Raw genomic sequence first — 72,089 nt, forward strand, 5'->3', positions numbered from 1 at the left:
TTTTTGTAGGTCTTGGTCTTATACATACGGTGAACCCTCGCTACTTCGCGGTTCACCTTTCGCGGGTTCAGTGCTTCGCGGGTATAAAAAATATTCGGGGGCATTGTAGTTTCGCCGAGCGGCACGACGGGCGCTGGAGCGGTTAGACGGCCGGCGTGCGCCGAAGAAGAGCGTGGGCGAAGAGGAGAGTGGACGAAGAAGAGCACGTTCCCCCGGACACGATCGGTGGCGACGTTTCGCGCGGTTCGGACCGTACCAGAGCTCCGGCCGGCGTGCGTGGCAGTTAAGCCGTAGAGGAGTACCTTCCCCGGGCACGGGCGGTGCCAAGCGGCCCCTAAGTTTAACCGAATGGAAGCTCCGGAGGAGGAGGGCATGCTCGCGTCACAGTAAGCCAAAGAGGAGCACCTTCCCCGGGCACGGGCGGTTCCAAGCGGCCCCTAAGTTTAACCGAATGGAAGCTCCGGAGGAGGCGGGCATGCTCGCGTCACAGTAAGCCAAAGAGGAGCACCTTCCCCGGGCACGGGCGGTGCCAAGCGGCCCCTAAGTTTAACCGAATGGAAGCTCCGGGGCAGGAGGGCGGGCGTGTGTCACAGTAAAGCCGAATTGGAACACCTCTTCCGCCCGGGCACGAACGGAGCGCGAAGCTGTCAGTTATGAATGAATAAATGAATAAATAAATAAATAAATAAAGAATGCCACCTTTCATTTCACAGGGCACACCGGACGGCGTACCAGCAGGTAAAAGTCGGAGTAATTAAATAAATACAAAAAGAATGGCTGGGGAATAAAAAAATAATACGTTTTAATAATAATTTGGTTTTTTTGTTATAACATGAATTTCACTCTCTCTCTCTCTCTCTCCCCGTATATATATATATATATATATATATATATATATATATATATATATATATATATATATATATATATATATATATTTATTATATATATTGTATTTTCTTTTAAGCATTTTTGAAGGTGCGCCGCTACTTCGCGGATTTTCAGTTTCCGCGGGTGGTCTCGGTCCCCATTAACCGCGATAACCGAGGGTTCACTGTACTCCATAAAATTTACAAAAAGCGAGGTGAAACACTCAACCAGGGCTGCTTTTTTGAACATTTCTCGAGGGCCATGGCGAGCCATTTCAAAAAAGCTGCACAACTAACGTATAAAATATTGATAAATTTGCTCTGCCTGATGTGTGTGTCAAGTTTCACGAGTTGTCGTTCATATTTAGAACCTCGTAATCAGCGTTGTTTTATTGCCAAACAGTGCAATGCCACTCCCACAACTTTTCACGAAAAAGGATGAATTTCGTATTGTGACATCCTCATGGCCGAAACAGTCCTCCGAGCATATATGAGGGCGACCTTGTTGAGTTGCACGGAGAAAAACATCCAAGAAAATAACTTGTATTAGCTTTTACCAGTTGGTGGCGCTACTACTACGATGAAAAATAAGTTGGTAGATGTCTTCAGGGCTGAAGTATCCTCAAATGTGTACAACTTCGAGAAGATAGGATCATCTGAGTCATGTTGCCGGAGCTTTTGTTGCCACAGAGTACAATCGGACTTTTCAGCACCGTAATAGCCACGCCTTTTGCCAAAACGTCACAAAATTCGGCAGAGAGTAAGATCATTGTCTTGAGTCTTTTCTGACTAATTTTCAGTCGGATTCGTCAAAAGGGCACCGTGCAGTATGTGAAAATTAAAATAAAAACAAATTTTTGATTCCACTTGGCGGCGCTGTGTGTATAACAAAATAATAACATTAAGATGTCTTCAGGTCGGGACATTTTATTTACAGGTGAAGGTTTGGATTATTAGGAGCATGTGCAGGGGAGTTATTAAGCATTCATTTATTTGTATGAGGTTCATTTTGTCTTCTTATTATTGATATTTGACAGATTCATTAAAAGCAGACAATTATGTTTTAGGTAAATGTTTTACCTGACATGTTTCGGCGAGTCTTTCGCCTTCTTCAGAGTGTCGCATGATGGTGTCTTGAGACCCGTCTTTATCAGCTTATGTTCCATGAGGGTGTGAATTACCTGTCAAAAAAATGAAAAATCATAGCAGTAAAAGAACAAGCACAACATGAATATTACAAATCAGCAATCACTGACCACTGCAGAAGGGAAAACCACATCATGGACCGGGAGAAGGGCAGGGTCATCCGCACCGAAGAGAACAAACAACAGCGCTGGATCAGAGAGGCCATTGAGATCTGCAAGCGAGGCATAAAAACCATGAACAGAGACAAGGGAGCCTTCATCCTCTCTACCACCTGGAGCAGCATCTTGGCGGAGTGAACGGACAGCGGGGGGTGTGACTTGCCTTCATTCTTGTGACAGGTAAGTCACGCCCTCATGGAACATCAGCTGATAAAGACGGGTCACAAGACACCATCATGTGACACTCTGAAGAAGGCGAAAGACTTTCGTATTGTGACATCCTCAAGGCCTAAACACTAATCCGAGCAAATATAAGGTAGATTTTGTGAACCTGCCCGGAGAAAAACATCAACGAAAATAATTTGTATTTGTTTTACCAGTTGGTGGCGCTACCACTGCGATCAAAAATAAGTTGGCAGCCGTCTTCAGGGCCTGAATATCCTCAAATGTGAAAAATTTCGAGAAGATGGATCATCTGAATCATTTTGCAGGAACTTTTGTTGCCACGGAGAATAATCAGACTCTGCGGCACCGCAATAGCCACGCCCTTCGAAGGAAAGTCACAAAAATAGGGATAGAGTAAGATCAATGTCTTGAGTCTTTTCTCGCCAATTTTCAATCGGATTCGTTAAAAGGGCACCGTGCAGTACGTCAAAACGTAAAAAATGATATTGATTGGCGCAAGGTGTATAACAGAATATAAACATATAGATGTCTTCAGGTACCGACTCTTTATGTACATGTGAAGTTTTGGATTTTTAGCAGCATGTGCAGGAGAGTTATTAAGCATTTTGTCCATTGCGGCGAAGGAAATCTTAAGTGAAAACTTTGAAGCCCCGCCCCCGTCATATAGTATTTCGGAAACAAAAGATTTTAGCCCCAGTGTTTGTCCCAGGTCTTAAGATGCTACAGACAAAATTTTAAGGCAATCAGATGAAGCCTTTAGGATCAGGGTGCAAAAGAATGACCCCTGTAAACATGCAAAAAAGAGCAAAAGTCGGACTTTCAAAAATTCATAACTCACTTCCTGTTCATATTAGACGTTTAAAATATCAAATTTCTCGCCATGCCCGATGAGACTGCCAAGTTTGGTGAGTTTTTGTGCATGTTTCGGGGGTCAAAAATGCGATCGAACAATCGGAAAAATAATAATAATAATAATTTCTACAAAAACAACAGGGACTTCGCAGCGGTCGCTGCTCAGGCCCTAATAATAATAATAATAATAATAATAAAAAAAGTAATAATATTTTCTAGAAAAACAATAGGGACCTCGCAGCGGTCACTGCTCGGGCCCTAATAATAATAATAATAATAATTTCCACAAAAACAATGGGGACCTCGTAGCGGTCGCTGCTCGGCCCTAATAATAATTTCTACATAAACAATAGGGACCTCGCCGCGGTCGCTGCTCGGGCCCCAATAATAATTTCTACACAAAGTCCATTGTGGTGACCCGCCCCCTTTTAAGTAAATTCAAAATGGCCGACTTCCTGTAAAACCTAGCTCATTGCTCCAAGAGACTTTTTTGTAGGTCTTGGCCTTATACATACAGTGAACCCTCGCTACTTCGCGGTTCACCTTTCGCGGGTTCAGTGCTTCGCGGGTATAAAAAATATTCGGGGGCATTGTAGTTTCGCCGAGCGGCACGACGGGCGCTGGAGCGGTTAAACGGCCGGCGTGCGCCGAAGAAGAGCGTGGGCGAAGAGGAGATTGGACGAAGAAGAGCACGTTCCCCCGGACACGATCGGTGGCGACGTTTCGCGCGGTTCGGACCGTACCAGAGCTCCGGCCGGCGTGCGTGGCAGTTAAGCCGTAGAGGAGCACCTTCCCCGGGCACGGGCAGTGCCAAGCGGCCCCTAAGTTTAACCGAATGGAAGCTCCGGAGGAGGAGGGCATGCTCGCGTCACAGAAAGCCGAAGAGGAGCACCTTCCCCGGGCACGGGCGGTTCCAAGCGGCCCCTAAGTTTAACCGAATGGAAGCTCCGGAGGAGGAGGGCATGCTCGCGTCACAGTAAGCCGAAGAGGAGCACCTTCGCCGGGCACGGGCGGTTCCAAGCGGCCCCTAAGTTTAACCGAATGGAAGCTCCGGAGGAGGAGGGCATGCTCGCGACACAGTAAGCCGAAGAGGAGCACCTTCCCCGGGCACGGGCGGTGCCAAGCGGCCCCTAAGTTTAACCGAATGGAAGCTCCGGGGGAGGAGGGCGGGCGTGTGTCACAGTTAAGCCGAATTGGAACACCTCTTCCGCCCGGGCACGAACGGAGCGCGAAGCTGTCAGTTATGAATGAATAAATGAATAAATAAATAAATAAATAAAGAATGCCACCTTTCATTTCACAGGGCACACCGGACGGCGTACCAGCAGGTAAAAGTCGGAGTAATTAAATAAATACAAAAAGAATGGCTGGGGAATAAAAAAATAATACGTTTTAATAATAATTTGGTTTTTTTGTTATAACATGAATTTCACTCTCTCTCTCTCTCCTCGTATATATATATATATATATATATATATATATAAATATATATATATATATATATATTTATATATTTATTATATATATTGTATTTTTTTTTAAGCATTTTTGAAGGTGCGCCGCTACTTCGCGGATTTTCAGTTTTTGCGGGTGGTCTCGGTCCCCATTATAATATAATAATAATAATATAATATTCCCTTTATTAGTCCCACAATGGGGAAATTTGAGATTCGAACCCAGGCCTCGTGGGGAGACTGGGTCCTGAACGCGGCGCCTTAGACCACTCGGCCATCCTGGCAGCCATAATAATACTAATATTCCCTTTATTAGTCCCACAATGGGGAAATTCGAGATTCGAACCCAGGCCTCCTGGGGAGACTGGGTCCTGAACGCGGCGCCTTAGACCACTCGGCCATCCTGGCAGCCAAAGAAATCATGCGAGGCACATCAGGTGGGGATCGAACCCGCGCCGATAATACGTGCTTGCACTGCAATTCTTGTCATTGACCATTCGACCATTTTAACATTAACCGCGATAACCGAGGGTTCACTGTACTCCATAAAATTTACAAAAAGCGAGGTGAAACACTCAACCAGGGCTGCTTTTTTGAACATTTCTCGAGGGCCATGGCGAGCCATTTCAAAAAAGCTGCACAACTAACGGATAAAATATTGATAAATTTGCTCTGCCTGATGTGTGTGTAAAGTTTCACGAGTTGTCGTTCATATTTAGAACCTCATAATCAGCGTTGTTTTATTGCCGAACAGTGCAATGCCACTCCCACAACTTTTCACGAAAAAGGATGAATTTCGTATTGTGACATCCTCATGGCCGAAACAGTCATCCGAGCATATATGAGGGCGACCTTGTTGAGTTGCACGGAGAAAAACATCCAAGAAAATAATTTGTATTAGCTTTTACCAGTTGGTGGCGCTACTACTACGATGAAAAATAAGTTGGTAGATGTCTTCAGGGCTGAAGTATCCTCAAATGTGTACAACTTCGAGAAGATAGGATCATCTGAGTCATGTTGCCGGAGCTTTTGTTGCCACAAAGTACAATCGGACTTTTCAGCACCGTAATAGCCACGCCTTTTGCCAAAACGTCACAAAATTCGGCAGAGAGTAAGATCATTGTCTTGAGTCTTTTCTGACAAATTTTCAGTCGGATTCGTCAAAAGGGCACCGTGCAGTATGTGAAAATTAAAATAAAAACACATTTTTGATTCCACTTGGCGGCGCTGTGTGTATAACAAAATAATAACATTAAGATGTCTTCAGGTCGGGACGTTTTATTTACAGGTGAAGGTTTGGATTTTTAGGAGCATGTGCAGGGGAGTTATTAAGCATTCATTTATTTGTATTAGGTTCATTTTGTCTTCTTATTATTGATATTTGACAGATTCATTAAAAGCAGACAATTATGTTTTAGGTTAATTTTTTACCTGACATGTTTCGGCGAGTCTTTCGCCTTCTTCAGAGTGTCGCATGATGGTGTCTTGAGACCCGTCTTTATCAGCTGATGTTCCATGAGGGTGTGACTTACCTGTCAAAAAAATGAAAAATCAGAGCAGTAAAAGAACAAGCACAACATGAATATTACAAATCAGCAATCACTGACCACTGCAAAAGGGAAAACCACATCATGGACCGGGAGAAGGGCAGGGTCATCCGCAACGAAGAGAACAAACAACAGCGCTGGATCAGAGAGGCCATTGAGATCTGCAAGCGAGGCATAAAAACCATGAACAGAGACAAGGGAGCCTTCATCCTCTCTACCACCTGGAGCAGCATCTTGGCGGAGTGAACGGACAGCGGGGGGCGTGACTTGCCTTCATTCTTGTGACAGGTAAGTCACGCCCTCATGGAACATCAGCTGATAAAGACGGGTCACAAGACACCATCATGTGACACTCTGAAGAAGGCGAAAGACTTTCATATTGTGACATCCTCAAGGCCTAAACACTCATCCGAACAAACATAAGGTAGATTTTGTTAACCTGACCGGAGAAAAACATCAACGAAAATAATTTGTATTTGTTTTAACCAGTTGGTGGCGCTACCACTGCGATCAAAAATAAGTTGGCAGCCGTCTTCAGGGCCTGAATATCCTCAAATGTGAAAAATTTCGAGAAGATGGATCATCTGAATCATTTTGCAGGAACTTTTGTTGCCACGGAGATTAATCAGACTCTGCGGCACCGTAATAGCCACGCCCTTCGAAGGAAAGTCACAAAAATAGGGATAGAGTAAGATCAATGTCTTGAGTCTTTTCTAGCCAATTTTCAATCGGATTCGTTAAAAGGGCACCGTGCAGTACGTCAAAATGTATAAAATTATATTGATTGGCGCAAGGTGTATAACTGAATATAAACATATCGATGTCTTCAGGTACCGACTCTTTATGTACATGTGAAGTTTTGGATTTTTAGCAGCATGTGCAGGAGAGTTATTAAGCATTTTGTCCATTGCGGCGAAGGAAATCTTAAGTGAAAACTTCGAAGCCCCGCCCCCGTTCATATAGTATTTCGGAAACAAAAGATTTTAGCCCCAGTGTTTGTCCCAGGTCTTAAGATGCTACAGACAGAATTTTAAGGCAATCAGATGAAGCCTTTAGGATCAGGGTGCAAAAGAATGACCCCTGTAAACATGCAAAAAAGGGCAAAAGTCGGACTTTCAAAAATTCATAACTCACTTCCTGTTCATATTAGACGTTAAAATATCAAATTTTTCGCCATGCCCGATGAGACTGCCAAGTTTGGTGAATTTTTGTGCATGTTTCGGGGGTCAAAAATGCGATCGAACAATCGGAAAAATAATAATAATAATAATTTCTACAAAAACAATAGGGACTTCGCAGCCGTCGCAGCTCGGGCCCTAATAACAATAGGGACCTCGCAGCGGTCACTGCTCGGGCCCTAATAATATTAATAATAATAATTTCCACAAAAACAATGGGGACCTCGTAGCGGTCGCTGCTCGGGCCCTAATAATAATTTCTACATAAACAATAGGGACCTCGCCGCGGTCGCTGCTCGGGCCCCAATAATAATTTCTACACAAAGTCCATTGTGGTGACCCGCCCCCTTTTAAGTAAATTCAAAATGGCCGACTTCCTGTAAAACCTAGCTCATTGCTCCAAGAGACTTTTTTGTAGGTCTTGGTCTTATACATACAGTGAACCCTCGCTACTTCGCGGTTCACCTTTCGCGGGTTCAGTGCTTCGCGGGTATAAAAAATATTCGGGGGCATTGTAGTTTCGCCGAGCGGCACGACGGGGCGCTGGAGCGGTTAGACGGCCGGCGTGCGCCGAAGAAGAGCGTGGGCGAAGAGGAGAGTGGACGAAGAAGAGCACGTTCCCCCGGACACGATCGGTGGCGACGTTTCGCGCGGTTCGGACCGTACCAGAGCTCCGGCCGGCGTGCGTGGCAGTTAAGCCGTAGAGGAGCACCTTCCCCGGGCACGGGCGGTGCCAAGCGGCCCCTAAGTTTAATGGAATGGAAGCTCCGGAGGAGGAGGGCATGCTCGCGTCACAGTAAGCCGAAGAGGAGCACCTTCCCCGGGCACGGGCGGTTCCAAGCGGCCCCTAAGTTTAACCGAATGGAAGCTCCGGAGGAGGAGGGCATGCTCGCGACACAGTAAGCCGAAGAGGAGCACCTTCCCCGGGCACGGCGGTGCCAAGCGGCCCCTAAGTTTAACCGAATGGAAGCTCCGGGGGAGGAGGGTGGGCGTGTGTCACAGTTAAGCCGAATTGGAGCACCTCTTCCGCCCGGGCACGAGCGGAGCGCGAAGCTGTCAGTTATGAATGAATAAATAAATAAATAAATAAAGAATGGCACCTTTCATTGCACAGGGCACACCGGACGGCGTACCAGCAGGTAAAAGTCGGAGTAATTAAATAAATACAAAAAGAATGGCTGGGGAATAAAAAAATAATACGTTTTAATAATAATTTGTTTTTTTTGTTATAACATGAATTTCACTCTCTCTCTCCCCGTATATATATATATATATATATATATATATTGTATTTTTTTTTAAAGCATTTTTTAAGGTGCGCCGCTACTTCGCGGATTTTCAGTTTTCGCGGGTGGTCTCGGTCCCCATTAACCGCGATAACCGAGGGTTCACTGTACTCCATAAAATTTACAAAAAGCGAGGTGAAACACTCAACCAGGGCTGCTCTGCATGTTGTGCTGGGCCACCTGGAACAACAGCGGAGCTATGCAAGGATGCTCTTTGTGGACTACAGCTCGGCATTCAACACAATCATCCCAGACATCCTCGTCGCCAAACTGGACACTCTCGGCCTCCCTGCCCTCACACACATCTGGATTAAGGACTTTCTGACCAACAGACCCCAGACTGTGTTGCTCGGCCCCTACACGTCCTCCACCCTCATGGTGAGCACCGGTTCCCCCCAAGGATGCGTGCTGAGCCCTCTCCTGTACGCCCTCTACACCTACGACTGCAGCCCGGCCCACGGCAACAACACCATCGTCAAGTTTGCTGACGACACGACAGTGGTCGGTCTGATCTCGGAAGGTGACGAGACAGCCTACAGAGAGGAGGTAGGGAGACTGACAACTTGGTGCAAGGACAACAGACTGCACCTTAACTCTGCTAAAACAAAGGAGATTGTCGTCGACTTCAGGAGGAACAAGACGCTGCCGCACCCCTCTGCATCGAAGGCGTGTGTGTGGAGAGGGTCCACACGTTCAAGTTCCTGGGAGTACAGATCTCCGATGACCTTTCTTGGAGTCACAACACCACAGCAGTGGTAAAGAAGGTCCGCCAACGTCTGCACTTCCTGAGAGTCCTCAGGAAATTCAACCTGGACAGGAAGCTGCTGCTGGCCTTCTACCACTCGTCCATCGAGAGCCTGCTGACGTACTCTGTCTCCACCTGGTACAGCGGCTGCACTGAGGCGGACAGAGTGAGGCTCCAGAGGACAGTCAAAACAGCGCAAAGGATTATTGGCTGCCCTCTCCCCTCGCTGTCGGACATCTACACCGCCCGGTGCCTCAGAGGGGCTCTCAACATCGTCAAAGACAATACCCACCCAAACTCACACCTGTTCGACCGGTTGCCCTCTGGCAGGCGCTACAGATGCATCAAATCAAGGACCAATAGACTGAGAAACAGTTTCTTTCCGAGAGCCATCTCCATACTGAACTCTCACACACACACGAGACCACCCTAACCTTGCAAAACAGCATTGTGATGTGTTTCTATATGCCCTATTCAGTACTGAATTCCATTGCACTGTCTTATTTATTTATCTAATTTATATATTGTCTGTATTATTGTTGTATTGCACTGGAGAGGGGAGCCCTCTAATCTCGTTGCACACTTGAGTACAATGACAATAAAGGGATTTCTATTTCTATTCTATTCTTTTTTTAACTTTTCTCGAGGGCCAAGGCGAGCCATTTCAAAAAAGCTGCACAACTAACGTATAAAATATTGATAAATTTGCTCTGCCTGATGTGTGTGTAAAGTTTCACGAGTTGTCGTTCATATTTAGAACCTCATAATCAGCGTTGTTTTATTGCCGAACAGTGCAATGCCACTCCCACAACTTTTCACGAAAAAGGATGAATTTCGTATTGTGACATCCTCATGGCCGAAACAGTCATCCGAGCATATATGAGGGCGACCTTGTTGAGTTGCACGGAGAAAAACATCCAAGAAAATAACTTGTATTAGCTTTTACCAGTTGGTGGCGCTACTACTACGATGAAAAATAAGTTGGTAGATGTCTTCAGGGCTGAAGTATCCTCAAATGTGTACAACTTCGAGAAGATAGGATCATCTGAGTCATGTTGCCGGAGCTTTTGTTGCCACAAAGTACAATCGGACTTTTCAGCACCGTAATAGCCACGCCTTTTGCCAAAACGTCACAAAATTCGGCAGAGAGTAAGTGAGTCTTTTCTGACTAATTTTCAGTCGGATTCGTCAAAAGGGCACCGTGCAGTACGTGAAAATTAAAATAAAAACAAATTTTTGATTCCACTTGGCGGCGCTGTGTGTATAACAAAATAATAACATTAAGATGTCTTCAGGTCGGGACGTTTTATTTACAGGTGAAGGTTTGGATTTTTAGGAGCATGTCCAGGGGAGTTATTAAGCATTCATTTATTTGTATTAGGTTCATTTTGTCTTCTTATTATTGATATTTGACTGATTCATTAAAAGCAGACAATTATGTTTTAGGTTAATTTTTTACCTGACATGTTTCGGCGAGTCTTTCGCCTTCTTCAGAGTGTCGCATGATGGTGTCTTGAGACCCGTCTTTATCAGCTGATGTTCCATGAGGGTGTGACTTACCTGTCAAAAAAATTAAAAAATCAGAGCAGTAAAAGAACAAGCACAACATGAACATTACAAATCAGCAATCACTGACCACTGCAAAAGGGAAAACCACATCATGGACTGGGAGAAGGGCAGGGTCATCCGCACCGGAGAGAACAAACTACAGCGCTGGATCAAAGAAGCAATTGAGATCTGCAAGCGAGGCATAAAAACCATGAACAGAGACAAGGGAGCCTTCATCCTCTCTACCACCTGGAGCAGCATCTTGGCGGAGTGAACGGACAGCGGGGGGCGTGACTTGCCTTCATTCTTGTGACAGGTAAGGCACGCCTTCATGGAACATCAGCTGATAAAGACTGGTCACAAGACACCATCACAGGGTTCGAAGTTAACTTTAAAAACTGCTTCCCCATAGGGCAAGTGCCACTAAAATTTGCCTTGCCCGAGTGGCCAAATTACTTGCCCAACTAGGGCAAGTGACAATTTTTTTTCTCTTGCCCTGAGTGACTTTTTGTATGACAAAGTGTCTAATTACAAATTGCATGAATTTTTTGTTCGGACAGTTCCCGCCTAGAAAGAATTAAAAATACGTTACAATCATAAGTGTTGCTTATATAAAAATGTATCATGTATTAACACATTAATTAGGTGTCTGCTGACCCAGGATTATGTTATTGTTATGTTATGTTATATATCAAAGAGAATGTGGAATGACACTGAACGATGGAAGGTGGAAGGATGTGGAAACATCGTGAATGACATTGAATGATTTGGAATGACACTGAAAGATTTTGAATAATACTGAATGACACTGAATGAAGTAAAACTCTCTGGGAACGGGCCAATTCAAGATAGCTGCCGCACTGTGGGGGAGGCTTTGGTACCAAATTTGGAAAGAGACCCAAACGGTTGGGTCCATTTTATATCAGTGTGGGGGTGAAACGTTGGTCTTGGCGGAGCTGTCTGAATATTGGAGAAGTGAGAAGACAAAGTAAAACAGAACAATTAAAATCACTCTTCAAATACATATTGTTTGGTAAGCAGAGCATGATTTACAGCTCACCATTTTATTGCATGCACCAAGCATGTTATACATTTTTCTGTCCACGGGATGGCGTAGTCAAGAAAAATGAAGCATCTCGAAGCCCATTCGTGTGTGAAGTATTTCCCTGCAGGGCTTGGCTGCTTTATGGGGCTTCATTTTGCCATCACTAGTTTTAGATAGTTTTAATTTTTGAAAGAGCATTTTCATTTTACAGTGAACCCTCGCTACTTCGCGGTTCACCTTTCGCGGGTTCAGTGCTTCGCGGGTCTAAAAAATATTCGGGGGCATTGTAGTTTCGCCGAGCGGCACGACGGGGCGCTGGAGCTGTTAGACGGCCGGCATGCGCCGAAGAAGAGCGTGGGCGAAGAGGAGAGTGGACGAAGAAGAGCACGTTCCCCCGGGCACGATTTGGGGCGACGTTTCGCGCGGTTCGGACCGTACCAGAGCTCCGGCCAGCGTGCGTGGCAGTTAAGCCGAAGAGGAACAACTTCCGCCCGGGCACTAGCGGGGCGACATTTCGCTCTGTTCGGGAGCGTACGAGAGCTCCGGAGGAGGCCGGCCGGCGTGCGTGGCAGTTAAGCCGAAGAGGAGCACCTTCCCCGGGCACGGGCGGTGTCAAGCGGCCCCTAAGTTTAACCGAATGGAAGCTCCGGAGGAGGAGGGCATGCTCGCGTCACAGTTAAGCCGAAGAAAAGCACCTTCCCCGGGCACGGGCGGTGCCAAACGGCCCTTAAGTTTAACCGAATGGAAGCTCCGGGGGAGGAGGGCGGGCGTGTGTCACAGTTAAGCCGAATAGGAGCACCTTCCCCGGGCACGGGCGGGGCGAAATGAAACCGAGTTCAATCGAACGGAGACACGCTTCGGGGGAGCAGGTCCGGCGTGCATGACAATTAAGCCGAAGAGGAGCACCTCTTCCGCCCGAGCACGAGCGGAGCGCGAGGCTGTCAGTTATGAATGAATAAATGAATAAAAAAAATAAATGAAGAATGCCACCTTTCATTTCACAGGGCACACCGGACGGCGTACCAGCAGGTAAAGGTCGAAGCAATTAAAAAAATACAAAAAGAAGTAATTGAATAAATACAAAAATAATGGCTGGGGAATAAAAAAATAATAAGTTTTAATAATAATTTTTTTTTTTTGTTATAGCATGAATTTCACTCTCTCTCTCTCTACCCGTGTGTATATATATATATATATATATATATATATATATATTTATTAATTTTTTTTTTTTAAACATTTTTGAAGGTGCACCACTACTTCGCACTTTTTTTTTTAAGCATTTTTGAAGGTGCGCCGCTACTTCGCGGATTTTCAGTTTTCGCGGGTGGTCTCGGTCCCCATTAACCGCGATAACCGAGGGTTCACTGTATTTTTTTCATTATCGAATTTTATTTTTTTCTATTCAAGTTTTGAGTTCATTTTCGTTTACTAAAATAACCTTGGGCTGCAACTACTATCACAGCAACGGCTCATTATATTTTGGCTGCTAAATATGCCAATTTGTCAGAGAGAAGACCGTGACAAAGAATGGCCCAATCGCAATAAACACTCTACACCATACGTTCCTCGTTGACGTGTACATGGGGTGTTGCAGAGCACAGGTTCCAAGCAAAATTGGGACAATGCGTGTGACGACACCAACTTCCGCCTCCTATGTCATCGAGCTTGGCGGCACGTTATCATTATGTATTTATTTGTAACAATTTTGACGTTGAGAGTGATATTAAAACTTAAGTAATGTGGTAGTTAGGAAAAAACCCTGGCTTGGGACCCACCGGAACAAGCTATAGCTTCATTTGTACTATTTGAGGCGCTCTCACAATCTGCGGCGCATGCACACAAGGTCGCTAAGTACGCTAGCTGCACTCGGACAAAACACGTAGGTGACTTTAAAAGAGTGACCGAAATTGCACACATGCAACTGTTTATCATAATGTCATAATTCGATATGTACATTTGAAGAGAATTTTTTTCAGCATGGGCACAAGAATTCCACCGAACATCGCCAGTTCAATGGGATTTTGGTTAAGTCCGCAAATAATTGTGGACAATATACTTTGGCTGCGCGCTCGAATAATTTTACTCGTATATACTTCAATGAGGGTGTAGTGTGGGTATCGGGATCTTTAACACGCCCTAACACGAAGCTGACTCTCCAACCGCCACAGCCTTTTAATGACGAAATTATAAAATAAACAAAAACACTGTTCAACAACATAAAATAAAATAAAAAATCACATCATACTTACATTTATAAACTTTAATCCTCAAGAACATTATTCTCAGGTTGACCGAAAGACGAGGACACGGGAGCGCCTCGGGCATGTTCTTCTTCCTTGTGTAGGCGAATGACGTTTTAAGGTGCTTGTCCGCCACCTGCTGTGCTGAACTATGTATTAAATAAGAAAAGCAAATTGTTGAATGTTTTTTCCCCAATGAAGACTGAATTGTAAAATACCCGGAAATGGCTTTTCTGTTTTATTGTGCATTTAAAAAAAATTCAGATTGTCCTTTTTTGTTGAGATAATTGTTGAATATTGAAATTGCACATGTAACTGGTAATTTAGTTTTAGATATTATTTGAACCAGTGGAGGGCCATGCATTTCACACCTGGGCCTTCAATGAAGTCCTACTTCGTCCTACTTGAATAAATCCCCCTCATAATACCATAATTTATGACACCACGGGTGGACAAACAATATACAGAAAAGCACTTAGACAGCACTGACCGAGTGTTGGACGATATAGCTTCTCTTGAAAGGTCCGTGTTGAAAATGGCCTCGCAAGTGAATCTTCAATTTCTAAAGATAAAGATGTCTTTTAATTGTCCCATAACGGGGACATTTGCAGTGTTACAGCAGCAAAGATATACATCACACAGTGGCACCGACGTAATGTAGCCGTTAATGTATAACATTGGCAGCAGGCATTCATAAAAAGCATGCAAATATACACAGTATATACGTATATACACAGATCCCCATGTATATACACACTTACAGCCCACAACATATACAAGTGTAAGGAAACACTCCTAATGCCTGTCTATGGTTCAGAGGGGAAATAAATAAAAACGCTGCAATGATAAAAAAAAATACTGAATGATTGAAAATACTGCAATGATAAAAATACTGCAAGAATAAAAGTACTGTACCCAGCCAACATGTCCAACTGGGCCCCAAATGGGGTAAATGCGGGATTCCTGGGTACCAAGTGGGAATGGGCTAGAAGTGGGCAATGGTACAGGGTTCCATGTGGGCGCCATCTGGGATTGGTGGGCATGGGCTTAAACTGGGCAAATGTTGTGGGTGCAATACGGGTTGTGTATGGGCTAAGTGGGCATGGGTTAGAACTGGTAAAGATAAAGATAAAGATGTCCTTTATTAGTCCCACAATGGGGAAATTTGAGGTGTTACAGCAGCAAAGATATAGCTCACACAGAGTCGGCGGCGTAATGTAGCCGTTAATGTATAACATTAGCAGCAGACATTCATAAAAAGCATGCAAATATACACAGTATAAACGTATCTAAGTGTAAGGAAACACTCCTAATGTCTGTCCATTATACAGAGGGGAAAATGCTGTAATGATAAAAACTACTGAATCTACTACTGAAACCATTTATAGGTCCTATTTGGGTTATGTGTGGGCTAAGTGGGCATGGGTTAGAACTGGTCAACCATGTGAGGGTCTCATATGGGCTGTATATGGGCCAAGTGGGCATGGGTTAGAGCTGGTCAACCATGTCTGGGTCCTATTTGGGTTATGTGTGGGCTAAGTGGGCATGGGTTAGAAGTGGTCACCATTTATCGGTCCTGTTTGGGTTATGTGTGGGATAAGTGGGCATAGGTTAGAGCTGGTCAACCATGTCTGGGTCCTGTATGGGTTATGGATGAGCTAAGCGGGCATGGGTTTGAAAATTTGTTCTGGAGCCTTTTTGATATTTAATGCATGCTATGCTAATAGTAACCACCCGAAGACTATTCTCAGTAGAACTATTCAATGGATGCCAAAACGATAGAGACATGGCCATGGAGCCTATGCTGCGAGATTGTGAAAGGACTAAAATAAGTGTAGGATTTTTGAGGACCAGAAGTCAGCTTTTATTAGGTTTGACATTGATTTAACTTATGGAACAATGCAAATTATGGTCGGGTTGTTGTTGGACTTTTTCCGCTTTTGACTAAGGGACGGGTGTTTTTATTTTCTGGGACTCTTTAGAACAAGCGGCACGGTGGCGGACTGGTTAGCAAGTCCGCATCACAGTACAGAAGTGCAAGGTTCTCCCTGTGCCTGCTAGGGTTTTCGCCGGTTTCCTCCCACTTTCCAAAAACATTCATGATAGGTTGATTGGTCACTGGTCCAAGGTCTGAGTGTGAGAGCGGATGGTTGCTTGTCTCTGTGTGCCCTGCGATTGACTGGCAACCAGTTCAGGGTGTACCCTGTCGACTGCCCGAAGACAGCTGGGATAGGCTCCAGCACTCCCGGGGACCCTTGTGAGGACAAGAAGCAGTACAGAGGATTGATTGATTTATTAAAATTAAAATTAAATTCATGTATTTATCTATGCTAAATTTAACAAGGCTGGACGTTATATTTTGTGAATTTACATGTACCCCCAACTGTGACTTAATAACCCTTAAGGGACAAGATAACATTTTATAATATTCCAGACAGCTAAGATTGTCATCTATGAACTATTTGACAAGGCAGGTCCAGCATCGTCAGCCACATCCAACAGTCAACACAGTTACTTTTTTTTTAATAAACAAAATCAACATTATTAATTAATGTTATTTTATTAATTCTGTATGCTGTGAAAGATCTTTATTCAAAGTATATTTGAAGTTATTTCTACCTTATTGCTTGATTTTTGTAGATTCAAGTTGGAGTTGTCAAAATTACAGATTCTTTTGAAGGCAGCATATTCAAACTGTGAGAAAAGGAGCGAATGCAAGCTACGCGGTCTTTGAGGTGCGGCAGAAGAGCTGAAAGCACGGTGAGTCCCGAACGATAATTGAATTAATTAATTAATCTTGGGTAAATGTCTGGCTCTCATTTTTTAGACTTACTTTACAATGTGTTTTGTAATTTTTCAAGGTTGCCTGTGTTGGAAAACTGCTTGGTGCGTTAGCTAAAACACAGTATGCTAAAATGATAAGTGACGAGAACACAGAGGGTATATCAACAACGTACGTACTCGAATTATTTTGGGGAAAACTTAAGTACATTATAATCACCCTTTTAATAATACTGATAAGCGTTGTGTGTTTTATTTATTTTTATGAGGACCTTTACAACGAGCTACATATTGTTAGCATTGGGCCTACGACGCTAAACACAGTGTCCCTCGATCTCTCTCCAAAATTCTCCAAAAGACTTAAGCTTTCACTCAAATTAATACAATCTACTCCACTAGCTCATTTAAGGCTTTTTTGTGATGTGTTTGATTTGGGTAAGTAAAGCAAAACATATTAACTGTTGAATGTTGCCTGTTATTTAAATAATAGAAATTCAAGATGAAAGTTGAACAGATATTGAAATGCTAGATTGGCTCATTCAGAATCATGCCACAATGTGCTTTGTATGTTTTGTGTGTGGGTTTATCAAGCTCTAATTCAATGCAGTGTCCAAAACGAGCGCGCATAATTGTTGGATGAATGTTGGTTAATAGAGTCAGATAATAGTTAAAATTCCAACAGTTGAACAGATGTTGAAATGCTAGATTGGCTCATTCAGAATCATGCCACAATGTGCTTTGTATGTTTTGTGTGTAGGCTTATCAAGCTCTAATTCAATGCAGTGTTGAGCTGCATTTGAGAGGAACTACGTAAGTAACTAATGTGGAAAAATTGTGACTTCTTTGTGTACTTTTATTTTGAATATTCAAATTTTGTGGGTAAAGGTTAGAGAAAATAAGTTTAAAATGAGAGCTGTACAGGTATTTAAGTTTTTGGTTTGTAAAATACCCGAATGTGGGTTTCAGCAGGTGAGGCAATGATTGGACAGAGCAAAAGCTATGCTCCAAAATAGAAGTGATTACACCTTCACTAGACTAACCTGCAGCTAATTACATAATTATAAAATTAACACTTTAACCTGGCTTCCCCATCACAGATGTATTCTTTTAAATGCAAAGCTTTTTGTTCTAGCTTTTGTTGTTAAATGACATTCATGCCCAAGTGTCTATGCATCCATTGCAGGGATGTTTTCTCAAGTGACGAGTCTGAAGCCTGTGATGACGAAGTACCATCTACACCTCCCCATGGATTGTCACAGAGAAAAAGCTTCCTAACCAAGAGAGGCGCTGCAGAAGGTCCTTGAGTACGTCCAACGTGTTGAGTCTGTGAGTCTACTGCAGGATCTAATGCAGGTATGAAAATGATGAAATTTTAATGTATTATCTTCAAAATTATAAATAATTATTTAATTTCTTGAAATATAAAATTAGGTACCCTAAACCCAAGTAGGAACCCCAGTCCCAGTACATTCCTGATTCTGGAGCTACAGAGATCAAACCATCCTACTGTATCACTAAATAGCCCCACCTCTAAAACCCTGATTCGGAAGGCCGAGTTGAAAGACTTCAGAGTTCAAGATGGTCAACTGCAACTATGATAAGCCGAATGTGTTCACCCCAAGTCGGAAACTGAGAAAAAGACTCAATTTTCACATGATTTCAGTCCCTTCTATATTTAAAAGAATGTATTGGGGCTCTAAAAATGTGAAATATTTTTACAAGTATTTCTTTTACTACTCATAGGCAGTTTCATAATAATAGTACAATTTGGCATCGTGTATTGTTTTTTGGTTCCATTCAAAATGCACAAGACGTATAGACATATTTTGTTTGTGGATCGCTGCAGCATCACACGAGCGCACAGAGACAAACGTGGCAGCAACTTAAAACAATTAAAATATCGAATCGAAATCGAGAACTGAAAATCAAAAATCGAATCGGGGCTTGAGTGAATCGTTACCTCCCTAATCATAATCATTTTGGTAGAATGTTGGGCTCTTGCCCTTTGAGTGTATATGGCGTTACCGAAGCTGTTCACTTAATCGACAATTCCTTTCCTGTGACGTTTATCATACCCAGTTTAACTGCCAAAATATTTTTAAGTGTGTGATGATTATCTGGATCGAGTGACACCCATGTTATAATGGTTGCAGGTATTGGTGGATTGGACGATAGTGTCAGAACAATGATGGCGTTCATCATGACAAATCCTCTGTCTCTGAAGTACAATCTCTTTGGACATCGTAGCAAGAACAAGCGCCGAGACCTGCCTTTTTCGGATGTTCTATACGGTAATATATTTTTTTTTTTTTTTTTTTTTTTAAGGGATTGTGGTGTGAAGACATTTCAGCATAGGGCTGGGCGATTAACCGAAAATTTACCGTTACCGAAATTTATTAGAATGACCGACATCATTTTGCCCATGTCGGTAAATTCGGTGTCTAAAAAAAAAAAAGAAAAAGGAAAGTCTTTTCTGTCTGCGGCAATGTTCATGCCTCTTTAAGTCTGCTCCAGCGCATGTAGTCACGTGACTCAGGCGCTGTAGAAGAATGTAAACAAGACGCGTTCGTAGCTGGCGATTCAAATTCAGAAGAGGCTGACACGGCTAAAGACGAAGTAACGTTAGTTGAAATTGGTCTTGTCGCGCTTGTCCCAAAAAGAAATTCGACATCTGTCGTTTGGAAATGTTTTGGGTTCCATAAAGACGATGTTTGCGCAAAAGAACATGAACTACAAAGTGCGTCGTAAGCACTTGAAACAGCGCGTCCAACCTTTTCTTTTTCACCACCCACAACACAACCATGCTGTTGACTTGGAGCTTGTGCTAAAAGTTCAAAGTGAGAAGCAAGGTTGGACAAGTGACAACAGCCCACTAACGGAGGCGAAACCATACGAGAGAACGTCTCAGTGGTGGACGCGATAGCCTAGCACATAGCTAAAGATAGAGCTCCTGAAGTTACAGTGGAGCGCACAGGATTTAAACGCCTCAGGAACGTAGCCGACAAGAGGTACGAAAATATTTGCCGCAAACAGCACTTCCCGATATGGACAACATCGGGACGGGAGCGGAGACATGTCGAGCATTTTGCATCCACATCCGACTTGTGGTCGAGTCGCAACATGGATCCCTGTTTGAGCCTGAAATGTGCAGTACATAGACGAGAAGTGGCGACTGCGCACCGGAGTACTCGAGACGGCACATTTTACTGATGAAGCACACGCGTTTGTTTGGCACTGGCATTCCATTGATTTTTTTTTTTTTCATTTTATTTAGCATTTTGTTTACAGGCGACTAGTGCCTTTGCACATGGCATTATTTATATTGTTTACAAGATACCTTTACACAAATCTAAGCATTTGCAAATGGCATTACACCATCTCGGCACAATCTATTTGCAGGAAAAGATTTTGTGAGAGGTACCCTTTTTTTTCCTGTTCTTTGTGACATTGTTCAAGTCATGCAAAGCAAGCTATTTTGAATGTTTATTCAAATGATTTTTGTACTTCTATTTTTCATTGAAAGTAATGTGTACCAGTTGGTCAATAAAAAAAAGCAGTTAATATGCATTTTCTGCATTTATTTTGATTTTGGTCCTCAGGGGGAATTTATCGTGCATTTATCGTTATCGAGGTAAAATTGCCCAATTTATCGCGATATTGATTTTAGGTCATATCGCCCAGCCCTATTTCAGCATGTCCCATAAGGTTTCACAATCATTAAATAGCTTTACTAAGTTGGCTTCTTGTCTTTTTTGTTTTAGGAGCACTGAAAAGGAATGGAGCCACAAAGGACATCAACGAGAAGGACACAGGCAACCCTGTCCAAGTGGTTCATGGGAGCTTGTGATCAAGGTGGGAATAGGGCAGTTCGAGCTCGGAGATCTCAAGGCAACTGTCAGGTTTAAAACGTCCTGACGCCATTTTTAGACTGAAGGTGGCATAAATCCAGACCAAACCAGTTAGAGTTTTGTTTTTGACCATTCGCGAATGGGAGAGGAAGTCAGGAGGTGAAGCAGGCGTCTTGCCAGTTCAATCTCGCGCACTCTCTCTCACTCTCTACCACCCGTTCGGTCTTTTATCAGCAACCTAAGCAGACAATGGAGGTCTGTCTGAAATTCTAGCAGGCAGGCAGGAAGCAATCAACCACAGTAGTCAGTCAGGAATTCGAAACTAAAGTGTGTGCGTGTGTTCCAGTTGTGCGCGTGTGTGCTAAAGCAATAATGTGAGTGTCTGTGTGTGTGTGCGCAATTATAACTGATACAAATAGTGTATAAAAACATGATTAGAAATACACAAACTATTTACATATCCTCATCCCATCTCACATTCCCCCGTTTGTGGGTTTAAATCATGTCCTTACGGCTTTAAGACAGATCATCATAATGAAATCATACAACAGTGTGGTCATCCGTGGAGGGGCGAAAACCCTCAGTAGGGACAAAATTCCCCTCCTCCCTTCCGGCGTGGAACGAGATTCTCATGGTATGTTGGTCACTTGGGAATAAAACATAAAAAAACTTCAATATACCTAGTGAAAAATAACAAAACTGTCTCCACGCAGAGCTTGTCTCCACGCAGAGCTTGTCTCTGCGGCGACTTGATGGAGGCCCTTGCCTCGTTGTAGGAGGGGACAGCCGTCTTTACCTCCCGGATCTTCGTGTGTGGTGTATGTGTGTGCATGTGTGGGGGCAGGGGCAAAAGGGTCCATGTGTTATTTAGGTTTCAGTGTCCAGTTCGAGTTTGTCATTGTCCAGTTCGAATTCGTCATTCTCAACATCAATCAGGTTGTAATGGTACATTTGGGCAACAAACATGCAGTTAATAATCATCTTTGTCATAAGAATAATGCAACATGAACAGACTACACATAACAAAAATGAAAACCATAATTATCCCGATATATTGTCTTTCAAATTCTTCGTAGTGGTCATAACATCAATAATTGTTTCATTTTATTAAAAATGTAAATGCAGTAATGTTCTCCAATCAAGGCTAAAATTCTTTATGTACGTCATTAATTTCCAAACAATATCTAATCTTTTTGTTCTGTGGCTTCAACATTCGTATCTGTGGCTGGTTGTGCGGTTCCGATGTGCGTGTGGTCCGATATTGTGACTCAGGTGGGCTCCTGTTCGAGGGATTCGCGTTGCTCGGCCTTTAGCTGGAAACCGGAGAAGCTTGTACTGCAACTGGTGGATCCAGCTGCCACGCCCCGCGACCTTTGCTGCCGTCGGGGTCACTGCAATCATCTGGCGAGGGCCATCTCAGCATTCACTTGTCCCAACGAAGTCGTTTCAGCACCTTGAAGAAGAGTTGGTCTCCCACACGGACGTGATTTCTCTGTGGATCAGAACACACTGGCCAGTAATTGCGTCTTTTTTTTTTTTTTTTTTTTTTTTTTTTTTTTGGGCAAAACATGTTTCCCATGTGGACTGGGACTGATGTGCCAGTCGCTGGTGGTTCTGATGAACCTGAGAGTCGATAGGGGATAGTGTCCTAACTTCGGCTGGCACTATCCTCATTGCTGTGATTGAAACACAGTCTGGTCATTGTCTCCTTTTTTTCCCTCATATTCTTGATAAGTCTGCCCTTAACAGTCCCATTAGTGCGTTCCACAAGTCCTGCAGACTGTATGCACAATGACGCTTTGAGTCAATTTTGCAACAACTGTCCCACTTGTTACAACATCATTCACAAAATGCATAATTTTCACTTCAAATCACTTCTTGAAATTCCAAATGTCAGGATAATTTGTGTTAGGTTGAAGATGTATTTTATCCCATATTTTACTCTATTAGTATTGCAAAAGAATTGTTCCACAGCGTGACCCATGTTTGACCATATGGATGAGAAGACTTCACAGAGAAGCGGATGCCTGAAGACTGGATCAACGTCTGCAACATCAAAGGAGGTGTGCTGAGACACACCTCTGAAACAAAAGGACTGAGACTTTAGTACCAGAGCACTAAAAGGGCATATCTGCCTTTTCAATCAGTGGATGACTGCCATTGATGTCTGTCTTTCCTCTTGTGTCTGAGATGTTTACATGTTCCTGCTGGTGCTCCCCCCTTCATCTCTTAGTGCAAATACATTGTATTGTTAGGGACTTCCCTAATAAAATAGAGGGCTCGGCGGAGTGTGCTCCAGAACGAATTTGGAGATGTAACTGAGCACACCTCTGTTCGTTCTCCTCGCGAGTAAAAGATCAACTCTTGTCTTCCTTCCATTCATTTAGCCTATGTTCAGTGAATGCTTAGGTGATTGAACCTGACAATTTGATTACACAACACTTTTTCCAACTGTTTTAGCATCAACATATGTTGTCGGAAACAACTTAATCCATTTTGAAAACATATGAATTACAACCAAACAATATTGCATCTCAAACAAATAACACTGTCTAAAAAAAAGTTTTTTGTTGAAAAGTCTGTATGTGGGAACAATTTCATATCATACTACCCCTCTCTTGACTCATGGTTATGCTCGTGTGTCACTCTTATTACTTTTCCAATCAATGAATTAGGCAGCCAGGATTTGCCATCTGCCAATTTGCTGATCCTGTCCTCAGCAATGTTTGCACCTTTGTTCTCCCAATTTGTGCGTTCAATTACTGGTACCTTTTTCCCTGGCGTGGGATCAAATTGTCAAGTTGATTTTCTGCGTGTGTGTGCGTGTGGGGGTGTGTTCATTTTCCCTTTTAGCTGCGCTGTGTCGATATAAAGGCGAGGCAGTTTCCAATTGTAATTGTGTCATTTTCTGTTAAGTGAATTTTGCGTTCACAAATAACTATTTTAGACGTGCTTTATGCACAACTTTTCTTTTCCTGTTGTGGTTTTTAAAGCCCAATGTCGACAGAACGCATGAACATTTATCTTGACTGTCAGTCCACATTGTAACCATACAACTCATACAAGATGGGAAACCCCAAATTTTAATTAGCTCACACCCGCCTACGCTCTTCCTGCTTATCCTAACAATCTCTTATCCGTTGGTATCACAATGTTAGTACTCCCATCGCATAAAAGTCAGTTTGATTTCAGGCTGCGACCTTGGTTCTCAAACACTTTTACTTCTTATCAGTCTGGAATGCGCACCTGGTCTGTGTTACAAGTCTGAGTTCCTCCAGTCGGGAGGAAGGTCAAGTCGCGGTTTGGTGATAATTTGGACGGCTCCACAGTCGTGTGGCGCCTCCTAGATGATGCGGGGAAAAAATGACGCTGGGCTGAAATGCACCGCAACTTATCAGTATAATGTGTCCCTGTGACAATTAGGCCGGCGTGCAATGTGAATGTGGTGGGAAAAGAATGTAATTTTTTGATTCCTTAAAGCAGCAGTGAAAGCTCTTAATCACACTCTAAGTGGTTCTCTGCCACGAAATCCAAATTGTTGTGACTAAATATGCAAATGAATTCATTTTGCCCTGGTTCCTGCAGTAACCCAGGCTAATGAAGTCATTTTTTGCAGTCACTGTTTTGCTCAAATGGCTTATAATAATTTGGTAGTGCGTTAAGATGCTTTGTCGATACAATCTTGGAGTGTATCTTCACAAGTTCCAACATACACAACCCATTCCATGGCCATGACGATACTGTTTTAAAGATTACCAAGGCTTGTTGGACCTTTCTCTGCCACATAAATTACAGCCCTGAGAGGCACTGGGCCTCAACTTTATCTATGAAGGGTCAGGGATTTAATGGGGGTCACCGAGGCGTCCCAAGGAAAGTTTTTACAGAAAAGTGGTCTGGCAATATCTTTTCTCTTTCTTATCACTGACAATGCGCCCCTTTAAAGTTTTGACGTTTGTTTGAATTCGCCCGTGCTTATTAATTCTATTGAAGTCCAATTTTGTCAGTGTATCACGGCCTAATGAGTAAAACGCATGTTGATGTAGAACTCCTTCTACACACACTTTTATGTTTGACTTTTTACGTCACGTGATCCTCCATTGCTACCACAACTCGTCCTGAAAAGTTAATGTTTTGTAACAAGACTTACTGCTTCCTCCTTTCTTTCTTTTCTTTTTCCTTCCTTCTGCCCAACACGTTCATGCTTTCTGTGCATAATTTAGAATTTTCTTTTCCATTTTACAAGTTGGCCAATTTAAATTAGGTTGTTTTATTTGAAAAGCCTGTAATTCTCTTTTTTTTCCCCTTTTCACCTAATCACAAATTTCTTATCACAAAAATGAACATGTTAATTCTATTTTATTTCCTATTTTTCCAATCTTGTGACTCATTTCACTTCAACCAGTTCTACCTTAAAGTGGACAAGTACACATCAATGTTTTTTGTAGTTTCTATTTTCTTCTCTGCTTTAATGAAAATTATAGCCCTTCTAGCCAAATTTTTCCTGTGTCATTTCTATCTCTGCATTTCATTCCATTTCTGGCCTACCTTAATACTAAAACAAAAATGCTCTTTCAAAAATTAAAACTATCTAAAACTAGTGATGGCAAAATGAAGCCCCATAAAGCAGCCAAGCCCTGCAGGGAAATACTTCACACACGAATGGGCTTCGAGATGCTTCATTTTTCTTGACTACGCCATCCCATGGACAGAAAAATGTATAACATGCTTGGTGCATGCAATAAAATGGTGAGCTGTAAATCATGCTCTGCCCACCAAACAATATGTATTTGAAGAGTGATTTTAATTGTTCTGTTTTACTTTGTCTTCTAACTTCTCCAATATTCAGACAGCTCCGCCGAGACCAACGTTTCACCCCCACACTGATATAAAATGGACCCAACCGTTTGGGTCTCTTTCCAAATTTGGTACCAAAGCCTCCCCCACAGTGCGGCAGCTATCTTGAATTGGCCCGTTCCCAGAAAGTTTTACTTCATTCAGTGTCATTCAGTATTATTCAAAATCTTTCAGTGTCATTCCAAATCATTCAATGTCATTCACAATCTTTCCACATCCTTCCACCTTCCATCGTTCAGTGTCATTCCACATTCTCTTTCATATATAACATAACATAACAATAACATAATCCTGGGTCAGCAGACACCTAATTAATGTGTTAATACATGATACATTTTTCTATAAGCAACCCTTATGATTGTAACGTATTTTTAATTCTTTCTAGGCGGGAACTGTCCGAACAAAAAATTCATGCAATTTGTAATTAGACACTTTGTCATACAAAAAGTCACTCAGGGCAAGAGAAAAAAAATTGTCACTTGCCCAAGTTGGGCAAGTAATTTGGCCACTCGGGCAAGGCAAATTTTAGTGGCACTTGCCCTATGGGCAAGCAGTTTTTAAAGTTAACTTCGAACCCTGTGATGGTGTCTTGTGACCTGTCTTTATCAGCTGATGTTCCATGAAGGCGTGCCTTACCTGTCACAAGAATGAAGGCAAGTCACGCCCCCCGCTGTCCATTCACTCCGCCAAGACGCTGCTCCAGGTGGTAGAGAGGATGAAGGCTCCCTTGTCTCTGTTCATGGTTTTTATGCCTCGCTTGCAGATCTCAATGGCCTCTCTGATCCAGCGCTGTAGTTTGTTCTCTTCTGTGCGGATGACCCTGCCCTTCTCCCGGTCCATGATGTGGTTTTCCCTTTTGCAGTGGTCAGTGATTGCTGATTTGTAATGTTCATGTTGTGCTTGTTCTTTTACTGCTCTGATTTTTTAATTTTTTTGACAGGTAAGTCACACCCTCATGGAACATCAGCTGATAAAGACTGGTCTCAAGACACCATCATGCGACACTCTGAAGAAGGCGAAAGACTCGCCGAAACATGTCAGGTAAAAAATTAACCTAAAACATAAATGTCTGCTTTTAATGAATCAGTCAAATATCAATAATAAGAAGACAAAATGAACCTAATACAAATAAATGAATGCTTAATAACTCCCCTGCACACGCTCCTAAAAATCCAAACCTTCACCTGTAAATAAAACGTCCCGACCTGAAGACATCTTAATGTTATTATTTTGTTTTACACACAGCGCCGCCAAGTGGAATCAAAAATTTGTTTTTATTTTAATTTTCACGTACTGCACGGTGCCCTTCTGACGAATCCGACTGAAAATTAGTCAGAAAAGACTCAAGACAATGATCTTACTCTCTGCCGAATTTTGTGACGTTTTGGCAAAAGGCGTGGCTATTACGGTGCTGAAAAGTCCGATTGTACTTTGTGACAACAAAAGCTCCGGCAACATGACTCAGATGATCCTATCTTCTCGAAGTTGTACACATTTGAGGATACTTCAGCCCTGAAGACTTCTACCAACTTATTTTTCATCGTAGTAGTAGCGCCACCAACTGGTAAAAGCTAATACAAGTTATTTTCTTGGATGTTTTTCTCCGTGCAACTCAACAAGGTCGCCCTCATATATGCTCGGATTACTGTTTCGGCCATGAGGATGTCACAATACGAAATTCGTCCTTTTTCGTGAAAGGTTGTGGGAGTGGCATTGCACTGTTCGGCAATAAAACAACGCTGATTATGAGGTTGTAAATATGAACGACAACTCGTGAAACTTTACACACACATCAGGCCGAGCAAATTTATAATATATATATATATATATATATATATATATATATATATATATATATATACGGGGAGAGAGAGAGTGAAATTCATGTTACAACAAAAAAAAACAAATTATTATTAAAACATATTATTTTTTAATTCCCCAGCCATTCTTTTTGTATTTATTTAATTACTCCGACTTTTACCTAATGGTACGCCGTCCGGTGTGCCCTGTGAAATGAAAGGTGGCATTCTTTATTTATTTATTCATTTATTCATTCATAACTGACAGCCTCGCGCTCCGCTCGTGCCCGGGCGGAAGAGGTGCTCCAATTCGGCTTAACTGTGACACACGCCCGCCCTCCTCCCCCGGAACTTCCATTCGGTTAAACTTAGGGGCCGCTTGGCACCGCCCATGCCCGGGGAAGGTGCTCCTCTTCGGCTTACTGTGACGCGAGCATGCCCTCCTCCTCCGGAGCTTCCATTCGGTTAAACTTAGGGGCCGCTTGAAACCGCCCGTGCCCGGGGAAGGTGCTCCTCTTCGGCTTACTGTGACGCGAGCATCCCCTCCTCCTCCGGAGCTTCCATTCGGTTAAACTTAGGGGCCGCTTGGAACCGCCCGTGCCCGTGGAAGGTGCTCCTCTTCGGCTTACTGTGACGCGAGCATGCCCTCCTCCTCCGGAGCTTCCATTCGGTTAAACTTAGGGGCCGCTTGGCACCGCCCGTGCCCGGGGAAGGTGTTCCTCTACGGCTTAACTGCCACGCACGCCGGCCGGAGCTCTGGTACGGTTCAAACCGCGCGAAACGTCGCCACCGATCGTGTCCGGGGGAACGTGCTCTTCTTCGCCCACGCTCTTCTTCGGCGCACGCCGGCCGTCTAACTGCTCCAGCGCCCCGTCGTGCCGCTCGGCGAAACTACAATGCCCCCGAATATTTTTTAGACCCGCGAAGCACTGAACCCGCGAAAGGTGAACCGCGAAGTAGCGAGGGTTCACTGTATGTATAAGACCAAGACCTACAAAAAAGTCTCTTGGAGCAATGAGCTAGGTTTTACAGGAAGTCGGCCATTTTTAATTTACTTAAAAGGGGGCGGGTCACTACAATGGACTTTGTGTAGAAATTATTATTGGGGCCCGAGCAGCGACGGCGGCGAGGTCCCTATTGTTTTTGAAGAAATTATTATTAGGGCCCGAGCAGCGACCGCTACGAGGTCCCCATTGTTTTTGTGGAAATTATTATTATTTTTATTATTATTATTAGGGCCCGAGCAGTGACCGCTGCGAGGTCCCTATTGTTTTTCTAGAAATTGTTATTAGGGCCCGAGCTGCGACGGCTGCGAGGTCCCTATTGTTTTTGTAGAAAATATTATTACTTTTATTATTAATAATATTATTATTATTATTATTAGGGCCTGAGCAGCGACCGCTGCGAAGTCCCTATTGTTTTTGTAGAAATTATTATTATTATTATTTTTCCGATTGTTCGATCGCATTTTTGACCCCCGAAACATGCACAAAAACTCACCAAACTTGGCAGTCTCATCGGGCATGGCGAAAAATTTGATATTTTAACGTCTAATATGAACAGGAAGTGAGTTATGAATTTTTGAAAGTCCGACTTTTGCCCTTTTTTGCATGTTTACAGGGGTCATTCTTTTGCACCCTGATCCTAAAGGCTTCATCTGATTGCCTTAAAATTCTGTCTGTAGCATCTGAAGACCTGGGACAAACACTGGGGCTAAAATTTTTTGTTTCCGAAATACTATATGACAGGGGCGGGGCTTCAAAGTTTTCACTTAAGATTTCCTTCGCCGCAATGGACAAAATGCTTAATAACTCTCCTGCACATGCTGCTAAAAATCCAAAACTTCACATGTACATAAAGAGTCTGTACCTGAAGACATCTATATGTTTATATTCAGTTATACACCTTGCGCCAATCAATATCATTTTTTACATTTTGACGTACTGCACGGTGCCCTTTTAACGAATCTGATTGAAAATTGTCTAGAAAAGACTCAAGACATTGATCTTACTCTATCCCTATTTTTGTGACTTTCCTTCGAAGGGCGTGGCTATTATGGTGCCGCAGAGTCTGATTATTCTCCGTGGCAACAAAAGTTCCTGCAAAATGATTCAGATGATCCATCTTCTCGAAATTTTTCACATTTGAGGATATTCAGGCCCTGAAGACGGCTGCCAACTTATTTTTGATCGCAGTGGTAGCGCCACCAACTGGTTAAAACAAATACAAATTATTTTCGTTGATGTTTTTCTCCGGGCAGGTTAACAAAATCTACCTTATATTTGCTCGGATGAGTGTTTAGGCCTTGAGCATGTCACAATACAAAAGTCTTTCGCCTTCTTCAGAGTGTCACATGATGGTGTCTTGTGACCCGTCTTTATCAGCTGATGTTCCATGAGGGCGTGACTTACCTGTCACAAGAATGAAGGCAAGTCACGCCCCCCGCTGTCCGTTCACTCCGCCAAGATGCTGGTCCAGGTGGTAGAGAGGATGAAGGCTCCCTTGTCTCTGTTCATGGTTTTTATGCCTCGCTTGCAGATCTCAATGGCCTCTCTGATCCAGCGCTGTTGTTTGTTCTCTTCTGTGCGGATGACCCTGCCCTTCTCCCGGTCCATGATGTGGTTTTCCCTTTTGCAGTGGTCAGTGATTGCTGATTTGTAATGTTCATGTTGTGCTTGTTCTTTTACTGCTCTGATTTTTTTCATTTTTTTGACAGGTAAGCCACACCCTCATGGAACATCAGCTCAAGACACCATCATGCGACACTCTGAAGAAGGCGAAAGACTCGCCGAAACATGTCAGGTAAAAAATTATCCTAAAACATAATTGTCTGCTTTTAATGAATCAGTCAAATATCAATAATAAGAAGACAAAATGAACCTAATACAAATAAATGAATGCTTAATAACTCCCCTGCACATGCTCCTAAAAATCCAAACCTTCACCTGTAAATAAAACGTCCCGACCTGAAAACATCTTAATGTTATTATTTTGTTATACACACAGTGCCGCCAAGTGGAATCAAAAAATTTTTTTATTTTAATTTTCACGCACTGCACGGTGCCCTTTTGACGAATCCGACTGAAAATTAGTCAGAAAAGACTCTAGACAATGATCTTACTCTCTGCCGAATTTTGTGACATTTTGGCAAAAGGCGTGGCTATTACGGTGCTGAAAAGTCCGATTGTACTCTGTGGCAACAAAAGCTCCAGCAACATGAGTCAGATGATCCTATCTTCTCGAAGTTGCACACATTTGAGGATACTTAAGCCCTGAAGACATCTACCAACTTATTTTTCATCGTAGTAGTAGCGCCACCAACTGCTAATAGCTAATACAAGTTATTTTCTTGGATGTTTTTCTCCGTGCAACTCAACAAGGTCGCCCTCGTATATGCTCGGATGACTGTTTCGGCCATGAGGACGTCATAATACGAAATTTGTCCTTTTTCATGAAAAGTTGTGGGAGTGGCATTGCACTGTTCGGCAATAAAACAACGCTGATTATGAGGTTCTAAATATGAACAACAACTCGTGAAACTTTACACACACATCAGGCCGAGCAAATTTATCAATATTTTATACGTTAGTTGTGCAGCTTTTTTTAAATGGCTCACCATGGCCCTCGAGAAATGTTCAAAAAAGCAGCCCTGGTTGAGTGTTTCACCTCGCTTTTTGTAAATTTTATGGAGTACAGTGAACCCTCGGTTATCGCGGTTAATGGGGACCGAGACCATCCGCGAAAACTGAAAATCCGCGAAGTAGCGGCGCACCTTCAAAAATGCTTTAAAAAAATATACAATATATATAATAAATATATAAATATATATATATATATATATATATATATATATATATATATATATATACGGGGGGAGAGAGAGAGAGAGAGAGTGAAATTCATGTTATAACAAAAAAAACAAATTATTATTAAAACTTATTATTTTTTTATTCCCCAACCATTCTTTTTGTATTTATTTAATTACTCCGACTTTTACCTGCTGGTACGCCGTCCGGTGTGCCCTGTGAAATGAAAGGTGGCATTCTTTATTTATTTATTACATTTATTCATTCATAACTGACAGCCTCGCGCTCCGCTCGTGCCCGGGCAGAAGAGGTGCTCCAATTCGGCTTAACTGTGACACACGCCCGCCCTCCTCCCCCGGAGCTTCCATTCGGTTAAACTTAGGGGCCGCTTGGCACCGCCCGTGCCCGGGGAAGGTGCTCCTCTTCGGCTTACTGTGACGCGAGCATGCCCTCCTCCTCCGGAGCTTCCATTCGGTTAAACTTAGGGGCCGCCTGGAACCGCCCGTGCCCGGGGAAGGTGCTCCTCTTCGACTTACTGTGACGCGAGCATGCCCTCCTCCTCCGGAGCTTCCATTCGGTTAAACTCAGGGGCCGCTTGGAACCGCCCGTTGGACCTTTCTCTGCCACATAAATTACAGCCCTGAGAGGCACTGGGCCTCAACTTTATCTATGAAGGGTCAGGGATTTAATGGGGGTCACCGAGGCGTCCCAAGGAAAGTTTTTACAGAAAAGTGGTCTGGCAATATCTTTTCTCTTTCTTATCACTGACAATGCGCCCCTTTAAAGTTTTGACGTTTGTTTGAATTCGCCCGTGCTTATTAATTCTATTGAAGTCCAATTTTGTCAGTGTATCACGGCCTAATGAGTAAAACGCATGTTGATGTAGAACTCCTTCTACACACACTTTTATGTTTGACTTTTTACGTCACGTGATCCTCCATTGCTACCACAACTCGTCCTGAAAAGTTAATGTTTTGTAACAAGACTTACTGCTTCCTCCTTTCTTTCTTTTCTTTTTCCTTCCTTCTGCCCAACACGTTCATGCTTTCTGTGCATAATTTAGAATTTTCTTTTCCATTTTACAAGTTGGCCAATTTAAATTAGGTTGTTTTATTTGAAAAGCCTGTAATTCTCTTTTTTTTCCCCTTTTCACCTAATCACAAATTTCTTATCACAAAAATGAACATGTTAATTCTATTTTATTTCCTATTTTTCCAATCTTGTGACTCATTTCACTTCAACCAGTTCTACCTTAAAGTGGACAAGTACACATCAATGTTTTTTGTAGTTTCTATTTTCTTCTCTGCTTTAATGAAAATTATAGCCCTTCTAGCCAAATTTTTCCTGTGTCATTTCTATCTCTGCATTTCATTCCATTTCTGGCCTACCTTAATACTAAAACAAAAATGCTCTTTCAAAAATTAAAACTATCTAAAACTAGTGATGGCAAAATGAAGCCCCATAAAGCAGCCAAGCCCTGCAGGGAAATACTTCACACACGAATGGGCTTCGAGATGCTTCATTTTTCTTGACTACGCCATCCCATGGACAGAAAAATGTATAACATGCTTGGTGCATGCAATAAAATGGTGAGCTGTAAATCATGCTCTGCCCACCAAACAATATGTATTTGAAGAGTGATTTTAATTGTTCTGTTTTACTTTGTCTTCTAACTTCTCCAATATTCAGACAGCTCCGCCGAGACCAACGTTTCACCCCCACACTGATATAAAATGGACCCAACCGTTTGGGTCTCTTTCCAAATTTGGTACCAAAGCCTCCCCCACAGTGCGGCAGCTATCTTGAATTGGCCCGTTCCCAGAAAGTTTTACTTCATTCAGTGTCATTCAGTATTATTCAAAATCTTTCAGTGTCATTCCAAATCATTCAATGTCATTCACAATCTTTCCACATCCTTCCACCTTCCATCGTTCAGTGTCATTCCACATTCTCTTTCATATATAACATAACATAACAATAACATAATCCTGGGTCAGCAGACACCTAATTAATGTGTTAATACATGATACATTTTTCTATAAGCAACCCTTATGATTGTAACGTATTTTTAATTCTTTCTAGGCGGGAACTGTCCGAACAAAAAATTCATGCAATTTGTAATTAGACACTTTGTCATACAAAAAGTCACTCAGGGCAAGAGAAAAAAAATTGTCACTTGCCCAAGTTGGGCAAGTAATTTGGCCACTCGGGCAAGGCAAATTTTAGTGGCACTTGCCCTATGGGCAAGCAGTTTTTAAAGTTAACTTCGAACCCTGTGATGGTGTCTTGTGACCTGTCTTTATCAGCTGATGTTCCATGAAGGCGTGCCTTACCTGTCACAAGAATGAAGGCAAGTCACGCCCCCCGCTGTCCATTCACTCCGCCAAGACGCTGCTCCAGGTGGTAGAGAGGATGAAGGCTCCCTTGTCTCTGTTCATGGTTTTTATGCCTCGCTTGCAGATCTCAATGGCCTCTCTGATCCAGCGCTGTAGTTTGTTCTCTTCTGTGCGGATGACCCTGCCCTTCTCCCGGTCCATGATGTGGTTTTCCCTTTTGCAGTGGTCAGTGATTGCTGATTTGTAATGTTCATGTTGTGCTTGTTCTTTTACTGCTCTGATTTTTTAATTTTTTTGACAGGTAAGTCACACCCTCATGGAACATCAGCTGATAAAGACTGGTCTCAAGACACCATCATGCGACACTCTGAAGAAGGCGAAAGACTCGCCGAAACATGTCAGGTAAAAAATTAACCTAAAACATAAATGTCTGCTTTTAATGAATCAGTCAAATATCAATAATAAGAAGACAAAATGAACCTAATACAAATAAATGAATGCTTAATAACTCCCCTGCACACGCTCCTAAAAATCCAAACCTTCACCTGTAAATAAAACGTCCCGACCTGAAGACATCTTAATGTTATTATTTTGTTTTACACACAGCGCCGCCAAGTGGAATCAAAAATTTGTTTTTATTTTAATTTTCACGTACTGCACGGTGCCCTTCTGACGAATCCGACTGAAAATTAGTCAGAAAAGACTCAAGACAATGATCTTACTCTCTGCCGAATTTTGTGACGTTTTGGCAAAAGGCGTGGCTATTACGGTGCTGAAAAGTCCGATTGTACTTTGTGACAACAAAAGCTCCGGCAACATGACTCAGATGATCCTATCTTCTCGAAGTTGTACACATTTGAGGATACTTCAGCCCTGAAGACTTCTACCAACTTATTTTTCATCGTAGTAGTAGCGCCACCAACTGGTAAAAGCTAATACAAGTTATTTTCTTGGATGTTTTTCTCCGTGCAACTCAACAAGGTCGCCCTCATATATGCTCGGATTACTGTTTCGGCCATGAGGATGTCACAATACGAAATTCGTCCTTTTTCGTGAAAGGTTGTGGGAGTGGCATTGCACTGTTCGGCAATAAAACAACGCTGATTATGAGGTTGTAAATATGAACGACAACTCGTGAAACTTTACACACACATCAGGCCGAGCAAATTTATAAATATATATATATATATATATATATATATATATATATATATATATATACGGGGAGAGAGAGAGTGAAATTCATGTTACAACAAAAAAAAACAAATTATTATTAAAACATATTATTTTTTAATTCCCCAGCCATTCTTTTTGTATTTATTTAATTACTCCGACTTTTACCTAATGGTACGCCGTCCGGTGTGCCCTGTGAAATGAAAGGTGGCATTCTTTATTTATTTATTCATTTATTCATTCATAACTGACAGCCTCGCGCTCCGCTCGTGCCCGGGCGGAAGAGGTGCTCCAATTCGGCTTAACTGTGACACACGCCCGCCCTCCTCCCCCGGAACTTCCATTCGGTTAAACTTAGGGGCCGCTTGGCACCGCCCATGCCCGGGGAAGGTGCTCCTCTTCGGCTTACTGTGACGCGAGCATGCCCTCCTCCTCCGGAGCTTCCATTCGGTTAAACTTAGGGGCCGCTTGAAACCGCCCGTGCCCGGGGAAGGTGCTCCTCTTCGGCTTACTGTGACGCGAGCATCCCCTCCTCCTCCGGAGCTTCCATTCGGTTAAACTTAGGGGCCGCTTGGAACCGCCCGTGCCCGTGGAAGGTGCTCCTCTTCGGCTTACTGTGACGCGAGCATGCCCTCCTCCTCCGGAGCTTCCATTCGGTTAAACTTAGGGGCCGCTTGGCACCGCCCGTGCCCGGGGAAGGTGTTCCTCTACGGCTTAACTGCCACGCACGCCGGCCGGAGCTCTGGTACGGTTCAAACCGCGCGAAACGTCGCCACCGATCGTGTCCGGGGGAACGTGCTCTTCTTCGCCCACGCTCTTCTTCGGCGCACGCCGGCCGTCTAACTGCTCCAGCGCCCCGTCGTGCCGCTCGGCGAAACTACAATGCCCCCGAATATTTTTTAGACCCGCGAAGCACTGAACCCGCGAAAGGTGAACTGCGAAGTAGCGAGGGTTCACTGTATGTATAAGACCAAGACCTACAAAAAAGTCTCTTGGAGCAATGAGCTAGGTTTTACAGGAAGTCGGCCATTTTTAATTTACTTAAAAGGGGGCGGGTCACCACAATGGACTTTGTGTAGAAATTATTATTGGGGCCCGAGCAGCGACGGCGGCGAGGTCCCTATTGTTTTTGAAGAAATTATTATTAGGGCCCGAGCAGCGACCGCTACGAGGTCCCCATTGTTTTTGTGGAAATTATTATTATTTTTATTATTATTATTAGGGCCCGAGCAGTGACCGCTGCGAGGTCCCTATTGTTTTTCTAGAAATTGTTATTAGGGCCCGAGCTGCGACGGCTGCGAGGTCCCTATTGTTTTTGTAGAAAATATTATTACTTTTATTATTAATAATATTATTATTATTATTATTAGGGCCTGAGCAGCGACCGCTGCGAAGTCCCTATTGTTTTTGTAGAAATTATTATTATTATTATTTTTCCGATTGTTCGATCGCATTTTTGACCCCCGAAACATGCACAAAAACTCACCAAACTTGGCAGTCTCATCGGGCATGGCGAAAAATTTGATATTTTAACGTCTAATATGAACAGGAAGTGAGTTATGAATTTTTGAAAGTCCGACTTTTGCCCTTTTTTGCATGTTTACAGGGGTCATTCTTTTGCACCCTGATCCTAAAGGCTTCATCTGATTGCCTTAAAATTCTGTCTGTAGCATCTGAAGACCTGGGACAAACACTGGGGCTAAAATTTTTTGTTTCCGAAATACTATATGACAGGGGCGGGGCTTCAAAGTTTTCACTTAAGATTTCCTTCGCCGCAATGGACAAAATGCTTAATAACTCTCCTGCACATGCTGCTAAAAATCCAAAACTTCACATGTACATAAAGAGTCTGTACCTGAAGACATCTATATGTTTATATTCAGTTATACACCTTGCGCCAATCAATATCATTTTTTACATTTTGACGTACTGCACGGTGCCCTTTTAACGAATCTGATTGAAAATTGTCTAGAAAAGACTCAAGACATTGATCTTACTCTATCCCTATTTTTGTGACTTTCCTTCGAAGGGCGTGGCTATTATGGTGCCGCAGAGTCTGATTATTCTCCGTGGCAACAAAAGTTCCTGCAAAATGATTCAGATGATCCATCTTCTCGAAATTTTTCACATTTGAGGATATTCAGGCCCTGAAGACGGCTGCCAACTTATTTTTGATCGCAGTGGTAGCGCCACCAACTGGTTAAAACAAATACAAATTATTTTCGTTGATGTTTTTCTCCGGGCAGGTTAACAAAATCTACCTTATATTTGCTCGGATGAGTGTTTAGGCCTTGAGCATGTCACAATACAAAAGTCTTTCGCCTTCTTCAGAGTGTCACATGATGGTGTCTTGTGACCCGTCTTTATCAGCTGATGTTCCATGAGGGCGTGACTTACCTGTCACAAGAATGAAGGCAAGTCACGCCCCCCGCTGTCCGTTCACTCCGCCAAGATGCTGGTCCAGGTGGTAGAGAGGATGAAGGCTCCCTTGTCTCTGTTCATGGTTTTTATGCCTCGCTTGCAGATCTCAATGGCCTCTCTGATCCAGCGCTGTTGTTTGTTCTCTTCTGTGCGGATGACCCTGCCCTTCTCCCGGTCCATGATGTGGTTTTCCCTTTTGCAGTGGTCAGTGATTGCTGATTTGTAATGTTCATGTTGTGCTTGTTCTTTTACTGCTCTGATTTTTTTCATTTTTTTGACAGGTAAGCCACACCCTCATGGAACATCAGCTCAAGACACCATCATGCGACACTCTGAAGAAGGCGAAAGACTCGCCGAAACATGTCAGGTAAAAAATTATCCTAAAACATAATTGTCTGCTTTTAATGAATCAGTCAAATATCAATAATAAGAAGACAAAATGAACCTAATACAAATAAATGAATGCTTAATAACTCCCCTGCACATGCTCCTAAAAATCCAAACCTTCACCTGTAAATAAAACGTCCCGACCTGAAGACATCTTAATGTTATTATTTTGTTATACACACAGTGCCGCCAAGTGGAATCAAAAAATTTTTTTATTTTAATTTTCACGCACTGCACGGTGCCCTTTTGACGAATCCGACTGAAAATTAGTCAGAAAAGACTCTAGACAATGATCTTACTCTCTGCCGAATTTTGTGACATTTTGGCAAAAGGCGTGGCTATTACGGTGCTGAAAAGTCCGATTGTACTCTGTGGCAACAAAAGCTCCAGCAACATGAGTCAGATGATCCTATCTTCTCGAAGTTGCACACATTTGAGGATACTTAAGCCCTGAAGACATCTACCAACTTATTTTTCATCGTAGTAGTAGCGCCACCAACTGCTAATAGCTAATACAAGTTATTTTCTTGGATGTTTTTCTCCGTGCAACTCAACAAGGTCGCCCTCGTATATGCTCGGATGACTGTTTCGGCCATGAGGACGTCATAATACGAAATTTGTCCTTTTTCATGAAAAGTTGTGGGAGTGGCATTGCACTGTTCGGCAATAAAACAACGCTGATTATGAGGTTCTAAATATGAACAACAACTCGTGAAACTTTACACACACATCAGGCCGAGCAAATTTATCAATATTTTATACGTTAGTTGTGCAGCTTTTTTTAAATGGCTCACCATGGCCCTCGAGAAATGTTCAAAAAAGCAGCCCTGGTTGAGTGTTTCACCTCGCTTTTTGTAAATTTTATGGAGTACAGTGAACCCTCGGTTATCGCGGTTAATGGGGACCGAGACCATCCGCGAAAACTGAAAATCCGCGAAGTAGCGGCGCACCTTCAAAAATGCTTTAAAAAAATATACAATATATATAATAAATATATAAATATATATATATATATATATATATATATATATATATATATATATACGGGGGGAGAGAGAGAGAGAGAGAGTGAAATTCATGTTATAACAAAAAAAACAAATTATTATTAAAACTTATTATTTTTTTATTCCCCAACCATTCTTTTTGTATTTATTTAATTACTCCGACTTTTACCTGCTGGTACGCCGTCCGGTGTGCCCTGTGAAATGAAAGGTGGCATTCTTTATTTATTTATTACATTTATTCATTCATAACTGACAGCCTCGCGCTCCGCTCGTGCCCGGGCAGAAGAGGTGCTCCAATTCGGCTTAACTGTGACACACGCCCGCCCTCCTCCCCCGGAGCTTCCATTCGGTTAAACTTAGGGGCCGCTTGGCACCGCCCGTGCCCGGGGAAGGTGCTCCTCTTCGGCTTACTGTGACGCGAGCATGCCCTCCTCCTCCGGAGCTTCCATTCGGTTAAACTTAGGGGCCGCCTGGAACCGCCCGTGCCCGGGGAAGGTGCTCCTCTTCGACTTACTGTGACGCGAGCATGCCCTCCTCCTCCGGAGCTTCCATTCGGTTAAACTCAGGGGCCGCTTGGAACCGCCCGTGCCCGGGGAAGGTGCTCCTCTACGGCTTAACTGCCACGCACGCCGGCCGGAGCTCTGGTACGGTCCGAACCGCGCGAAACGTCGCCACCGATCGTGTCCGGGGGAACGTGCTCTTCTTCGTCCACTCTCCTCTTCGCCCACGCTCTTCTTCGGCGCCCGCCGGCCGTCTAACCGCTCCAGCGCCCCGTCGTGCCGCTCGGCGAAACTACAATGCCCCCGAATATTTTTTAGACCCGCGAAGCACTGAACCCGCGAAAGGTGAACCTCGAAGTAGCGAGGGTTCACTGTATGTATAAGACCAAGACCTACAAAAAAGTCTCTTGGAGCAATGAGCTAGGTTTTACAGGAAGTCGGCCATTTTGAATTTACTGAAAAGGGGGCGGGTCTCCACAATGGACTTTGTGTAGAAATTATTATTGGGGCCCGAGCAGCGACCGCGGCGAGGTCCCTATTGTTTTTGTAGAAATTATTATTACTTTTATTATTATTATTATTATTATTATTATTAGGGCCTGAGCAGCGACCGCTGCGAAGTCCCTATTGTTTTTGTAGAAATTATTATTATTATTATTTTTCCGATTGTTCGATCGCATTTTTGACCCCCGAAACATGCACAAAAACTCACCAAACTTGGCAGTCTCATCGGGCATGGCGAAAAATTTGATATTTTTTAACGTCTAATATGAACAGGAAGTGAGTTATGAATTTTTGAAAGTCCGACTTTTGCCCTTTTTTGCATGTTTACAGGGGTCATTCTTTTGCACCTTGATCCTAAAGGCTTCATCTGATTGCCTTAAAGTTCTGTCTGGAGCATCTGAAGACCTGGCACAAACACTGGGGCTAAAATTTTTTGTTTCCGAAATACTATATGACGGGGGCGGGGCATCAAAGTTTTCACTTAAGATTTCCTTCGCCGCAATGGACAAAATGCTTAATAACTCTCCTGCACATGCTGCTAAAAATCCAAAACTTCTTATTCCATTCTTATTTATTCATCTAATTTATATATTTGTCTGTATTATTGTTGTATTGCACTGGAGAGGGGAGCCCTCTAATCTCGTTGCACACTTGTGTACAATGACAATAAAGGGATTTCTATTTCTATTCTATTCATGTACATAAAGAGTCTGTACCTGAAGACATCTATATGTTTATATTCAGTTATACACCTTGCGCCAATCAATATCATTTTTTACATTTTGACGTACTGCACGGTGCCCTTTTAACGAATCTGATTGAAAATTGGCTAGAAAAGACTCAAGACATTGATCTTACTCTATCCCTATTTTTGTGACTTTCCTTCGAAGGGCGTGGCTATTACGGTGCCGCAGAGTCTGATTATTCTCCGTGGCAACAAAAGTTCCTGCAAAATGATTCAGATGATCCATCTTCTCGAAATTTTTCACATTTGAGGATATTCAGGCCCTGAAGACGGCTGCCAACTTATTTTTGATCGCAGTGGTAGCGCCACCAACTGGTTAAAACAAATACAAATTATTTTCGTTGATTTTTTTCTCCGGGCAGGTTAACAAAATCTACCTTACATTTGCTCGGATGAGTGTTTAGGCCTTGAGGATGTCACAATACGAAAGTCTTTCGCCTTCTTCAGAGTGTCACATGATGGTGTCTTGTGGCCCGTCTTTATCAGCTGATGTTCCATGAGGGCGTGACTTACCTGTCACAAGAATGAAGGCAAGTCACGCCCCCCGCTGTCCGTTCACTCCGCCAAAATGCTGCTCCAGGTGGTAGAGAGGATGAAGGCTCCCTTGTCTCTGTTCATGGTTTTTATGCCTCGCTTGCAGATCTCAATGGCCTCTCTGATCCAGCGCTGTTGTTTATTCTCTTCGGTGCGGATGACCCTGCCCTTCTCCCGGTCCATGATGTGGTTTTCCCTTTTGCAGCGGTCAGTGATTGCTGATTTGTAATGTTCATGTTGTGCTTGTTCTTTTACTGCTCTGATTATTTCATTTTTTTGACAGGTAAGTCACACCCTCATGGAACATCAGCTGATAAAGACGGGTCTCAAGACACCATCATGCGACACTCTGAAGAAGGCAAAAGACTCGCCGAAACATGTCAGGTAAAAAATTAACCTAAAACATAATTGTCTGCTTTTAATGAATCAGTCAAATATCAATAATAAGAAGACAAAATGAACCTAATACAAATAAATGAATGCTTAATAACTCCCCTGCACATGCTCCTAAAAATCCAAACCTTCACCTGTAAATAAAACGTCCCGACCTGAAGACATCTTAATGTTATTATTTTGTTATACACACAGCGCCGCCAAGTGGAATCAAAAATTTGTTTTTATTTTAATTTTCACGTACTGCACGGTGCCCTTTTGACGAATCCGACTGAAAATTAGTCAGAAAAGACTCAAGACAATGATCTTACTCTCTGCCGAATTTTGTGACGTTTTGGCAAAAGGCGTGGCTATTACGGTGCTGAAAAGTCCGATTGTACTCTGTGGCAACAAAAGCTCCGGCAACATGACTCAGATGATCCTATCTTCTCGAAGTTGTACACATTTGAGGATACTTCAGCCCTGAAGACATCTACCGACTTATTTTTCATCGTAGTAGTAGCGCCACCAACTGGTAAAAGCTAATACAAGTTATTTTCTTGGATGTTTTTCTCCGTGCAACTCAACAAGGTCGCCCTCATATATGCTCGGATGACTGTTTCGGCCATGAGGATGTCACAATACGAAATTAGTCCTTTTTCGTGAAAAGTTGTGGGAGTGGCATTGCACTGTTCGGCAATAAAACAACGCTGATTATGAGGTTCTAAATATGAACGACAACTCGTGAAACTTTACACACACATCAGGCCGAGCAAATTTATCAATATTTTATACGTTAGTTGTGCAGCTTTTTTTAAATGGCTCGCCATGGCCCTTGAGAAATGTTCAAAAAAGCAGCCCTGATTGAGTGTTTCACCTCGCTTTTTGTAAATTTTATGGAGTACAGTGAACCCTCGGTTATCGCGGTTAATGGGGACCGAGACCACCCGCGAAAACTGAAAATCCGCGAAGTAGCGGCGCACCTTCAAAAATGCTTAAAAAAAATATACAATATATATAATAAATATATATATATATATATATATATATATATATATATACGGGGAGAGAGAGAGTGAAATTCATTTTATAACAAAAAAACCAAATTATTATTAAAACGTATTATTTTTTTATTCCCCAGCCATTCTTTTTGTATTTATTTAATTACTCCGACTTTTACCTGCTGGTACGCCGTCCGGTGTGCCCTGTGAAATGAAAGGTGGCATTCTTTATTTATTTATTCATTTATTCATTCATAACTGACAGCCTCGCGCTCCGCTCGTGCCCGGGCGGAAGAGGTGCTCCAATTCGGCTTAACTGTGACACACGCCCGCCCTCCTCCCCCGGAACTTCCATTCGGTTAAACTTAGGGGCCGCTTGGCACCGCCCGTGCCCGGGGAAGGTGCTCCTCTTCGGCTTACTGTGACGCGAGCATGCCCTCCTCCTCCGGAGCTTCCATTCAGTTAAACTTAGGGGCCGCTTGGAACCGCCCGTGCCCGGGGAAGGTGCTCCTCTTCGGCTTACTGTGACGCGAGCATGCCCTCCTCCTCCGGAGCTTCCATTCGGTTAAACTTAGGGGCCGCTTGGCACCGCCCGTGCCCGGGGAAGGTGCTCCTCTACGGCTTAACTGCCACGCACGCCGGCCGGAGCTCTGGTACGGTCCGAACCGCGCGAAACGTCGCCACCGATCGTGTCAGGGAGAACGTGCTCTTCTTCGTCCACTCTCCTATTCGCCCACGCTCTTCTTCGGCGCACGCCGGCCGTCTAACCGCTCCAGCGCCCCGTCGTGCCGCTCGGCGAAACTACAATGCCCCCGAATATTTTTTAGACCCGCGAAGCACTGAACCCGCGAAAGGTGAACCGCGAAGTAGCGAGGGTTCACTGTATGTATAAGACCAAGACCTACAAAAAAGTCTCTTGGAGCAATGAGCTAGGTTTTACAGGAAGTCGGCCATTTTGAATTTACTTAAAAGGGGGCGGGTCACCACAATGGACTTTGTGTAGAAATTATTATTGGGGCCCGAGCAGCGACGGCGGCGAGGTCCCTATTGTTTTTGTAGAAATTATTATTAGGGCCTGAGCAGCGACCGCTACGAGGTCCCCATTGTTTTTGTGGAAATTATTATTATTTTTATTATTATTATTATTAGGGCCCGAGCAGTGACCGCTGCGAGGTCCCTATTGTTTTTCTAGAAATTGTTATTAGGGCCCGAGCTGCGACGGCTGCGAGGTCCCTATTGTTTTTGTAGAAAATATTATTACTTTTATTATTATTAATATTATTATTATTATTATTAGGGCCTGAGCAGCGACCGCTGCGAAGTCCCTATTGTTTTTGTAGAAATTATTATTATTATTATTTTTCCGATTGTTCGATCGCATTTTTGACCCCCGAAACATGCACAAAAACTCACCAAACTTGGCAGTCTCATCGGGCATGGCGGAAAATTTGATATTTTAACGTCTAATATGAACAGGAAGTGAGTTATGAATTTTTGAAAGTCCGACTTTTGCCCTTTTTTGCATGTTTACAGGGGTCATTCTTTTGCACCCTGATCCTAAAGGCTTCATCTGATTGCCTTAAAATTCTGTCTGTAGCATCTGAAGACCTGGGACAAACACTGGGGCTAAATTTTTTTGTTTCCGAAATACTATATGATGGGGGCGGGGCTTCAAAGTTTTCACTTAAGATTTCCTTCGCCGCAATGGACAAAATGCTTAATAACTCTCCTGCACATGCTGCTAAAAATCCAAAACTTCACATGTACATAAAAAGTCTGTACCTGAAGACATCTATATGTTTATATTCAGTTATACACCTTGCGCCAATCAATATCATTTTTTACATTTTGACGTACTGCACGGTGCCCTTTTAACGAATCTGATTGAAAATTGGCTAGAAAAGACTCAAGACATTGATCTTACTCTATCCCTATTTTTGTGACTTTCCTTCGAAGGGCGTGGCTATTACGGTGCCGCAGAGTCTGATTATTCTCCGTGGCAACAAAAGTTCCTGCAAAATGATTCAGATGATCCATCTTCTCGAAATTTTTCACATTTGAGGATATTCAGGCCCTGAAGACGGCTGCCAACTTATTTTTGATCGCAGTGGTAGCGCCACCAACTGGTTAAAACAAATACAAATTATTTTCGTTGATGTTTTTCTCCGGGCAGGTGAACAAAATCTACCTTATATTTGCTCGGATGAGTGTTTAGGCCTTGAGCATGTCACAATACGAAAGTCTTTCGCCTTCTTCAGAGTGTCACATGATGCTGTCTTGTGACCCGTCTTTATCAGCTGATGTTCCATGAGGGCGTGACTTACCTGTCACAAGAATGAAGGCAAGTCACGCCCCCCGCTGTCCGTTCACTCCGCCAAGATGCTGGTCCAGGTGGTAGAGAGGATGAAGGCTCCCTTGTCTCTGTTCATGGTTTTTATGCCTCGCTTGCAGATCTCAATGGCCTCTCTGATCCAGCGCTGTTGTTTGTTCTCTTCTGTGCGGATGACCCTGCCCTTCTCCCGGTCCATGATGTGGTTTTCCCTTTTGCAGTGGTCAGTGATTGCTGATTTGTAATGTTCATGTTGTGCTTGTTCTTTTACTGCTCTGATTTTTTTCATTTTTTTGACAGGTAAGTCACACCCTCATGGAACATCAGCTCAAGACACCATCATGCGACACTCTGAAGAAGGCGAAAGACTCGCCGAAACATGTCAGGTAAAAAATTAACCTAAAACATAATTGTCTGCTTTTAATGAATCAGTCAAATATCAATAATAAGAAGACAAAATGAACCTAATACAAATAAATGAATGCTTAATAACTCCCCTGCACATGCTCCTAAAAATCCAAACCTTCACCTGTAAATAAAACGTCCCGACCTGAAGACATCGTAATGTTATTATTTTGTTATACACACAGTGCCGCCAAGTGGAATCAAAAATTTGTTTTTATTTTAATTTTCACGTACTGCACGGTGCCCTTTTGACGAATCCGACTGAAAATGAGTCAGAAAAGACTCAAGACAATGATCTTACTCTCTGCCGAATTTTGTGGCGTTTTGGCAAAAGGCGTGGCTATTAAGGTGCTGAAAAGTCCGATTGTACTCTGTGGCAACAAAAGCTCCGGCAACATGACTCAGATGATCTTATCTTCTCGAAGTTGTACACATTTGAGGATACTTCAGCCCTGAAGACATCTACCAACTTATTTTACATCGTAGTAGTAGCGCCACCAACTGGTAAAAGCTAATACAAGTTATTTCCTTGTATGTTTTTCTCCGTGCAACTCAACAAGGTCGCCCTCATATATGCTCGGATGACTGTTTCGGCCATGAGGATGTCACAATACGAAATTCGTCCTTTTTCGTGAAAAGTTGTGGGAGTGGCATTGCACTGTTCGGCAATAAAACAAAGCTGATTATGAGGTTCTAAATATGAACGACAACTCGTAAAACTTTACACACACATCAGGCCGAGCAAATTTATCAATATTTTATACGTTAGTTGTGCAGCTTTTTTGAAATGGCTCGCCATGGCCCTCGAGAAATGTTAAAAAAAGCAGCTCTGGTTGAGTGTTTCACCTCGCTTTTTGTAAATTTTATGGAGTACAGTGAACCCTCGGTTATCGCGGTTAATGGGGACCGAGACCACCCGCGAAAACTGAAAATCCGCGAAGTAGCGGCGCACCTTCAAAAATGCTTAAAAAAAATATACAATATATATAATAAATATATATATATATATATATATATATATATATATATATATATATATATATATATATATATATATATATATATATATATACGGGGAGAGAGAGAGTGAAATTCATGTTATAACAAAAAAACCAAATTATTATTAAAACGTATTATTTTTTTATTCCCCAGCCATTCTTTTAGTATTTATTTAATTACTCCGACTTTTACCTGCTGGTACGCCGTCCGGTGTGCCCTGTGAAATGAAAGGTGGCATTCTTTATTTATTTATTCATTTTTTCATTCATAACTGACAGCCTCGCGCTCCGCTCGTGCCCGGGCAGAAGAGGTGCTCCAATTTGGCTTAACTGTGACACACGCCCGCCCTCCTCCCCCGGAGCTTCCATTCGGTTAAACTTAGGGGCCGCTTGGCACCGCCCGTGCCCGGGGAAGGTGCTCCTCTTCGGCTTACTGTGACGCGAGCATGCCCTCCTCCTCCGGAGCTTCCATTCGGTTAAACTTAGGGGCCGCTTGGAACCGCCCGTGCCCGGGGAAGGTGCTCCTCTACAGCTTAACTGCCACGCACGCCGGCCGGAGCTCTGGTACGGTCCGAACCGCGCGAAACGTCGCCACCGATCGTGTCCGAGGGAACGTGCTCTTCTTCGTCCACTCTCCTCTTCGCCCACGCTCTTCTTCGGCGCACGGCGGCCGTCTAACCGCTCCAGCGCCCCGTCGTGCCGCTCGGCGAAACTACAATGCCCCCGAATATTTTTTAGACCCGCGAAGCACTGAACCCGCGAAAGGTGAACCGCGAAGTAGCGAGGGTTCACTGTATGTATAAGACCAAGACCTACAAAAAAGTCTCTTGGAGCAATGAGCTAGGTTTTACAGGAAGTCGGCCATTTTGAATTTACTTAAAAGGGGGCGGGTCACCACAATGGACTTTGTGTAGAAATTATTATTGGGGCCCGAGCACCGACCGCGGCGAGGTCCCTATTGTTTTTGTAGAAAACATTATTACTTTTATTATTATTATTATTATTATTATTAGGGCCTGAGCAGCGACCGCTGCGAAGTCCCTATTGTTTTTGTAGAAATTATTATTATTATTATTTTTCCGATTGTTCGATCGCATTTTTGACCCCCGAAACATGCACAAAAACTCACCAAACTTGGCAGTCTCATCGGGCATGGCGAAAAATTTGATATTTTAACGTCTAATATGAACAGGAAGTGAGTTATGAATTTTTGAAAGTCCGACTTTTGCCCTTTTTTGCATGTTTACAGGGGTCATTCTTTTGCACCCTGATCCTAAAGGCTTCATCTGATTGCCTTAAAATTCTGTCTGTAGCATCTGAAGACCTGGGACAAACACTGGGGCTAAAATTTTTTGTTTCCGAAATACTATATGACGGGGCGGGGCTTCAAAGTTTTCACTTAAGATTTCCTTCGCCGCAATGGACAAAATGCTAAATAACTCTCCTGCACATGCTGCTAAAAATCCAAAACTTCACATGTACATAAAGAGTCTGTACCTGAAGACATCTATATGTTTATATTCAGTTATACACCTTGCGCCAATCAATATCATTTTTTACATTTTGACGTACTGCATGGTGCCCTTTTAACGAATCCGATTGAAAATTGGCTAGAAAAGACTCAAGACATTGATCTTACTCTATCCCTATTTTTATGACTTTCCTTCAAAGGGCGTGGCTATTACGGTGCCGCAGAGTCTGATTATTCTCCGTGGCAACAAAAGTTCCTGCAAAATGATTCAGATGATCCATCTTCTGGAAATCTTTCACATTTGAGGATATTCAGGCCCTGAAGACGGCTGCCAACTTATTTTTGATCGCAGTGGTAGCGCCACCAACTGGTTAAAACAAATACAAATTATTTTCGTTGATGTTTTTCTCCGGGCAGGTGAACAAAATCTACCTTATATTTGCTCGGATGAGTGTTTAGGCCTTGAGCATGTCACAATACAAAAGTCTTTCGCCTTCTTCAGAGTGTCACATGATGCTGTCTTGTGACCCGTCTTTATCAGCTGATGTTCCATGAGGGCGTGACTTACCTGTCACAAGAATGAAGGCAAGTCACGCCCCCCGCTGTCCGTTCACTCCGCCAAGATGCTGGTCCAGGTGGTAGAGAGGATGAAGGCTCCCTTGTCTCTGTTCATGGTTTTTATGCCTCGCTTGCAGATCTCAATGGCCTCTCTGATCCAGCGCTGTTGTTTGTTCTCTTCTGTGCGGATGACCCTGCCCTTCTCCCGGTCCATGATGTGGTTTTCCCTTTTGCAGTGGTCAGTGATTGCTGATTTGTAATGTTCATGTTGTGCTTGTTCTTTTACTGCTCTGATTTTTTCATTTTTTTGACAGGTAAGTCACACCCTCATGGAACATCAGCTGATAAAGACGGGTCTCAAGACACCATCATGCGACACTCTGAAGAAGGCGAAAGACTCGCCGAAACATGTCAGGTAAAAAATTAACCTAAAACATAATTGTCTGCTTTTAATGAATCAGTCAAATATCAATAATAAGAAGACAAAATGAACCTAATACAAATAAATGAATGCTTAATAACTCCCCTGCACATGCTCCTAAAAATCCAAACCTTCACCTGTAAATAAAACGTCCCGACCTGAAGACATCTTAATGTTATTATTTTGTTATACACACAGTGCCGCCAAGTGGAATAAAAATTTTTTTTTAATTTTAATTTTCACGTACTGCACGGTGCCCTTTTGACGAATCCGACTGAAAATTAGTCAGAAAAGACTCAAGACAATGATCTTACTCTCTGCCGAATTTTGTGACGTTTTGGCAAAAGGCGTGGCTATTAAGGTGCTGAAAAGTCCGATTGTACTCTGTGGCAACAAAAGCTCCGGCAACATGACTCAGATGATCCTATCTTCTCGAAGTTGTACACATTTGAGGATACTTCAGCCCTGAAGACATCTACCAACTTATTTTACATTGTAGTAGTAGCGCCACCAACTGGTAAAAGCTAATACAAGTTATTTTCTTGGATGTTTTTCTCCGTGCAACTCAACAAGGTCGCCCTCATATATGCTCGGATGACTGTTTCGGCCATGAGGATGTCACAATACGAAATTTGTGATTTTTCGTGAAAAGTTGTGGGAGTGGCATTGCACTGTTCGGCAATAAAACAAAGCTGAATATGAGGTTCTAAATATGAACGACAACTCGTAAAACTTTACACACACATCAGGCCGAGCAAATTTATCAATATTTTATACGTTAGTTGTGCAGCTTTTTTGAAATGGCTCGCCATGGCCCTCGAGAAATGTTAAAAAAAAGCAGCTCTGGTTGAGTGTTTCACCTCGCTTTTTGTAAATTTTATGGAGTACAGTGAACCCTTGGTTATCGCGGTTAATGGGGACCGAGACCACCCGCGAAAACTGAAAATCCGCGAAGTAGCGGCGCACCTTCAAAAATGCTTAAAAAAAATATACAATATATACAATAAATATATAAATATATATATATATATATATATATATATATATATATATATATATATATATATATATATATATACGGGGAGAGAGAGAGTGAAATTCATGTTATAACAAAAAAACCAAATTATTATTAAAACGTATTATTTTTTTATTCCCCAGCCATTCTTTTTGTATTTATTTAATTACTCCGACTTTTACCTGCTGGTACGCCGTCCGGTGTGCCCTGTGAAATGAAAGGTGGCATTCTTTATTTATTTATTCATTTATTCATTCATAACTGACAGCCTCGCGCTCCGCTCGTGCCCGGGCAGAAGAGGTGCTCCAATTTGGCTTAACTGTGACACACGCCCGTCCTCCTCCCCCGGAGATTCCATTCGGTTAAACTTAGGGGCCGCTTGGCACCGCCCGTGCCCGGGGAAGGTGCTCCTCTTCGGCTTACTGTGACGCGAGCATGCCCTCCTCCTCCGGAGCTTCCATTCGGTTAAACTTAGGGGCCGCTTGGAACCGCCCGTGCCCGGGGACGGTGCTCCTCTTCGGCTTACTGTGACGCGAGCATGCCCTCCTCCTCCGGAGCTTCCATTCGGTTAAACTTAGGGGCCGCTTGGCACCGCCCGTGCCCGGGGAAGGTGCTCCTCTACGGCTTAACTGCCACGCACGCTGGCCGGAGCTCTGGTACGGTCCGAACCGCGCGAAACGTCGCCACCGATCGTGTCCGGGGGAACGTGCTCTTCTTCGTCCACTCTCCTCTTCGCCCACGCTCTTCTTCGGCGCACGCCGGCCGTCTAACCGCTCCAGCGCCCCGTCGTGCCGCTCGGCGAAACTACAATGCCCCCGAATATTTTTTAGACCCGCGAAGCACTGAACCCGCGAAAGGTGAACCGCGAAGTAGCGAGGGTTCACTGTATGTATAAGACCAAGACCTACAAAAAAGTCTCTTGGAGCAATGAGCTAGGTTTTACAGGAAGTCGGCCATTTTGAATTTACTTAAAAGGGGGCGGGTCACCACAATGGACTTTGTGTAGAAATTATTATTGGGGCCCGAGCAGCGACCGCGGCGAGGTCCCTATTGTTTTTGTAGAAAATATTATTACTTTTATTATTATTATTATTAGGGCCTGAGCAGCGACCGCTGCGAAGTCCCTATTGTTTTTGTAGAAATTATTATTATTATTATTTTTCCGATTGTTCGATCGCATTTTTGACCCCCGAAACATGCACAAAAACTCACCAAACTTGGCAGTCTCATCGGGCATGGCGAAAAATTTGATATTTTCACGTCTAATATGAACAGGAAGTGAGTTATGAATTTTTGAAAGTCCGACTTTTGCCCTTTTTTGCATGTTTACAGGGGTCATTCTTTTGCACCCTGATCCTAAAGGCTTCATCTGATTGCCTTAAAATTCTGTCTGTAGCATCTGAAGACCTGGGACAAACACTGGGGCTAAAATTTTTTGTTTCCGAAATACTATATGACGGGGGCGGGGCTTCAAAGTTTTCACTTAAGATTTCCTTCGCCGCAATGGACAAAATGCTTAATAACTCTCCTGCACATGCTGCTAAAAATCCAAAACTTCACATGTACATAAAGAGTCTGTACCTGAAGACATCTATATGTTTATATTCAGTTATACACCTTGCGCCAATCAATATCATTTTTTACATTTTGACGTACTGCATGGTGCCCTTTTAACAAATCCGATTGAAAATTGGCTAGAAAAGACTCAAGACATTGATCTTACTCTATCCCTATTTTTATGACTTTCCTTCAAAGGGCGTGGCTATTACGGTGCCGCAGAGTCTGATTATTCTCCGTGGCAACAAAAGTTCCTGCAAAATGATTCAGATGATCCATCTTCTGGAAATCTTTCACATTTGAGGATATTCAGGCCCTGAAGACGGCTGCCAACTTATTTTTGATCGCAGTGGTAGCGCCACCAACTGGTTAAAACAAATACTAATTATTTTCGTTGATGTTTTTCTCCGGGCAGGTGAACAAAATCTACCTTATATTTGCTCGGATGAGTGTTTAGGCCTTGAGCATGTCACAATACAAAAGTCTTTCGCCTTCTTCAGAGTGTCACATGATGGTGTCTTGTGACCCGTCTTTATCAGCTGATGTTCCATGAGGGCGTGACTTACCTGTCACAAGAATGAAGGCAAGTCACGCCCCCCGCTGTCCGTTCACTCCGCCAAGATGCTGGTCCAGGTGGTAGAGAGGATGAAGGCTCCCTTGTCTCTGTTCATGGTTTTTATGCCTCGCTTGCAGATCTCAATGGCCTCTCTGATCCAGCGCTGTTGTTTGTTCTCTTCTGTGCGGATGACCCTGCCCTTCTCCCGGTCCATGATGTGGTTTTCCCTTTTGCAGTGGTCAGTGATTGCTGATTTGTAATGTTCATGTTGTGCTTGTTCTTTTACTGCTCTGATTTTTTCATTTTTTTGACAGGTAAGTCACACCCTCATGGAACATCAGCTGATAAAGACGGGTCTCAAGACACCATCATGCGACACTCTGAAGAAGGCGAAAGACTCGCCGAAACATGTCAGGTAAAAAATTAACCTAAAACATAATTGTCTGCTTTTAATGAATCAGTCAAATATCAATAATAAGAAGACAAAATGAACCTAATACAAATAAATGAATGCTTAATAACTCCCCTGCACATGCTCCTAAAAATCCAAACCTTCACCTGTAAATAAAACGTCCCGACCTGAAGACATCTTAATGTTATTATTTTGTTATACACACAGTGCCGCCAAGTGGAATCAAAAATTTTTTTTTATTTTAATTTTCACGTACTGCACGGTGCCCTTTTGACGAATCCGACTGAAAATTAGTCAGAAAAGACTCAAGACAATGATCTTACTCTCTGCCGAATTTTGTGACGTTTTGGCAAAAGGCGTGGCTATTAAGGTGCTGAAAAGTCCGATTGTACTCTGTGGCAACAAAAGCTCCGGCAACATGACTCAGATGATCCTATCTTCTCGAAGTTGTACACATTTGAGGATACTTCAGCCCTGAAGACATCTACCAACTTATTTTACATTGTAGTAGTAGCGCCACCAACTGGTAAAAGCTAATACAAGTTATTTTCTTGGATGTTTTTCTCCGTGCAACTCAACAAGGTCGCCCTCATATATGCTCGGATGACTGTTTCGGCCATGAGGATGTCACAATACGAAATTTGTGATTTTTCGTGAAAAGTTGTGGGAGTGGCATTGCACTGTTCGGCAATAAAACAAAGCTGAATATGAGGTTCTAAATATGAACGACAACTCGTAAAACTTTACACACACATCAGGCCGAGCAAATTTATCAATATTTTATACGTTAGTTGTGCAGCTTTTTTGAAATGGCTCGCCATGGCCCTCGAGAAATGTTAAAAAAAAGCAGCTCTGGTTGAGTGTTTCACCTCGCTTTTTGTAAATTTTATGGAGTACAGTGAACCCTCGGTTATCGCAGTTAATGGGGACCGAGACCACCCGCGAAAACTGAAAATCCGCGAAGTAGCGGCGCACCTTCAAAAATGCTTAAAAAAAATATACAATATATACAATAAATATATATATATATATATATATATATATATATATATATACGGGGAGAGAGAGAGTGAAATTCATGTTATAACAAAAAAAACTAATTATTATTAAAACGTATTATTTTTTTATTCCCCAGCCATTCTTTTTGTATTTATTTAATTACTCCGACTTTTACCTGCTGGTACGCCGTCCGGTGTGCCCTGTGAAATGAAAGGTGGCATTCTTTATTTATTTATTCATTTATTCATTCATAACTGACAGCCTCGCGCTCCGCTCGTGCCCGGGCAGAAGAGGTGCTCCAATTTGGCTTAACTGTGACACACGCCTGTCCTCCTCCCCCGGAGATTCCATTCGGTTAAACTTAGGGGCCGCTTGGCACCGCCCGTGCCCGGGGAAGGTGCTCCTCTTCGGCTTACTGTGACGCGAGCATGCCCTCCTCCTCCGGAGCTTCCATTCGGTTAAACTTAGGGGCCGCTTGGAACCGCCCGTGCCCGGGGACGGTGCTCCTCTTCGGCTTACTGTGACGCGAGCATGCCCTCCTCCTCCGGAGCTTCCATTCGGTTAAACTTAGGGGCCGCTTGGCACCGCCCGTGCCCGGGGAAGGTGCTCCTCTACGGCTTAACTGCCACGCATGCTGGCCGGAGCTCTGGTACGGTCCGAACCGCGCGAAACGTCGCCACCGATCGTGTCCGGGGGAACGTGCTCTTCTTCGTCCACTCTCCTCTTCGCCCACGCTCTTCTTCGGCGCACGCCGGCCGTCTAACCGCTCCAGCGCCCCGTCGTGCCGCTCGGCGAAACTACAATGCCCCCGAATATTTTTTAGACCCGCGAAGCACTGAACCCGCGAAAGGTGAACCGCGAAGTAGCGAGGGTTCACTGTATGTATAAGACCAAGACCTACAAAAAAGTCTCTTGGAGCAATGAGCTAGGTTTTACAGGAAGTCGGCCATTTTGAATTTACTTAAAAGGGGGCGGGTCACCACAATGGACTTTGTGTAGAAATTATTATTGGGGCCCGAGCAGCGACCGCGGCGAGGTCCCTATTGTTTTTGTAGAAAATATTATTACTTTTATTATTATTATTATTATTATTATTAGGGCCTGAGCAGCGACCGCTGCGAAGTCCCTATTGTTTTTGTAGAAATTATTATTATTATTATTTTTCCGATTGTTCGATCGCATTTTTGACCCCCGAAACATGCACAAAAACTCACCAAACTTGGCAGTCTCATCGGGCATGGCGAAAAATTTGATATTTTAACGTCTAATATGAACAGGAAGTGAGTTATGAATTTTTGAAAGTCCGACTTTTGCCCTTTTTTGCATGTTTACAGGGGTCATTCTTTTGCACCCTGATCCTAAAGGCTTCATCTGATTGCCTTAAAATTCTGTCTGTAGCATCTGAAGACCTGGGACAAACACTGGGGCTAAAATTTTTTGTTTCCGAAATACTATATGACGGGGGCGAGGCATCAAAGTTTTCACTTAAGATTTCCTTCGCCGCAATGGACAAAATGCTTAATAACTCTCCTGCACATGCTGCTAAAAATCCAAAACTTCACATGTACATAAAGAGTCTGTACCTGAAGACATCTATATGTTTATATTCAGTTATACACCTTGCGCCAATCAATATCATTTTTTACATTTTGACGTACTGCACGGTGCCCTTTTAACGAATCTGATTGAAAATTGGCTAGAAAAGACTCAAGACATTGATCTTACTCTATCCCTATTTTTACGACTTTCCTTCAAAGGGCGTGGCTATTACGGTGCCGCAGAGTCTGATTATTCTCCGTGGCAACAAAAGTTCCTGCAAAATGATTCAGATGATCCATCTTCTGGAAATCTTTCACATTTGAGGATATTCAGGCCCTGAAGACGGCTGCCAACTTATTTTTGATCGCAGTGATAGTGCCACCAACTGGTTAAAACAAATACAAATTATTTTCGTTGATGTTTTTCTCCGGGCAGGTGAACATAATCTACCTTATATTTGCTCGGATGAGTGTTTAGGCCTTGAGCATGTCACAATACGAAAGTCTTTCGCCTTCTTCAGAGTGTCACATGATGCTGTCTTGTGACCCGTCTTTATCAGCTGATGTTCCATGAGGGCGTGACTTACCTGTCACAAGAATGAAGGCAAGTCACGCCCCCCGCTGTCCGTTCACTCCGCCAAGATGCTGCTCCAGGTGGTAGAGAGGATGAAGGCTCCCTTGTCTCTGTTCATGGTTTTTATGCCTCGCTTGCAGATCTCAATGGCCTCTCTGATCCAGCGCTGTTGTTTGTTCTCTTCTGTGCGGATGACCCTGCCCTTCTCCCGGTCCATGATGTGGTTTTCCCTTTTGCAGTGGTCAGTGATTGCTGATTTGTAATGTTCATGTTGTGCTTGTTCTTTTACTGCTCTGATTTTTTCATTTTTTTGACAGGTAAGTCACACCCTCATGGAACATCAGCTCAAGACACCATCATGCGACACTCTGAAGAAGGCAAAAGACTCGCCGAAACATGTCAGGTAAAAAATTAACCTAAAACATAATTGTCTGCTTTTAATGAATCAGTCAAATATCAATAATAAGAAGACAAAATGAACCTAATACAAATAAATGAATGCTTAATAACTCCCCTGCACATGCTCCTAAAAATCCAAACCTTCACCTGTAAATAAAACGTCCCGACCTGAAGACATCTTAATGTTATTATTTTGTTATACACACAGCGCCGCCAAGTGGAATCAAAAATTTGTTTTTATTTTAATTTTCACGTACTGCACGGTGCCCTTTTGACGAATCCGACTGAAAATTAGTCAGAAAAGACTCAAGACAATGATCTTACTCTCTGCCGAATTTTGTGACGTTTTGGCAAAAGGCGTGGCTATTAAGGTGCTGAAAAGTCCGATTGTACTCTGTGGCAACAAAAGCTCCGGCAACATGACTCAGATGATCCTATCTTCTCGAAGTTGTACACATTTGAGGATACTTCAGCCCTGAAGACATCTACCGACTTATTTTTCATCGTAGTAGTAGCGCCACCAACTGGTAAAAGCTAATACAAGTTATTTTCTTGGATGTTTTTCTCCGTGCAACTCAACAAGGTCGCCCTCATATATGCTCGGATGACTGTTTCGGCCATGAGGATGTCACAATACGAAATTAGTCCTTTTTCGTGAAAAGTTGTGGGAGTGGCATTGCACTGTTCGGCAATAAAACAACGCTGATTATGAGGTTCTAAATATGAACGACAACTCGTGAAACTTTACACACACATCAGGCCGAGCAAATTTATCAATATTTTATACGTTAGTTGTGCAGCTTTTTTGAAATGGCTCGCCATGGCCCTCGAGAAATGTTCAAAAAAGCAGCCCTGATTGAGTGTTTCACCTCGCTTTTTGTAAATTTTATGGAGTACAGTGAACCCTCGGTTATCGCGGTTAATGGGGACCGAGACCACCCGCGAAAACTGAAAATCCGCGAAGTAGCGGCGCACCTTCAAAAATGCTTAAAAAAAATATACAATATATATAATAAATATATATATATATATATATATATATATATATATATATATATATACGGGGAGAGAGAGAGTGAAATTCATTTTATAACAAAAAAACCAAATTATTATTAAAACGTATTATTTTTTTATTCCCCAGCCATTCTTTTTGTATTTATTTAATTACTCCGACTTTTACCTGCTGGTACGCCGTCCGGTGTGCCCTGTGAAATGAAAGGTGGCATTCTTTATTTATTTATTCATTTATTCATTCATAACTGACAGCCTCGCGCTCCGCTCGTGCCCGGGCGGAAGAGGTGCTCCAATTCGGCTTAACTGTGACACACGCCCGCCCTCCTCCCCCGGAACTTCCATTCGGTTAAACTTAGGGGCCGCTTGGCACCGCCCGTGCCCGGGGAAGGTGCTCCTCTTCGGCTTACTGTGACGCGAGCATGCCCTCCTCCTCCGGAGCTTCCATTCAGTTAAACTTAGGGGCCGCTTGGAACCGCCCGTGCCCGGGGAAGGTGCTCCTCTTCGGCTTACTGTGACGCGAGCATGCCCTCCTCCTCCGGAGCTTCCATTCGGTTAAACTTAGGGGCCGCTTGGAACCGCCCGTGCCCGGGGAAGGTGCTCCTCTTCGGCTTACTGTGACGCGAGCATGCCCTCCTCCTCCGGAGCTTCCATTCGGTTAAACTTAGGGGCCGCTTGGCACCGCCCGTGCCCGGGGAAGGTGCTCCTCTACGGCTTAACTGCCACGCACGCCGGCCGGAGCTCTGGTACGGTCCGAACCGCGCGAAACGTCGCCACCGATCGTGTCCGGGAGAACGTGCTCTTCTTCGTCCACTCTCCTCTTCGCCCACGCTCTTCTTCGGCGCACGCCGGCCGTCTAACCGCTCCAGCGCCCCGTCGTGCCGCTCGGCGAAACTACAATGCCCCCGAATATTTTTTAGACCCGCGAAGCACTGAACCCGCGAAAGGTGAACCGCGAAGTAGCGAGGGTTCACTGTATGTATAAGACCAAGACCTACAAAAAAGTCTCTTGGAGCAATGAGCTAGGTTTTACAGGAAGTCGGCCATTTTGAATTTACTTAAAAGGGGGCGGGTCACCACAATGGACTTTGTGTAGAAATTATTATTGGGGCCCGAGCAGCGACCGCGGCGAGGTCCCTATTGTTTTTGTAGAAAATATTATTACTTTTATTATTATTATTATTATTATTATTAGGGCCTGAGCAGCGACCGCTGCGAAGTCCCTATTGTTTTTGTAGAAATTATTATTATTATTATTTTTCCGATTGTTCGATCGCATTTTTGACCCCCGAAACATGCACAAAAACTCACCAAACTTGGCAGTCTCATCGGGCATGACGAAAAATTTGATATTTTAACGTCTAATATGAACAGGAATTGAGTTATGAATTTTTGAAAGTCTGACTTTTGCCCTTTTTTGCATGTTTACAGGGGTCATTCTTTTGCACCCTGATCTAAAGGCTTCATCTGATTGCCTTAAAATTCTGTCTGTAGCATCTGAAGACCTGGCACAAACACTGGGGCTAAAATTTTTTGTTTCCGAAATACTATATGACGGGGGCGGGGCATCAAAGTTTTCACTTAAGATTTCCTTCGCCGCAATGGACAAAATGCTTAATAACTCTCCTGCACATGCTGCTAAAAATCCAAAACTTCACATGTACATAAAGAGTCTGTACCTGAAGACATCTATATGTTTATATTCAGTTATACACCTTGCGCCAATCAATATCATTTTTTACATTTTGACGTACTGCACGGTGCCCTTTTAACGAATCTGATTGAAAATTGGCTAGAAAAGACTCAAGACATTGATCTTACTCTATCCCTATTTTTGTGACTTTCCTTCGAAGGGCGTGGCTATTACGGTGCCGCAGAGTCTGATTATTCTCCGTGGCAACAAAAGTTCCTGCAAAATGATTCAGATGATCCATCTTCTCGAAATTTTTCACATTTGAGGATATTCAGGCCCTGAAGACGGCTGCCAACTTATTTTTGATCGCAGTGGTCGCGCCACCAACTGGTTAAAACAAATACAAATTATTTTCGTTGATTTTTTTCTCCGGGCAGGTTAACAAAATCTACCTTACATTTGCTCGGATGAGTGTTTAGGCCTTGAGGATGTCACAATACGTAAGTCTTTCGCCTTCTTCAGAGTGTCACATGATGGTGTCTTGTGGCTCGTCTTTATCAGCTGATGTTCCATGAGGGCGTGACTTACCTGTCACAAGAATGAAGGCAAGTCACGCCCCCCGCTGTCCGTTCACTCCGCCAAAATGCTCCTCCAGGTGGTAGAGAGGATGAAGGCTCCCTTGTCTCTGTTCATGGTTTTTATGCCTCGCTTGCAGATCTCAATGGCCTCTCTGATCCAGCGCTGTTGTTTGTTCTCTTCGGTGCGGATGACCCTGCCCTTCTCCCGGTCCATGATGTGGTTTTCCCTTTTGCAGTGGTCAGTGATTGCTGATTTGTAATGTTCATGTTGTGCTTGTTCTTTTACTGCTCTGATTTTTCATTTTTTTGACAGGTAAGTCACACCCTCATGGAACATCAGCTGATAAAGACGGGTCTCAAGACACCATCATGCGACACTCTGAAGAAGGCGAAAGACTCGCCGAAACATGTCAGGTAAAAAATTAACCTAAAACATAATTGTCTGCTTTTAATGAATCAGTCAAATATCAATAATAAGAAGACAAAATGAACCTAATACAAATAAATGAATGCTTAATAACTCCCCTGCACATGCTCCTAAAAATCCAAACCTTCACCTGTAAATAAAACGTCCCGACCTGAAGACATCTTAATGTTATTATTTTGTTATACACACAGTGCCGCCAAGTGGAATCAAAAATTTGTTTTTATTTTAATTTTCACGTACTGCACGGTGCCCTTTTGACGAATCCGACTGAAAATTAGTCAGAAAAGACTCAAGACAATGATCTTACTCTCTGCCGAATTTTGTGACGTTTTGGCAAAAGGCGTGGCTATTAAGGTGCTGAAAAGTCCGATTGTACTCTGTGGCAACAAAAGCTCCGGCAACATGACTCAGATGATCCTATCTTCTCGAAGTTGTACACATTTGAGGATACTTCAGCCCTGAAGACATCTACCAACTTATTTTACATCGTAGTAGTAGCGCCACCAACTGGTAAAAGCTAATACAAGTTATTTTCTTGGATGTTTTTCTCCGTGCAACTCAACAAGGTCGCCCTCATATATGCTCGGATGACTGTTTCGGCCATGAGGATGTCACAATACGAAATTCCTGATTTTTCGTGAAAAGTTGTGGGAGTGGCATTGCACTGTTCGGCAATAAAACAAAGCTGATTATGAGGTTCTAAATATGAACGACAACTCGTAAAACTTTACACACACATCAGGCCGAGCAAATTTATCAATATTTTATACGTTAGTTGTGCAGCTTTTTTGAAATGGCTCGCCATGGCCCTCGAGAAATGTTAAAAAAAAGCAGCTCTGGTTGAGTGTTTCACCTCGCTTTTTGTAAATTTTATGGAGTACAGTGAACCCTCGGTTATCGCGGTTAATGGGGACCGAGACCATCCGCGAAAACTGAAAATCCGCGAAGTAGCGGCGCACCTTCAAAAATGCTTAAAAAAAATATACAATATATATAATAAATATATAAATATATATATATATATATATATATATATATATATATATATATATATACGGGGAGAGAGAGAGTGAAATTCATGTTATAACAAAAAAACCAAATTATTATTAAAACGTATTGTTTTTTTATTCCCCAGCCATTCTTTTTGTATTTATTTAATTACTCCGACTTTTACCTGCTGGTACGCCGTCCGGTGTGCCCTGTGAAATGAAAGGTGGCATTCTTTATTTATTTATTCATTTATTCATTCATAACTGACAGCCTCGCGCTCCGCTCGTGCCCGGGCAGAAGAGGTGCTCCAATTTGGCTTAACTGTGACACACGCCCGTCCTCCTCCCCCGGAGCTTCCATTCGGTTAAACTTAGGGGCCGCTTGGCACCGCCCGTGCCCGGGGAAGGTGCTCCTCTTCGGCTTACTGTGACGCGAGCATGCCCTCCTCCTCCGGAGCTTCCATTCGGTTAAACTTAGGGGCCGCTTGGAACCGCCCGTGCCCGGGGAAGGTGCTCCTCTTCGGCTTACTGTGACGCGAGCATGCCCTCCTCCTCCGGAGCTTCCATTCGGTTAAACGTAGGGGCCGCTTGGCACCGCCCGTGCCCGGGGAAGGTGCTCCTCTACGGCTTAACTGCCACGCACGCTGGCCGGAGCTCTGGTACGGTCCGAACCGCGCGAAACGTCGCCACCGATCGTGTCCGGGGGAACGTGCTCTTCTTCGTCCACTCTCCTCTTCGCCCACGCTCTTCTTCGGCGCACGCCGGCCGTCTAACCGCTCCAGCGCCCCGTCGTGCCGCTCGGCGAAACTACAATGCCCCCGAATATTTTTTAGACCCGCGAAGCACTGAACCCGCGAAAGGTGAACCGCGAAGTAGCGAGGGTTCACTGTATGTATAAGACCAAGACCTACAAAAAAGTCTCTTGGAGCAATGAGCTAGGTTTTACAGGAAGTCGGCCATTTTGAATTTACTTAAAAGGGGGCGGGTCACCACAATGGACTTTGTGTAGAAATTATTATTGGGGCCCGAGCAGCGACCGCGGCGAGGTCCCTATTGTTTTTGTAGAAGATATTATTACTTTTATTATTATTATTATTATTATTATTAGGGCCTGAGCAGCGACCGCTGCGAAGTCCCTATTGTTTTTGTAGAAATTATTATTATTATTATTTTTCCGATTGTTCGATCGCATTTTTGACCCCCGAAACATGCACAAAAACTCACCAAACTTGGCAGTCTCATCGGGCATGGCGAAAAATTTGATATTTTAACGTCTAATATGAACAGGAAGTGAGTTATGAATTTTTGAAAGTCCGACTTTTGCCCTTTTTTGCATGTTTACAGGGGTCATTCTTTTGCACCCTGATCCTAAAGGCTTCATCTGATTGCCTTAAAATTCTGTCTGTAGCATCTGAAGACCTGGCACAAACACTGGGGCTAAAATTTTTTGTTTCCAAAATACTATATGACGGGGGCGGGGCATCAAAGTTTTCACTTAAGATATCCTTCGCCGCAATGGACAAAATGCTTAATAACTCTCCTGCACATGCTGCTAAAAATCCAAAACTTCACATGTACATAAAGAGTCTGTACCTGAAGACATCTATATGTTTATATTCAGTTATACACCTTGCGCCAATCAATATCATTTTTTACATTTTGACGTACTGCACGGTGCCCTTTTAACGAATCTGATTGAAAATTGGCTAGAAAAGACTCAAGACATTGATCTTACTCTATCCCTATTTTTGTGACTTTCCTTCGAAGGGCGTGGCTATTACGGTGCCGCAGAGTCTGATTATTCTCCGTGGCAACAAAAGTTCCTGCAAAATGATTCAGATGATCCATCTTCTCGAAATTTTTCACATTTGAGGATATTCAGGCCCTGAAGACGGCTGCCAACTTATTTTTGATCGCAGTGGTAGCGCCACCAACTGGTTAAAACAAATACAAATTATTTTCGTTGATTTTTTTCTCCGGGCAGGTTAACAAAATCTACCTTACATTTGCTCGGATGAGTGTTTAGGCCTTGAGGATGTCACAATACGAAAGTCTTTCGCCTTCTTCAGAGTGTCACATGATGGTGTCTTGTGGCCCGTCTTTATCAGCTGATGTTCCATGAGGGCGTGACTTACCTGTCACAAGAATGAAGGCAAGTCACGCCCCCCGCTGTCCGTTCACTCCGCCAAAATGCTGCTCCAGGTGGTAGAGAGGATGAAGGCTCCCTTGTCTCTGTTCATGGTTTTTATGCCTCGCTTGCAGATCTCAATGGCCTCTCTGATCCAGCGCTGTTGTTTGTTCTCTTCGGTGCGGATGACCCTGCCCTTCTCCCGGTCCATGATGTGGTTTTCCCTTTTGCAGTGGTCAGTGATTGCTGATTTGTAATGTTCATGTTGTGCTTGTTCTTTGACTGCTCTGATTTTTCATTTTTTTGACAGGTAAGTCACACCCTCATGGAACATCAGCTGATAAAGACGGGTCTCAAGACACCATCATGCGACACTCTGAAGAAGGCGAAAGACTCGCCGAAACATGACAGGTAAAAAATTTACCTAAAACATGATTGTCTGCTTTTAATGAATCAGTCAAATATCAATAATAAGAAGACAAAATGAACCTAATACAAATAAACGAATGCTTAATAACTCCCCTGCACATGCTCCTAAAAATCCAAACCTTCACCTGTAAATAAAACGTCCCGACCTGAAGACATCTTAATGTTATTATTTTGTTATACACACAGTGCCGCCAAGTGGAATCAAAAATTTGTTTTTATTTTAATTTTCACGTACTGCACGGTGCCCTTTTGACGAATCCGACTGAAAATTAGTCAGAAAAGACTCAAGACAATGATCTTACTCTCTGCCGAATTTTGTGACGTTTTGGCAAAAGGCGTGGCTATTAAGGTGCTGAAAAGTCCGATTGTACTCTGTGGCAACAAAAGCTCCGGCAACATGACTCAGATGATCCTATCTTCTCGAAGTTGTACACATTTGAGGATACCTCAGCCCTGAAGACATCTACCAACTTATTTTACATCGTAGTAGTAGCGCCACCAACTGGTAAAAGCTAATACAAGTTATTTTCTTGGATGTTTTTCTCCGTGCAACTCAACAAGGTCGCCCTCATATATGCTCGGATGACTGTTTCGGCCATGAGGATGTCACAATACGAAATTCGTGATTTTTCGTGAAAAGTTGTGGGAGTGGCATTGCACTGTTCGGCAATAAAACAAAGCTGATTATGAGGTTCTAAATATGAACGACAACTCGTAAAACTTTACACACACATCAGGCCGAGCAAATTTATCAATATTTTATACGTTAGTTGTGCAGCTTTTTTGAAATGGCTCGCCATGGCCCTCGAGAAATGTTAAAAAAAAGCAGCTCTGGTTGAATGTTTCACCTCGCTTTTTGTAAATTTTATGGAGTACAGTGAACTCTCTGTTATCGCGGTTAATGGGGACCGAGACCATCCGCGAAAACTGAAAATCCGCGAAGTAGCGGCGCACCTTCAAAAATGCTTAAAAAAAATATACAATATATATAATAAATATATAAATATATATATATATATATATATATATATATACGGGGAGAGAAAGAGTGAAATTCATGTTATAACAAAAAAAACAAATTATTATTAAAACGTATTATTTTTTTATTCCCCAGCCATTCTTTTTGTATTTATTTAATTACTCCGACTTTTACCTGCTGGTACGCCGTCCGGTGTGCCCTGTGAAATGAAAGGTGGCATTCTTTATTTATTTATTCATTTATTCATTCATAACTGACAGCCTCGCGCTCCGCTCGTGCCCGGGCAGAAGAGGTGCTCCAATTTGGCTTAACTGTGACACACGCCCGTCCTCCTCCCCCGGAGCTTCCATTCGGTTAAACTTAGGGGCCGCTTGGCACCGCCCGTGCCCGGGGAAGGTGCTCCTCTTCGGCTTACTGTGACGCGAGCATGCCCTCCTCCTCCGGAGCTTCCATTCGGTTAAACTTAGGGGCCGCTTGGAACCGCCCGTGCCCGGGGAAGGTGCTCCTCTTCGGCTTACTGTGACGCGAGCATGCCCTCCTCCTCCGGAGCTTCCATTCGGTTAAACTTAGGGGCCGCTTGGCACCGCCCGTGCCCGGGGAAGGTGCTCCTCTACGGCTTAACTGCCACGCACGCTGGCCGGAGCTCTGGTACGGTCCGAACCGCGCGAAACGTCGCCACCGATCGTGTCCGGGGGAACGTGCTCTTCTTCGTCCACTCTCCTCTTCGCCCACGCTCTTCTTCGGCGCACGCCGGCCGTCTAACCGCTCCAGCGCCCCGTCGTGCCGCTCGGCGAAACTACAATGCCCCCGAATATTTTTTAGACCCGCGAAGCACTGAACCCGCGAAAGGTGAACCGCGAAGTAGCGAGGGTTCACTGTATGTATAAGACCAAGACCTACAAAAAAGTCTCTTGGAGCAATGAGCTAGGTTTTACAGGAAGTCGGCCATTTTGAATTTACTGAAAAGGGGGCGGGTCACCACAATGGACTTTGTGTAGAAATTATTATTGGGGCCCGAGCAGCGACCGCGGCGAGGTCCCTATTGTTTTTGTAGAAGATATTATTACTTTTATTATTATTATTATTATTATTATTAGGGTCTGAGCAGCGACCGCTGCGAAGTCCCTATTGTTTTTGTAGAAATTATTATTATTATTATTTTTCCGATTGTTCGATCGCATTTTTGACCCCCGAAACATGCACAAAAACTCACCAAACTTGGCAGTCTCATCGGGCATGGCGAAAAATTTGATATTTTAATGTCTAATATGAACAGGAAGTGAGTTATGAATTTTTGAAAGTCCGACTTTTGCCCTTTTTTGCATGTTTACAGGGGTCATTCTTTTGCACCCTGATCCTAAAGGCTTCATCTGATTGCCTTAAAATTCTGTCTGTAGCATCTGAAGACCTGGCACAAACACTGGGGCTAAAATTTTTTGTTTCCGAAATACTATATGACGGGGGCGAGGCATCAAAGTTTTCACTTAAGATTTCCTTCGCCGCAATGGACAAAATGCTTAATAACTCTCCTGCACATGCTGCTAAAAATCCAAAACTTCACATGTTCATAAAGAGTCTGTACCTGAAGACTTCTATATATTTATATTCATTTATACACCTTGCGCCAATCAATATCATTTTTTACATTTTGACGTACTGCACGGTGCCCTTTTAACGAATCTGATTGAAAATTGGCTAGAAAAGACTCAAGACATTGATCTTACTCTATCCCTATTTTTGTGACTTTCCTTCGAAGGGCGTGGCTATTACGGTGCCGCAGAGTCTGATTATTCTCCGTGGCAACAAAAGTTCCTGCAAAATGATTCAGATGATCCATCTTCTCGAAATTTTTCACATTTGAGGATATTCAGGCCCTGAAGACGGCTGCCAACTTATTTTTGATCGCAGTGGTAGCGCCACCAACTGGTTAAAACAAATACAAATTATTTTCGTTGATTTTTTTCTCCGGGCAGGTTAACAAAATCTACCTTACATTTGCTCGGATGAGTGTTTAGGCCTTGAGGATGTCACAATACGAAAGTCTTTCGCCTTCTTCAGAGTGTCACATGATGGTGTCTTGTGGCCCGTCTTTATCAGCTGATGTTCCATGAGGGCGTGACTTACCTGTCACAAGAATGAAGGCAAGTCACGCCCCCCGCTGTCCGTTCACTCCGCCAAAATGCTGCTCCAGGTGGTAGAGAGGATGAAGGCTCCCTTGTCTCTGTTCATGGTTTTTATGCCTCGCTTGCAGATCTCAATGGCCTCTCTGATCCAGCGCTGTTGTTTGTTCTCTTCGGTGCGGATGACCCTGCCCTTCTCCCGGTCCATGATGTGGTTTTCCCTTTTGCAGTGGTCAGTGATTGCTGATTTGTAATGTTCATGTTGTGCTTGTTCTTTGACTGCTCTGATTTTTCATTTTTTTGACAGGTAAGTCACACCCTCATGGAACATCAGCTGATAAAGACGGGTCTCAAGACACCATCATGCGACACTCTGAAGAAGGCGAAAGACTCGCCGAAACATGTCAGGTAAAATATTAACCTAAAACATAATTGTCTGCTTTTAATGAATCAGTCAAATATCAATAATAAGAAGACAAAATGAACCTAATACAAATAAATGAATGCTTAATAACTCCCCTGCACATGCTCCTAAAAATCCAAACCTTCACCTGTAAATAAAACGTCCCGACCTGAAGACATCTTAATGTTATTATTTTGTTATACACACAGTGCCGCCAAGTGGAATCAAAAATTTGTTTTTATTTTAATTTTCACGTACTGCACGGTGCCCTTTTGACGAATCCGACTGAAAATTAGTCAGAAAAGACTCAAGACAATGATCTTACTCTCTGCCGAATTTTGTGACGTTTTGGCAAAAGGCGTGGCTATTAAGGTGCTGAAAAGTCCGATTGTACTCTGTGGCAACAAAAGCTCCGGCAACATGACTCAGATGATCCTATCTTCTCGAAGTTGTACACATTTGAGGATACTTCAGCCCTGAAGACATCTACCAACTTATTTTACATCGTAGTAGTAGCGCCACCAACTGGTAAAAGCTAATACAAGTTATTTTCTTGGATGTTTTTCTCCGTGCAACTCAACAAGGTCGCCCTCATATATGCTCGGATGACTGTTTCGGCCATGAGGATGTCACAATACGAAATTCGTGATTTTTCGTGAAAAGTTGTGGGAGTGGCATTGCACTGTTCGGCAATAAAACAAAGCTGATTATGAGGTTCTAAATATGAACGTCAACTCGTAAAACTTTACACACACATCAGGCCGAGCAAATTTATCAATATTTTATACGTTAGTTGTGCAGCTTTTTTGAAATGGCTCGCCATGGCCCTCGAGAAATGTTAAAAAAAAGCAGCTCTGGTTGAGTGTTTCACCTCGCTTTTTGTAAATTTTATGGAGTACAGTGAACCCTCGGTTATCGCCGTTAATGGGGACCGAGACCATCCGCGAAAACTGAAAATCCGCGAAGTAGCGGCGCACCTTCAAAAATGCTTAAAAAAAATATACAATATATATAATAAATATATATATATATATATATATATATATATATATATATATACGGGGAGAGAGAGAGTGAAATTCATGTTATAACAAAAAAACCAAATTATTATTAAAACGTATTATTTTTTTATTCCCCAGCCATTCTTTTTGTATTTATTTAATTACTCCGACTTTTACCTGCTGGTACGCCGTCCGGTGTGCCCTGTGAAATGAAAGGTGGCATTCTTTATTTATTTATTCATTTATTCATTCATAACTGACAGCCTCGCGCTCCGCTCGTGCCCGGGCAGAAGAGGTGCTCCAATTTGGCTTAACTGTGACACACGCCCGTCCTCCTCCCCCGGAGCTTCCATTCGGTTAAACTTAGGGGCCGCTTGGCACCGCCCGTGCCCGGGGAAGGTGCTCCTCTTCGGCTTACTGTGACGCGAGCATGCCCTCCTCCTCCGGAGCTTCCATTCGGTTAAACTTAGGGGCCACTTGGAACCGCCCGTGCCCGGGGAAGGTGCTCCTCTTCGGCTTAGTGTGACGCGAGCATGCCCTCCTCCTCCGGAGCTTCCATTCGGTTAAACTTAGGGCCGCTTGGCACCGCCCGTGCCCGGGGAAGGTGCTCCTCTACGACTTAACTGCCACGCACGCTGGCCGGAGCTCTGGTACGGTCCGAACCGCGCGAAACGTCGCCACCGATCGTGTCCGGGGGAACGTGCTCTTCTTCGTCCACTCTCCTCTTCGCCCACGCTCTTCTTCGGCGCACGCCGGCCGTCTAACCGCTCCAGCGCCCCGTCGTGCCGCTCGGCGAAACTACAATGCCCCCGAATATTTTTTAGACCCGCGAAGCACTGAACCCGCGAAAGGTGAACCGCGAAGTAGCGAGGGTTCACTGTATGTATAAGACCAAGACCTACAAAAAAGTCTCTTGGAGCAATGAGCTAGGTTTTACAGGAAGTCGGCCATTTTGAATTTACTTAAAAGGGGGCGGGTCACCACAATGGACTTTGTGTAGAAATTATTATTGGGGCCCGAGCAGCGACCGCGGCGAGGTCCCTATTGTTTTTGTAGAAAATATTATTACTTTTATTATTATTATTATTATTATTATTAGGGCCTGAGCAGCGACCGCTGCGAAGTCCCTATTGTTTTTGTAGAAATTATTATTATTATTATTTTTCCGATTGTTCGATCGCATTTTTGACCCCCGAAACATGCACAAAAACTCACCAAACTTGGCAGTCTCATCGGGCATGGCGAAAAATTTGATATTTTAACGTCTAATATGAACAGGAAGTGAGTTATGAATTTTTGAAAGTCCGACTTTTGCCCTTTTTTGCATGTTTACAGGGGTCATTCTTTTGCACCCTGACCCTAAAGGCTTCATCTGATTGCCTTAAAATTCTGTCTGTAGCATCTGAAGACCTGGCACAAACACTGGGGCTAAAATTTTTTGTTTCCGAAATACTATATGACGGGGGCGGGGCATCAAAGTTTTCACTTAAGATTTCCTTCGCCGCAATGGACAAAATGCTTAATAACTCTCCTGCACATGCTGCTAAAAATCCAAAACTTCACATGTACATAAAGAGTCTGTACCTGAAGACATCTATATGTTTATATTCAGTTATACACCTTGCGCCAATCAATATCATTTTTTACATTTTGACGTACTGCACGGTGCCCTTTTAACGAATCTGATTGAAAATTGGCTAGAAAAGACTCAAGACATTGATCTTACTCTATCCCTATTTTTGTGACTTTCCTTCGAAGGGCGTGGCTATTACGGTGCCGCAGAGTCTGATTATTCTCCGTGGCAACAAAAGTTCCTGCAAAATGATTCAGATGATCCATCTTCTCGAAATTTTTCACATTTGAGGATATTCAGGCCCTGAAGACGGCTGCCAACTTATTTTTGATCGCAGTGGTAGCGCCACCAACTGGTTAAAACAAATACAAATCATTTTCGTTGATTTTTTTCTCCGGGCAGGTTAACAAAATCTACCTTACATTTGCTCGGATGAGTGTTTAGGCCTTGAGGATGTCACAATACGAAAGTCTTTCGCCTTCTTCAGAGTGTCACATGATGGTGTCTTGTGGCCCGTCTTTATCAGCTGATGTTCCATGAGGGCGTGACTTACCTGTCACAAGAATGAAGGCAAGTCACGCCCCCCGCTGTCCGTTCACTCCGCCAAAATGCTGCTCCAGGTGGTAGAGAGGATGAAGGCTCCCTTGTCTCTGTTCATGGTTTTTATGCCTCGCTTGCAGATCTCAATGGCCTCTCTGATCCAGCGCTGTTGTTTGTTCTCTTCGGTGCGGATGACCCTGCCCTTCTCCCGGTCCATGATGTGGTTTTCCCTTTTGCAGTGGTCAGTGATTGCTGATTTGTAATGTTCATGTTGTGCTTGTTCTTTTACTGCTCTGATTTTTCATTTTTTTGACAGGTAAGTCACACCCTCATGGAACATCAGCTGATAAAGACGGGTCTCAAGACACCATCATGCGACACTCTGAAGTAGGCGAAAGACTCGCCGAAACATGTCAGGTAAAAAATTAACCTAAAACATAATTGTCTGCTTTTAATGAATCAGTCAAATATCAATAATAAGAAGACAAAATGAACCTAATACAAATAAATGAATGCTTAATAACTCCCCTGCACATGCTCCTAAAAATCCAAACCTTCACCTGTAAATAAAACGTCCCGACCTGAAGACATCTTAATGTTATTATTTTGTTATACACACAGTGCCGCCAAGTGGAATCAAAAATTTGTTTTTATTTTAATTGTCACGTACTGCACGGTGCCCTTTTGACGAATCCGACTGAAAATTAGTCAGAAAAGACTCAAGACAATGATCTTACTCTCTGCCGAATTTTGTGACGTTTTGGCAAAAGGCGTGGCTATTAAGGTGCTGAAAAGTCCGATTGTACTCTGTGGCAACAAAAGCTCCGGCAACATGACTCAGATCATCCTATCTTCTCGAAGTTGTACACATTTGAGGATACTTCAGCCCTGAAGACATCTACCAACTTATTTTATATCGTAGTAGTAGCGCCACCAACTGGTAAAAGCTAATACAAGTTATTTTCTTGGATGTTTTTCTCCGTGCAACTCAACAAGGTCGCCCTCATATATGCTCGGATGACTGTTTCGGCCATGAGGATGTCACAATACGAAATTCGTGATTTTTCGTGAAAAGTTGTGGGAGTGGCATTGCACTGTTCGGCAATAAAACAAAGCTGATTATGAGGTTCTAAATATGAACGACAACTCGTAAAACTTTACACACACATCAGGCCGAGCAAATTTATCAATATTTTATACGTTAGTTGTGCAGCTTTTTTGAAATGGCTCGCCATGGCCCTCGAGAAATGTTAAAAAAAAGCAGCTCTGGTTGAGTGTTTCACCTCGCTTTTTGTAAATTTTATGGAGTACAGTGAACCCTCGGTTATCGCGGTTAATGGGGACCGAGACCACCCGCGAAAACTGAAAATCCGCGAAGTAGCGGCGCACCTTCAAAAATGCTTAAAAAAAATATACAATATATATAATAAATATATATATATATATATATATATATATATATATATATATATATATATATATATATATATATATATATACGGGGAGAGAGAGAGTGAAATTCATGTTATAACAAAAAAACCAAATTAATATTAAAACGTATTATTTTTTTATTCCCCAGCCATTCTTTTTGTATTTATTTAATTACTCCGACTTTTACCTGCTGGTACGCCGTCCGGTGTGCCCTGTGAAATGAAAGGTGGCATTCTTTATTTATTTATTCATTTATTCATTCATAACTGACAGCCTCGCGCTCCGCTCGTGCCCGGGCAGAAGAGGTGCTCCAATTTGGCTTAACTGTGACACACGCCCGTCCTCCTCCCCCGGAGCTTCCATTCGGTTAAACTTAGGGGCCGCTTGGCACCGCCCGTGCCCGGGGAAGGTGCTCCTCTTCGGCTTACTGTGACGCGAGCATGCCCTCCTCCTCCGGAGCTTCCATTCGGTTAAACTTAGGGGCCGCTTGGAACCGCCCGTGCCCGGGGAAGGTGCTCCTCTTCGGCTTACTGTGACGCGAGCATGCCCTCCTCCTCCGGAGCTTCCATTCGGTTAAACTTAGGGGCCGCTTGGCACCGCCCGTGCCCGGGGAAGGTGCTCCTCTACGGCTTAACTGCCACGCACGCTGGCCGGAGCTCTGGTACGGTCCGAACCGCGCGAAACGTCGCCACCGATCGTGTCCGGGGGAACGTGCTCTTCTTCGTCCACTCTCCTCTTCGCCCACGCTCTTCTTCGGCGCACGCCGGCCGTCTAACCGCTCCAGCGCCCCGTCGTGCCGCTCGGCGAAACTACAATGCCCCCGAATATTTTTTAGACCCGCGAAGCACTGAACCTGCGAAAGGTGAACCGCGAAGTAGCGAGGGTTCACTGTATGTATAAGACCAAGACCTACAAAAAAGTCTCTTGGAGCAATGAGCTAGGTTTTACAGGAAGTCGGCCATTTTGAATTTACTTAAAAGGGGGCGGGTCACCACAATGGACTTTGTGTAGAAATTATTATTGGGGCCCGAGCAGCGACCGCGGCGAGGTCCCTATTGTTTTTGTAGAAAATATTATTACTTTTATTATTATTATTATTATTATTATTATTATTATTAGGGCCTGAGCAGCGACCGCTGCGAAGTCCCTATTGTTTTTGTAGAAATTATTATTATTATTATTTTTCCGATTGTTCGATCGCATTTTTGACCCCCGAAACATGCACAAAAACTCACCAAACCTGGCAGTCTCATCGGGCATGGCGAAAAATTTGATATTTTAACGTCTAATATG

The sequence above is a fragment of the Idiotropiscis lumnitzeri genome, unplaced genomic scaffold (assembly GCF_059441095.1).
Source record: "Idiotropiscis lumnitzeri isolate Australia: NSW breed Sydney's pygmy pipehorse unplaced genomic scaffold, RoL_Ilum_1.0 HiC_scaffold_185, whole genome shotgun sequence".
Lineage (NCBI taxonomy): Eukaryota > Metazoa > Chordata > Actinopteri > Syngnathiformes > Syngnathidae > Idiotropiscis > Idiotropiscis lumnitzeri.